At 34.2% G+C, this 72,089-nt stretch overlaps 3 protein-coding genes and 1 non-coding gene across 4 annotated transcripts; 3 read left to right on the forward strand and 1 right to left on the reverse strand.

The window, feature by feature from the left end:
- Positions 1-11,498: 11,498 nt before the first annotated feature.
- Positions 11,499-11,823, forward strand: LOC108452732 (protein transport protein Sec61 subunit gamma-1-like). The gene is made up of 2 exons (XM_017750530.1): positions 11,499-11,592; positions 11,708-11,823. The coding sequence occupies exons 1-2, from the start codon at positions 11,499-11,501 to the stop codon at positions 11,821-11,823; spliced, it is 210 nt and encodes a 69-aa protein (XP_017606019.1).
- Positions 11,824-13,034: 1,211 nt separating this feature from the next.
- On the reverse strand, positions 13,035-20,842 carry LOC108451405 (transcription elongation factor SPT6 homolog). The gene is made up of 8 exons (XM_053022922.1): positions 20,794-20,842; positions 18,341-18,414; positions 18,120-18,206; positions 17,554-17,684; positions 14,104-14,221; positions 13,697-13,912; positions 13,495-13,593; positions 13,035-13,337 (listed from the first exon to the last, which is right to left on the reverse strand). The coding sequence occupies exons 1-8, from the start codon at positions 20,840-20,842 to the stop codon at positions 13,035-13,037; spliced, it is 1,077 nt and encodes a 358-aa protein (XP_052878882.1).
- Positions 20,843-26,089: 5,247 nt separating this feature from the next.
- Positions 26,090-27,515, forward strand: LOC108452395 (uncharacterized). The gene is made up of 2 exons (XM_017750178.2): positions 26,090-26,572; positions 27,113-27,515. The coding sequence occupies exons 1-2, from the start codon at positions 26,330-26,332 to the stop codon at positions 27,329-27,331; spliced, it is 462 nt and encodes a 153-aa protein (XP_017605667.1). The 5' UTR covers positions 26,090-26,329; the 3' UTR covers positions 27,332-27,515.
- Positions 27,516-43,105: 15,590 nt separating this feature from the next.
- LOC128286108 (small nucleolar RNA R71) lies at positions 43,106-43,216 on the forward strand. The gene has a single exon (XR_008276653.1). It is a non-coding gene; the product is annotated as a small nucleolar RNA R71 (small nucleolar RNA).
- Positions 43,217-72,089: the final 28,873 nt, after the last annotated feature.

Here is a 72,089-nt window from a genome sequence, read left to right on the forward strand (position 1 = left end):
AGCTACCACTATGAGCTTCGTGCAAGATTCTCAAAATAAGCTCTTGGTTCTTTGGTACACAAAGTCTACCTCTGAACAATAAACAATCATCGAGTCCTATCTGAAATTCTGAATCAGAAGTAAATTCACACTGTGCTCGTTTAGCTACCAACTCATTGTCACATTTTTGAGCTTCATAGATCTGCTATAAAAACATCGGTTTAGCTTTCAACTCGACTAAGATCGAACCATCATCAGATAATGTCAGTCACGTATTCATCACTCGTAGAACAAATAAAGATTTTCTACTCAAAGCATCAACAACTAAATTTTCTTTTCCCGAATGGTAATCAATGATCACCTTATAGTCTTTTAATAGCTCGAGTCATCTGCGCTGTCTCAGATTCAAATCTTTCTGGGACATTAGATACTTCAAATTTTTGTGATCGGTAAATATATGACATCTTTCACCTAAAAAATGGTGTTGCAAAATTTTCAACACAAACACAATAGTTGCCAACCCTAGGTCATTTTTTGGGTAATTCTTGTTATGCAGCTTTAACTGTCTAGAAGCATAAGTTATTACTTTGCCTTCTTGCATCAAAACACAGCCTAAACCATTTAAAGATGCATCACTGAAAATCACAAATTCTTTATCCGGTTCAGGCTAAACCAGAACTGGTGCTCGGTCAACAGTGCTTTCAACTGATTAAAACTTTGCTGACATTTCTCAGACCATTCAAATTTCACATCATTTTGTAAAAGTTGTATCATTGGTGTAGCTATCATCGAGAACCCTTTGACGAATCTTCGGTAATAACCAAATAATCCTAGAAATCTTCTAACTTCAGATATGTTTCTTGATGGTTTTGAGTCAACAACTGTAGAAATTTTACTCGGATCAATTCTAATGCCTTCAGCTGATACTATATGTCCTAGAAAACTAACTTCTCAGAGCAAAAACTCACATTTGCTAAATTTAGCAAACAATTGTTTATCCTACAGAGTTTGCAACACAATCCTCAAATGTTTAGAATGCTCGGACTCGTCTTGTGAATATATCAGAATGTCGTCAATAAATACCACAATAAACCTCTCTAAATACAGTCTAAAAATTATGTTCATCAAATCCATAAATAGTGCAGATGCATTAGTTAAACCAAATGAATGTAGTTTTCGGCACATATGAATCTTTACCTCGTAGCTGATAGTAGCCAAAATGAAGATCAATCTTCGAGAATACTATCACACACGGCTTAGACACACACCCGTGTGTCTACTTGTGTGGACAAAATAAAGGCTATTTACCAAGCCATTTGCCACCCTTATTAGCACAAACACTTATAGCAATTCAATAGCACAAATCCATGGCACACTTAGGCAACCAAACATCCACAATCATACCTAATGCATATCAATATAATACCATCATCTATATGCATATGACATTTAACAGGCTAAATCAAACATACCACTTTCACATTTCCAAAACAACACTAAGACTAATGCTAACTTGTATTCACTCATCAAGATGATATAGCATATAAATAAACCAACCCATCTAGTTCACAACAAGGCATTAAACCACAATCACTAAAAATATTAGCACATACAAGCATATAAATATACTTACAACCATGTTAACCAAGATAAGCCAATGTACATGGACAAATATCAAATCAAGTCTTTGACAAATTACAAGCCAATACATTGGCTAAAATCACAATAATACATATAACCAAAAAGACCAAGTCCCTATACATGCCATACTTTCAAAATACTAAGATCATCAATACCCAAAATGAAAGTTTGATAGTGTGATTTGAATTATAGGTGATCTCTGATCCGAGCTAGCTTGTCGACAATATAAAAACATGGAAAATAAATGGAGTAAGCTGTATAGCTTAGTAAGCTCGTATGCAAGAAATAAGCAACCTTACCATGCATATAAATTTAAATATTATAACATAATTAAATGTAAATTTACCATAGTCTCATGATCATAATTCATTCCATCACCAAACTTACCTCATTTTCATCATTTTAAGCATTTAATAAACATGAGCTTTACGTACATACCTAAACCGTCTCAAAATGAACTTACACATATTCTCATCTTTGACATACCTATGAACTTACACATAAAATGTCAGATACTCAAGAAATGTGCACACTAAGTGCCACATATGTAGCCAAAGCTACCCAAATCTCATATCACATAGTTGCTTGCTCTTGAGCTATCAACGGGCCTGCTCACACAAGCTATAAGTCAAGATGTAGCTACGTAGTGTTGCTCACACAAGCTGTCAAGTATCCGCAACATATGCCGGTATGCTTAGCCACCAGTAGGACGTACAAGACTAGCACCCGGATCATATAAACACATAACACATAACAACCCTAGTGACATGTCACTTGTATCCTACCCTATTCATAGGGTTCAAATGGGATTTCTTGCTTGTTGATTCATCGTCGAACTCGTTGTTGAGTTATAGTCATTCACATAATCAAATATACATTCATGCAATATTAAAGCATTTAAATACAATTATTCTAAAACTTATTTCTAACATACAAACTTACCTCAGTACAAAATGGCTAATAGTTCGATTTAGTCCACAACTTTGTTCTTTCCCCAGTCTAGGTTAGAACCTCGTGTTTCTTAGTCTATAATACCACATTTAACTCATTCAATCATCACATTATTCAATTTAATCCCAAAACACCTTATGGCAAAAATTACATTTTTACCCCTAACTATTCAACTTTTTACATTTTAGTCCCTAAGCTCGTAAAATGATTTTCATTCAATTTCTTTATTACCCAAGCCTAGCCAAATATTTTAGTACTCATATCAGCCCACATTTTTCATTTATTCACATTTTTACACACATTTTACAACTTTTACAAATAGGTCCTTATTTGACATTTTCATCAAAAATGACTTTGTAAATGTTGTTTATCTAACACCAAACATACATTTTCTACCATTAAACATCAAAATACACAATTATTCAACATGGGTAAAATTTTAGACTTTTATTTTCTTTCAAATTAGTCCTTAGAATAGCTAAATCAAGTTACAACATTCACAAAAACGTAAAAATAATTAAAAATGGGACAAAGACAGACTTATAATTGAGATTGGAAGTTGGCCAAACCCTAGCTATGTCTCTCTTAGTGATTTTTGGCCATAGGGGACTAAATTAGGGAAGATGACATCTTTTTTTATTAGTTATTTTTGTTTTTATTTATCAAATGACAAAAATGCCCTTCACTTAAAACTTTGAAATTTTATCTAACCATGTCCATTTTTGTCCAAATTAAAGTATAATGGTCTAATTACAATTTAAGGACCTCTAATTTAAAATTTCATAGCAATTAGACACCTCTAGATTCTAGAACACATATTTTGCACCATTGCAATTTAGTCCTATTAGTCAAATTGGACACTCTATTGATAAAGTTTCTCAATGAAGTTTTCACACATTCATTTAATCATACTGTAGACCTTAAAGAAATAATAAAATAAATATTTCTACTTTAGATTCGTGGTCCCAAAACCATTGCTTCGATTTAACCCTAAAATGGGATGTTACAACTCACCCCTTTTAGGGATTTTCATCCTCGAAAATCTTATCAGAAAAGAGGTTTGGGTACTATTTTCTCATAGCTTCCTCGGTTTCCTACGTAGCCTCTTCGACCCCATGTCTTTGCCACAAAACTTTCACTAGGGCTATATTTTTTATTTCTCAACTGTTTAACTTCTCGAGCTAAAATCTTGATCAGTTCTTCACCATAAGTCATATCGAGTTGAATCTCAACCTCTGTTGGTGAAACCACATGTGATGGATTTGATCGATATCTTCTCAACATAGACACATGAAACACGTTGTGGATTCTTTTCAATTCCGACGGCAAAGCTAGCTGATACGCCACTGGCCTTATTCTTTCAATAACCTCATACAAACCAATAAAACGTGGACTCAATTTACCCTTGCGACTGAATCTAAGAATTTTCTTCCACGGAGACACTTTTAGAAATACCCTATCACCGACTTGAAATTCAATCCTTTCGTTTCAAATCCGCGTATGATTTTTATCAATCCGAAGTTGTTTTCAAACAATCACGAATTACTTTCAATTTTTCTTCGGTTTCTCTAACCAAATCAACCCAATGAATCTGTCTCTCACTGAGCTCTATCAAGTACAACGGAGTTCAACACTTACGACCATACAATGCCTCATAAGGTGCCGTCTTTATACTCGATTGAAAACTATTGTTATAAGCAAATTCGACTAAAAGAAGATATTTTTCCCAACTACCTTCAAACTCTAAAAAATAAAAGCGAAGCATATCTTCGAGTACCTGAATCATCTTTTCAGATTGACCGTCGATCTACGGATGGAATGAGGTACTAAAGTTCAACTTTGTACCCAAAGCTTATTGCAACTTCTTTCAAAATTGTGGCGTAAACCTTGGATCTCTATCCGAAATAATAGAAATAGGCACTCCGTGAAATCTAACAATTTTAGCTATGTACAACTCAGCTAGCTTATCAAGTGAATAGTCGGTATGTACCGGAATAAAATAAGCTGATTTCATCAATCTATCAACAACGACCCAAACAACATCTTTGTTCTTCGGAGTCAGAGGTAATCTAGTTATGAAATCCATCATAATGCTATCCCATTTCCACTTGGGAATCATCATAGGCTGAAGTAAACCAGAAGGTACTTGATGTTTACCATTTACTTGTTGCCAAATCAAACATCTCGCTACAAATTCAGAAATATCTCATTTCATTCTTGACCACCAATACAATTTCTTCAAATCATTATACATCTTTGTACTTCCTGAATGAATAGACGGACAACCACTATGTGCCTCGTGAAGAATTTTCTGAATAAGCTCGGTATCTCTTGGTACACAAATCCTACCTTAGAACATCAAACAATTATCGACCCCAATTCGAAAATCTGAATCACTAGTCGATTCGTATTGAACTCTTTTAGCTTGAATTTCTTTGTCACTTTTCTGAGCTTCGTAAATCTGCTGAAGAAATATCGGCCTAGCTTTCAACTCAGCTAGAATCGAACCATCGTTAGATAAAGTTAGTCGCGTATTCATTTCTCTCAAAGCAAACAAAGATTTCCTCCTCAAAGCATCGGCAACCACATTTTCCTTTCTCGGATGATAATCAATTACTAACTTATAGTCTTTTAACAACTAGAGCCATCTTCATTGGATCAAATTCAAATCCTTTTGAGTCATCAAGTACTTTAAACTCTTGTGATTGGTGTAGATATGGCACTTCGTACCGAATAAATGATGTCGCCAAATCTTTAAAGCAATTACAATAGCAGTCATTTCCAAGTCGTGCGTCAGAAAGTTCTTCTCATGCGATTTCAACTGTCTCGAGGCATAAGTTATCACTTTGCCCTTTTGCATCAACACAGATCCAAGACCGTTCAATGAAGCTTTGCTGAAAATTACAAACTCTTTTCCTGACTCAGGTTGCACTAATACAGGTGCTTCAGTTAGCAATGCTTTCAACTGTTCAAAACTCTTTTGGCATTTCTCTGACCACTCGAACTTAACATTTTTCTGTAACAATTTTGTCACAGGTGTAGCAATCATCCAGAATCGCTTAACAAAACGTCGATAATACCTAGCCAAGCCCAAAAAGCTTCTAACCTCGGATACATTTCTCAGTAATTTCCAATCCACAATTGCTAAAAACTTACTCAGATAAACTCTTACGCCTTCTGCTGATACAATATGAGCCAAAAATCTGACTTCTCGGAGCCAAAACTCACTTTTGTTGAATTTAGCAAACAATTTCTTATCTCGCAAAGGCTGTAATACAACCTTTAAATGTTCAGCATGCTTTGCCTCATCTCGATAATAAATCAAAATGTCATCAATAAACACAATCACAAACTTATCGAAATATGGTCAGAAGATCTGATTCATCAAATCCATAAAAATAGCAAGAGCGTTAGTTAATCCAAAAGGCATAACAGGAAATTCATAATGCCCATACCTCGTTCTGAACATGGTTTTTGGTACATCTGAATCTTTAACTCTCAACTCATAATAGTCAGACCTCAAATCTATCTTTGAGAACACTATTGCCACTTTCAACTAGTCAAACAAATCATCAATCCTCAATAACGAATATTTGTTCTTTATCGTAACCTTGTTGAGTTAACGATAATCAATACAAAGTCTCATGGATCCATCTTTCTTCTTGACGAATAACACCAGTGCAGCCCAAGGAGAAAGACTCGATCTTGCAAAACCCTTGTCTGTCAACTCTTGTAACTGAGACTTCAATTCATTCAACTCAGTTGGAGCCATTCTATACGGATCTATCGATATTGGTGCAGTCCCCAGTACTAAATCAATAGAAAACTCCACCTCTCTGATCGGTGGTAACCCCAACAACTCTTTTGGGAACACGTTCGGATATTTACAAACTACAGACACAGATTCGATCTTCAGTTCAAACTCCTTAGGATTTAGTATATACGTGAGGAATGGTTCACAACCCTTTCTTACATACCTCTGAGCCGACATCGACAAAATCACAATAGGCAATTCACTAGACTCATCCTACTCAACCGAAGAGTTTTATTGTTTTGACATTTCAATTTAATAATCTTTTGTCTACAATTTACTACGACATCATGCAGAGTCAACCAATCCATCCCAAGTATCACATCAAACTCATCAAATGGCAAAAGCATTAAGTCAACAGGAAAACAGTGACCCCAAATCATTAAAGAACAACTATTGCAAACTTTATCAACTAAAACATATTTTCCTAAAGGGTTCGACACCTTAATCATAAACTTAGTAGACTCAACATGCAAATTCTTACTAGATACGAAATTCATGAAAATATAGGAATGAGTCAATCCAGGATCAATTAATGCAACTACATTAGTATCATAGAGAGAAAATCTACCAGTTATCACATCAGGGAGGACGCATCCTCGCGAGCACGAATAGCATAAGCTCTCGCAGGTGCTCTAGCTTCCGATCTCACAGTTGAGTCTTTGGATACTCCTCTGCTACTAGTTTTATTTCCCATATTTCTCACTGGCCTCCTTCTAGCAGTAATGTTACTCGATCTTACATTCTGAACATTATCTTTTTCAATCATTTCCGGGCAATCTCGAATAAAATGATCTTACAGTCTACCCTATAGGCATGTGTTCTGGCTGTGTGTCCCCTACACCTAAATTTTTTAGAAACAGAATGCTCAGGATTGAGCACACAGGCAGAGACACAGGCGTGTGTCTCAGCCGTGTGGATGACACGACCTCAGGAATGAGCGTATATCCTTGGCGTGTGAAGTCTGTACCTATTTTGTGAAAATTTAATTATCCACATGGCCTAGCACACGGACATGTGACATCAATTTGTTCATGTATTGCAAAATAGAGAGTTACACAGTAGGGACACGGGTGTGTCTCTTATCCATACGGGCGTGTAACCCCTGTTTATTGGAAAAATTTTCTAAGCTTTGTAAAGATTTCTAAAGTTCTCGGTTTGGTCCCAGACTACTTCCCAAGCATGTTTTGGGCCTCTTAGGCTTGTGCTAGGGACTTTATGATTGAATGTGAGTGGTTTTATTTTGGACGCAAATTTATGGCTCAAAATTGTATGATTGTTTGGGTGGTAAGTCTGGTAATGTCTCGTACCCTGTTCTGGTGTTGAATATGGCTAAGGGGTGTTACAAATACTGTGGCACCTTTCAACTGATCGAACAAATAGTCAATCCAAGACAGTGGATATTTATTTTTGATTGCAACCCTTAAACCCTAAACCCTAAACCTTGTTGAGCTAACGATAGTCAATACACAATCTCATCGATCCATCTTTTTTCTTAACGAACAAAACCAGTGCACCCCAAGGAGAAAAACTAGACCGAGCAAAACCCCTATCTATCAACTCTTGTAGCTATGCTTTTAACTCTTTTAACTCGGTAGGAGCCATTTTATAAGGTTTTATTGATATCGGTGATGTCCCGAATATTAGTTCAATAGCAAACTCAACCTCTCTAATTGGCAGTAATCTAGGTAACTCTTATGGAAACACATCAGGATACTCGCAAACCACTGGCACTGATTCAAGCTTTGATTCAGACACTTTAGTATCCAACAGATAAGCCAGGTAAACATTGCAACCTTTTCTCACATATTTTTGGGCTGATATAGTTGATATAACAATAGGCAACTGATCGGCTGTTTAACGTCACATCAATAATGTGCAAGTGTACACTGTCGATGCAAGTATAGTAGATAGATGTGAGTCTATCGAATATCGATCGTACAAGGATGGTGTCTTTTGTCTATTAATGTCGGTACAATAACTGGATATAAATGAGATGAATTGTGAGGATAGTTGTCGATGCAATAACTTTGAAAACAACAAAATAAAATATGATGATGATAAATTGGGATCCCCAACATGAATCTTCAGCAGAATACTAAGTGCTCACTAGGTATAAAAGTATAGGTGATTGTCGATGCAATAAAATTCAATGCATATCTTACTTAGCATTACTCCTTCATTTAATCTCAGACTTAACTATGTATATTAACCTCACCTTTCAATGATGGCAGAATGGCAGTATTAAGAACAAATGGACTAAATTCCTCTAATCCTCACTCAACTTCTTTTGTAATACTTGTTGGCTCAATTTGTAACTGCACCTTCCAGTGTCAATGATTGCAATAACACTTACGTGTAAAAAAACATCCAAACCCCAAGATTAAACAATAAAAACAAGATTAAATAAGATAAAATTTCACCAAGAATTCATCGGTACTTCCATACAACCAAAAATCAGAGACTAATCACCAACATTTAGAAAGAAATAAGAAAGACTCGAATAGAGAATACTATCTCGAGACAACTCGATTGAATCTTTCTATTCCTTTTTGTCGTGCACTTAGGTCTCTTCGTCAGAAGCTAGTCTGCATCTGGTTTTCACGTTGGCTCACCCATGAGAGGTTTAAGCTACCATGGCCATGAGCTTTAAGGTTGGATGATGAAGATGATGATGGAGAAAAACAACTCAACAAGGCCCCATTTTTCTTCTCATGTCCACCTTTTATGTCCTCCCCTACAGTACATGTGTCCTTTCCTTAAAATTATTCTATCATTGTTCGTACAAGTTGGTTCTGGATAGCTCACGTAATTCTGGTTCTTATCTAGACAACTATCAAGTGTGACGACAATTCTGAACACAATCTAGAATTAACCCCATGCAGTGACATGTGGACATCTGTCAGTTGCGGCGACAATTTTGGATGCAATCTGGAATTAACTCATATAGCAACATTAATGCAAAAAGATAGCAAAATTAAGGATAAAATAGGCTAGGATTCAGTGAGATATAAAATACAATTTGCTAAACTGAAAATGCTAAAATGTATGCTAAGGATTCACGACCATGTGACCCCTGCAGTACAATTTTTCCAACTTTTTCTTAAACGTTCCAAATGTTTCCAATTTAGTCCTGAGTTGTTTCTAAAGTGTTTTTAAGGTCTTGAAGGCTCGATTAAGGGATGATATGCATGTAAATGAATGATTTATGCTATGTTTATGTTGATGTATGAGATGTATATTTTAAAGTTATGTTTTTACGGTAATACTCCGTAACCCTATTCCGAAGACAAATTCGGGTTAAGGACATTACAAGGTTGGGTAAAGGGTGTTACATTTTTTCTCTTCCTAATTAATTTCCATCTAAAATGCACTGGATTTGGTCCCATTAACCAAATTTATTACTTAAATTATTGGGTTCATATAAATATGCTTTGTTTATAATTTGCGGGCTCATTTATCAACAAGTAGTTTCTTCAATTTCCAAAAATACATGCAATGAGAATTAGAAAGATGATTTCAAAGTTGTAGTTAGCATTACATACTAAATCTGTCATCGTTTTTCATCTATTAGCACAATCTATTTATACAACATGTATATAAACAAATGAATATTAATTCCATTAATATTTTCTACTTTAAATTCATGGAGCAATGCAACCCTTTGATTTAGTTCAATTTATGGTTTAATATTTATGGCTCTCACATAAATCAAATTTTTATGTGTACCAATCATGATGGATGAACAAACTTAGTTTTCTTAATGTCTATCATATATAATGTGTTTCAAACCCTCTTTGAATTTGAATAGGTTTGATTTTGGAATGTGTATCTATAGGTTTCATTTCTGCCATTGACAACAAGCAAAGCACAAATTAAAAGATTATAGTTTTCTTGAATAATTCTCAATTTGACAATTTTCTCAACAATCTTAGCATGTATTTAGATAGTGCCGACTATGGGAACCAAACTGCAAGTAATATTTAAATTTTCATGAGTTTAATCACTAAAACATTTTTAGGGTTTTGAATTTGATTCTCTTTTACTGCCACTTGGAGTTTGACATTAGAGTTCTTTTGCTTTTAAGGTATTTTGATATATCATTTTTCAGGCTTTTCTTTATGCTTCATGCTTACATAAGCAAAGATGATTTGTTTTGGTATAAGCAACGATAGTTTGAGGTTCAATAAAAAATTTCAAAAACAAATTATTGAATTGGTATGATCAATTATTGTTGTAATCTTCAAAAATTACCTTCTTTTGCATCTTACACTATATGATAATTCTTCAATTTGGAGTTTGAATTAATTGTATTTGTGGTTCAATAAAACATGATTCAGTGTAGAAAGCTCTGTTTATGGTTGAATCAGTCTCATCAATGCTCACCAACTATGTTACTGTCGTTTAAAATTCAGATTTCTGAGCATTTTTCTTGTTATCGAAATATGTCGTGAAATGAATCTTTGAATGCACCTTTTTCTTACATGCTATTGTTCTTTGGTTCTTTTGGACAAGATTATCCACGAAAGGCTGATATTTGTTGAACATGCAAATGATAAGTCTCCAAAGATAGATTATGGGAGTTGAAAAATGGCACACTAATGCTCATTTTAAGATCTTCTCATTTTACTTGTAAAGTTTGTTTCTAGTAGTATTATATGCTTAAAGAACTCAAAAAAATTCAAAAAAAATATTTTTGCATAATGTAACTTTGCATTGGTGAGCAAAGCATGTATCAACATTCTACGGGAACATTGTGATAAAAGCACTTCCAATTTCATTTCTCCACAAATAAAAAAGATTAATGGAAATAAATAAGTAGGCATTATCATTGGTCTGGTTGCCTCTTCATGCATATTCACCTAGAAACTTATAGACTAAGAAAACTTTGTTCTGGTTCTTAAGAAGCTAGCTATAGTATAATTAGTAAATGATTTGGCTTTTATCTCTTTGCCATAGTGCTTTTTTCATTGACTTCATGATATACCTGCTTATTATGATCAAGTTCCTTTCGAAATTGAATAATGAGTTAATTCTAGCTATGGTACAATGAGTTAATGACAATTTTCTTTTATCTTATTTTGCAATTGGATATTGATCTTTGACAAAAAAAAAAATGGATGCCCTTGATAACGTCATATATCCTTTGAGAGACTTCGCTATAGGCACTGTCTGTCTCTTCAAGCGTTGCCACAAGCCCGATTGTAAAGGTATTCCCTCCATTTCTTATTCCCATTTTGGTTTTCCTCTTTTTCTTTTAAATTTGGATTTGTTGGAATTTTGGGGTTTTTTTTTTTTTTTGAATATTTAGTTTTTCCTATGTAGAGTTCACGAAGGTCGCACTTTGTATAGCGATCAACTTCGCAGTGATGGGATTCATCGAATTATTCGTCAAACTCATCTTTATTTCTATTAAGAACATCATCGTCAGCTCTACTTAGGTAATTTACTTTATCTGATTTTTCATGTGTATTATGCATGCAAGTTTTAATTTAAAAATTGACTTTATTTTCTAATCTTTTGGATGATTCTGAATTATAGGATTTTACAGTACGTTTGGTTCACTGTAATGGAATAGGGCTGTAATTGAATAGAGCTGTGATGAAACAGAGCTGTAATGGAATAGAGTTATAATCAGTAATTCAATTGTTTGGTTGAATGGAATGGAATAGAACTGTAATAGTATTCTTATGTTTGGTTGAATGGAATGATATTGTAATAAAATAAGAAAAAAAAACTAAAATGACCAGAATACCCTTAGCAGAATTTTTTTGTTAGGTAGATGATTATTGTTATTATTATTAAATTTTAATAAGATTATTATTAAAATAATTTAATAAAAATAATAAATAATTTAATCATATTTTAACATAATTATTATTAAATATAATTTAATAAAATAATATACAATTTAATAATATTCTTAATATAATTATTATATGAATTAAAAAATCATAATATATAATATTATTAAAATAAGATATAATCTACTTTATTATTTTTAAAGCGCATTACAATTTAATGTGCTAAAAGCGGAGAGAAGTTAAAAATTATTTTAAGGGTTAAAATGAATAATTAATTTATAAGAGATCAAATTATAATTTTATCATTATATTAATTTATGATTTGATAAAATTTAAAAGGTTTTATAATAAATTTACCATTTTGGGTGAGTCAAGTCTTCATGACCTTATTATCACAATATAAATTGAATTTAATCGAAGGAATACCTTCGCATAATGTCTATATGAGGAATATATTAAATCCAATCAATTATAAAACTTACAAAATTATATTTCAACAAAATTATCCGAAATTCATTAAAAATAGAAAAATTAAAAGATTATTAAAAAATCTTAGTATGGAATAATATTAAAAACTTTGGATCGATGCGTACATGTGAATACAAAAATAAAACAATAACTATACCAATATTTTCTTTCTCAAAATTATTACATGCCAGGGAGATAGACTAGTGGTTCTACTACGGAGCTACCAATTTTATTTTTCTTTCATTTTGTCAAATTCATTTTTTTGAGCAAATAACATATAGTATTATTAACATTTAAACATGGATCTTTTAAGAATTTTGTATATAAAAATCTCAAAAATAATGAATAGACCTACACTAGATACATCATACATACCCTACTCAACACCTACAATCGAATGAATCCAAATAACATAAATTGTAGATGGTGCAGATTATGTTGAACCCAGATAACAACTTATTCAAAGTATACTTTGCATCCACGTCATCAATCTCTTCCTTCGTTTTAGCTTCATTGAGAGACTTTGATATTGATTCGAATAATTGCTTATTCAAAGTATACTTTTCACTGTTATCAATCTTCGAACATTCCTCATCGTAAATTTTCCTTTGGTGCATCTGAAGCACACTCTTACGCTTCTGAAGGAGAAACCACATGTCTAATTCTTTTATAATCCAAAGTACCTGAAAATAATGCAGTAAATATAACTTGTTCTTGGAAGTCACACTTTCAGTATAACATCATAGTATAAAGACCATTATTATGGCTCGGCCATTGATTAAGGCATCTGAGCCACTCTCGACTCTTGGCACATAAGCAAAAATTTAATAAAAAACTTACCTTATGCCACTTCAATTGCCCTGCTTGTCCAACATCATCATTATCTTCATTCTCAGCCTCATTTTGCTCAAAATCATCCAGCAGACTCAAACATTGCTCCTTACAATACATGGCAATAAATGGAATCTAGCATAGAGAGAAAACATGCATGTAAGTTTGCATTTTAATTTCAAACTTTGAACAAAAGTTTTAGTATACTTACATCAAACTTCTCCACATAATGCAATTCCAGGAACCTCATAATATCTTCCTTCTTAATTTTGTTCAGTAGAACATATACCTCTACAGATCTTTCTTCAGTTTTTTTCTTACAGAACAATATATGTGAATTCATTACAAGTTGATTATGTATCCAAATAGTCTCCTCTTCTATGCTTCTTATATCAAGTGGAGGAGGCCCCACGATTTCTTCAATCATCTAAGGAAAAAAATAGAGAAATTAATACAAGTCTGGTACCTTAAGGGATTGAATGCAACAAAATATACCTGCATCCTTTCTGGGATGTCAGTCTGCCTAATAAGATCATCCCTCTCAGTTGTACACTTGTTGGCTAGAAAAAAGGGCTCAAACTCACTAGAATTATCCAGGTTCACTTTTGAAGCTTAAACTTGCTTCTGATGATTCAGGGTCTGATTGGCATCATCAGTAATAGGAACCTTGTCATCTAAGGTAGACAAACAAATGGTTACGACTTGCTCCATCTTCTTTTTGTTCATCTTCAACCACCTACAAAAATAGTTAGCATTAACAAACAGATAATATAAGGTAAAATGTTTAACACTCAACCAATATTCAAGGTACTTAATTGTAACACCCCGAACCCGAGACCATCGCCGGTGTCGGACACGAGGGGTTAACGAGACAAATCCTCTTAAAGTACCGACCAATTTGGCATTTCCAGACAGGCTGGAAAACTGCGTCACTGTCGCCTTAAAAATCATATCTCGAGTTTCAAAACTCGGAAACTGATTCCGTAAATTTTCCCTGAATTTAGACTCATATATCCATCCATGGATTTATTTCTAGAATTTTTGGTCGGGCCAATTGGTACAGTTTATTAGTTAAAGTCACCCATGTTACAGGGGTCGACTACACTGACCTTCGCGCGTTACAACTTGAATATCTCTCTGTACAGGGCTTTAATACTGGTCTCGTTTATTTCTAATGAAACTAGACTCAAAATGGAATCTGAACATATAAGGCATGACTTCTAATTCTTTCTGGATAATTTATAGTAAATTTTCAAAGTCGCGACAGGGGACCCAGAAACCGTCCTGGCCCTGTCTCACGAGAACTTTAATATCTCTCGGTATACTGTTCATATGATCGTTTCGTTACTTTCATATGAAAATAGACTCGTCAAGGTTCGTTTACATGACTTATTCACTATTTAATACCAATCCTACAAATTTTGACGATTTTTCAAATTCGCACCACTGCTGCTACCAGCATCTATTTTCAAGGTAAACTTTACCTATCTTGTGGTTTCCATGGGCCAACTAAAATTTTGACATACATAGGTCCACATATGATCATATTTAGCCATTCCAATGGCTGATCATGTGACCAACACTCTCATTCCAAACCATAATCACATCATGAAACCAAATATAATTACAAAGCACAAATGGTCAAATTCCATCCTCCACTTTTACGAACCATTTTCGCATGGCCGTACACATATACATCACAAAGAACTTAAAAACAATCGAGGGTAGTCCTATACATGCCATATCCAAAGTTCAACTAAAAGAGTACCAAAAGGGGGGGTTTGATAGTGTGGATGACTTCACTTCAATGATCCCGAATCCGATCGTTAACGAGCTAAATCTAAAACAGAGAAACAAAGGAACGGAGTAAGCAATTTATGCTTAGTAAGTTTCGATCCACAATTTACACACAACCAAAGCATAGCATTCAAGTAGCTAAACAATAATTCATATGCACAATTTCTCAATGACATGCTTACTTCACAATCCCAACTCTTATATTCATACACAAATAACGGCTTAGTTAAGGCCGATAGCTCGTTTATCATTGGAGCAAATATTCATACGCACTTACTCATAGTGTGCAAAGCACACACACAAAACGTACCTTATTGTTGGGAATTTCACAAGCGCATATACTGAAAATTTTTACAGCAAGCTTATAATTTTCAAATCACATACCTTCGGAGTTTAACCGGATATAGCTACTCGTTCAAACGCCTTCGGGACATAGCCCGGTTATGATAACCCGCACAAATGCCTTCGGACTTAACCCGGATATCACAACTCGCACAATTGCCTTGGGCTTAGCCCGGATATCATAGCTTCGCACCATTGCCTTGGGCTTAGCCCGGATATCACAACTTCGCACAATTGCCTTGGGCTTAGCCCGATATCTGGTCGCACATTCATACACATCTTTGTTTCAATTTCATAACAAACTTTTATGCACAATTTACTTAATCAAGAATATCATTTCGGCTCAATGGCCACATACAAGGGCACAATTTCGATTGCTTATTACTTTGTTCAATCGAATCAAAATCTAAGTTCCGATACTCGAAAACTTACCTCGGATGTTGTCAAACGATTCCGATGGCTATTCGACTACTTTTTCCTTCCCTTTATCGGATTTGTGGCCCTCTAAGCTCTTGAGCTAATTCAAACAAATTCAATTTATTAAAGTCTCGCTTCCTAGCCTTGGCCGAATACACATATCATTGACTCAACATCACATAACTAAGCACTTTAGTCAATTTTCTTTAATTACGCACACATTCGACCTTAGCTCACAACAAGGTAGCCGATTACCTAAGTCAAGAATAGGCACCATTAAGCTTGCCTCTAACCGAATGCATGCACAATAATTCCCCTCATGTGGCCGATTATACTTAGTCATACTTGCACAAAATCAACAATAAATTGCAAGATTTTCACATCATATGTGTACTAGGCCGAATGTACTTGCAATTTCACAAACATTCTTCAACACTTTCTTCTTTAAACAAACATATTTATCATTTACTTCATAATCGAAACATCATGTGCAAACATATATACACATATAGATGCAAGGCCGAATTTCAAGGTGTCCATAACCATGCAAAACACAATTTTTAACTATCATGCAAGAAGCATAAACCATGCTCATGAGCATACCATGGTCGAATACATCACACACCATACTCCTTTTAATTTTTTGGTCATGGTTAAACAAAGGATTCAATGTCTTACTCAAGAATACTAAAAGAAATTTCAAGAGTAGTCAATCCATCATTACATGCATCATTAGCAAGCTTCACATTTAGCATGCAATGGCTTCAACATAATATCAACCTTGGCCAAATACCATTTCTATGGCATAACAAGGATTTGAACCATGGCTAGCATGAACATCAAGTTAGCAACTAAAACATGCATGAATCTCATGACACAACCTCATACATACCTTAATCTTGATGCAAGAATAGCCAAATCTCCTTCTAGATCTCTTCTAAACCAAAAAAATGGAGCAAAAATCCTCCTTTTTCCTTAGTATTTTCGGCCAAAGAAGTGAAAATGGATGAACAAATTTTTTCTTTCTTTCTCTACAACTCACGGCAAGGGGGCATCCATGCTCATCTTTTTTTTTGTTCATTTCTTTAATGCTAATTCTTATTTTATTTCTTCATACATAACTCACTAACCAAACATGTTGGAAACATGTTTCCTTGCCCATCAACACCTACCTTGGCGGCCACTATGCTTCTTTTGGGGAAATTTGACATGCAAATCCCTTATTTTTGCATGCATGATCAACTAGTCATCCCACATCTTCCCATCATACTTTCAAAGTTTACTACTAGGCCCTTTCTAGTGAAATTCACATTTATAACACTAAATCAAATCATCAAAAATGTCACACACAATTTAACACATATCATAGTCATAAAAATAAATTTTAAATTATTTTTATGCCTCGGTTTTGTGATCCCGAAACCACATCCCGACTAGGGTCAATTTTGGGCTGTCATATTAATGTTTGTCAAAAGCTTCATAAAAAGTGACTTTATGATGAGTAATATGTACCTTAGAGATGATCCCTTTCCATAAGATTTTTCCTCACCCACAATAAAATCACTCATCTCATAGTTTTGACCACAGAATGAAGCTTTCTCTTCTCCGAATATATCAGCAAATAGTAGGCCTACAATATCTAACTGCATTAATAACGCTTTATACATTCTTTCTTTCTTGGTAGGCAATGCATAGGCAAGTTAAAACATTTGAGGAAGTAGTGACAATCAGAGGCAAACAACAAGTAAAATTGTTTCCAACATCATTCAGCAGAACAAGAGAAAGATTACTCAAATCAGAGTAGGAAATTACTCTAATCATCAGAAGAACCAGATTGCTCAACCACCTTAGTACGTTTTCCAGCTCTTTTAAGCTGCTTAAACATTTCAGTTTCTTGAGTAAATTTTCATCCAACAAAGCCATCAGGGAAAATCATGGATATTGTAACCTCGGCAGCTCATATCAAATATCAAACATAGGAATTTTTCTTAAGAATGCTAGAACTATCTTACAATGATTAGTAATACAAATGATAGCAACGAATAAAATTGAGTGTATGGATCAAGTTCGATGTTTACTTTTGGAAATTGACAAATGCCTGGAATTCTGTTTTCTTGAACCAATTCACCATCATCATCATCAGAACAGGATCCTTCACTGATCTCCTAGAGAATTAAAAGCCAGTAGCACTTCATAAATGGCAAAGATAGTCATAAGATTAAAATCAATCAACATAACACATTGGGATATAAAGTTTACCTTTTCCTCTTTTTTTTTTCATCTTCTTGCTTTTCAAAACTTGATCGTTTTTGTCTTCCTCCTCCTCTTCATCATCCACTATAAACCCATCACATTCAAATTGGTCCAAATTCTCTGCTCATCCCCATAAACACAGATTCAAACAACATTATACATGAACGAAGAACTTCAAGAAAAATAAGATTCGGGATAATGAAAATGTAACCCAAATGCCACTTTGGAAGATTTTAAGAGAGGAACGTTAAAAAAAATTCCATTTTTCTTCAAAATTCAAGAAAATTATGGAAAATAATTACTTAATGTGAACTAGATTTCTCAATATTCTTCTGGGTGATTCTTATAACAATGATAATTGAAAAAAAATTCAAAAGAAAAGAGGAAAAACAAAACCAATAATACAAACATAGTTGAAATTATAAAATCAAGAAGAGGAAGAAAAAAAGGGGAACTTATAGAGGTTCTCACAAGGGAAAGGAGGCAGCTTTGCGGAGGCAGGGAACGAGTCGGAGATGAATCGACAGTTCTCAATGAAAAAATCGACGGAAGCACCACTTTTACAGCAACGACGAAATTGACGAACGATGGTTGAACAAATACAGGGTAAAATTATCTAGGGGAAATTTTGCTATTACGTCCTTTGTTGAAGAGGCTATTCTTAGCCCCCTTCACCGAATGATGATTCGGCAAATCAGATGAATAGGAGAGGAATAGCCATTCGTCGAATGAAGAAAACGGTGAAACAAACTATGGCTTAACTATTCATTTAAGAATAAGGAGGGAATGGCTATTCCATTCCCTCCAGCCAAACGTTATGTTATTGTTTTTATGAAAAAGGGAATTTGTCAATTTGCAAAAATTGGTCAAAGTTCGAGGCAATAACCTTTTACAAACAATTCATTTGTTTTTTTTAAGCCTAACCCATTCGATTTAAGTGATACATTATCAACACCTCTGTAATTTTAAAAGATTAAAAAATGTAATAGGTTTATTCATTCCTAACTAGACCAATGATGGGTTTGTTCAAATGATGTGTTTTGTTCCATATGTTTGCGAAACTAGGAACTTCATTCTATCTTTTGATAAGCTATCATTCGACTTGAGTCTTGATTAGATTTGACAATTAATACTATTTTTCAATTTTAATCTTATCAATCTTTTTATTAAATTATTTATCTTTGTTGATCTATTCTGCTAATTCTATGTTAAATTTGATACATACATGTATATGTTGTTCCAATAGGGTCGGAAGCGTGTAAATTATTGTACTAAAAAATCACACAAAGTTCAATTCCCAGGGAAGAGAGGTGGATCACAAGGATCTCTTAAATACCAAGTCTTTCCTTAGTCAGAATATCCCTTTTATAGTAATTTAATAGCACAATAAATACTACTATTATACCCTCAAATATTGAAAGAAAAATAGGACAAGAAAGAACACAAGAGTTTTAACGAGGTTCGGTAAATTATACCTACGTCCTCGGGCACTAACACCAGATGATAACTTTACTATCTCCAAAATATTACAAACAAATAGAATTCCTTAAGAATTCTCAAATGGGAGAAGAGAGAAAACTAAGAGAGAAAGATTGGTTGGGATGAATTGAAATGAGAAATGAGAAGGCCTATTTATAGTTGAGGTTCAAGGACCAAACAATAAATAGCCCATTATCTCAAGGACCAAAAAAAAATTATCCCATGCCACTTTTTCAAAGTCAACTTTAGGGTGCTAAACTTGCACCACTTTGGATTGTTTGCCATTAAAATTGTCTACCATTAATCATAATGTTAACAATCTCCACCTTGAAGATTTGATTAGGATAATCACATCTTCACACACTTCCTTCAACTCCCCAAATTCGATAAAGCTATCTTTTGTAGTGCCTCCAAATGCGCTCTCGGCGCCATACACTGAAGGTGCTCAAATTCTCAGGATGTTAATCAAGTTCAAACAATGATTAAACTTGATTGTTGTTACCACCTTGGTCATCATATCTGCGGGATTATCTGCCGTCGGAATCTTCAAGTAGAATTTTTCCTTTTCAAAGACTTCCGCACAAAGTGATATCTTACGTCGATATGCTTGGTTCTTGAATGATAGACTTGATTTTTCGCTAAATGAATAGCGCTCGATTGTCACAATATAGACTAATGTGACTTTGAACAACTCCCAAGTCTTTCAACAATCCATTAAGCCAAATAGCCTCCTTAATGACTTTCAGAATCGCCATATATTACGCCTCAGTAGTAGATACACTCATCAGAGACCTGTAAGGTAGACTTCAACTCACTTGGAGCTTTGCAAGAGTAAACAGATACCCGTAGTTGAACGACGTTTATCTAAATCACAAACAAAGTCGGAATCAACATATCCAACTACAAACCCGACCAAGTGCTTCATCCTGTTCAAAATTAAACCAACATCTACGGTTTTTGAAGATACCGTAGAATCCATTTCCTGACTTGCCAATGTCCTTTTCAGGATCATGCATATACCGCTCACAACTCCAACACTTGTGAAATGTCGGGCCAGCGTACACACCATCGCATACATCAAACTCCCAACTGCATTTGCATATGGGACTTTTGCCATATATTCTCTTTCTTCTTGGCGGAGATAATTGAGCACTAAGTTTCAAATGAGAAGCAAGTGGGGTACTTACATGTTTTGTGTTTTCATTTACACCAAAACATTGTAATACCTTTTTCAGATATTGCTTCTGATTCAATCAAAGCTTGCCTCTCTGTCTATCTCTACTTATCTCCATGCCGAGAATCTTCTTGGCCTCACTTAGATCTTTCATCTCGAACTCTTGATTCAACTGAGCCTTCAGCTTATCTATCTCTTTTTGGCTCTTCGAAGCGATTAACATATCATCAACATACAAGAGTAGATAAATGAAAGATCCGTCATGTAGCTTTTGCAAATACACACAATTGTCATATTTGCTTCTTGTGTATTCGCCTTTTCATAAAGCTATCAAATCGCTTGTACCATCGCCTCGGGATTGCTTCAATCCATATAGCGATTTGTTCACTTACAAACCCAATTTCTACCACCAGCATCTTTGTATCCTTGAATTTGAGTCATATAGATCTCTTCTTCTAACTCACCATGCAAGAAAGCCGTCTTAACATCAAGTTGAGCTAGCTCCAAATTCAACTGTGCTACCAAGGCCAACAAAATTCTAATGGAGGAATGCTTCACAACAGGGGAAAATACATCATTGTAGTCAATTCCCTCCTTCTGAGCGTAGCCTTTAGCTACCAACCTTGCCTTGTAGCGAACATCTTTCTTGCTAGGAGATCCATCTTTCTTTGCGAATACCCACTTGCATCCGATTGCCCTTTTACCTTTCGGTAATTGTGCCAACTCCCAAGTATTGTTCTTCCGGAGAGATTGCATTTCTTCATCCATGGCGCTTTTCCATTTATCACTTTCTAAGCTTTGCATTGCTTCTTGATAAGTGATAGGAATATCATCATCAACAACGGAAGGCGTAGGCCACCATATCGAGAATCGAAGCGGGTTTACGAATTTCTCTCCTTGGCCTTGCAATCGCAATCGGTTACGTGTACTTAATGGTTCTTGGGTCGAACCTCTTCAACCTCTAATTCCTCCATTGTGGTGGAGAATTAGACTTATTAACCGGGAAATCCCCATCCGCTCAAACTCCACTGTTTTAGAGTACACTCCACTGCTGTGGAGTATCGCTCGTCTGAATATCTTTATCTGCTACCTTTTCAATGTGGCGATTCATCAAAGGTAACATCTCTCGCTCTGATCATTTTCTTTGTGTCTAAGCACCAAAGATGAAATCCCTTCACTCGTAAGTGATTCCCATAAAGAGACCTTTCTTTGCCCTCGGATCTAACTTTGGCTCCTTCAATGGTAATATGCGGTGGATTCAAACACATGTAAGGAATCATAATCAGAGCGATTTTCCGCACCATACCTCCATAGGAGTTTTTCTTTCTAATGCGAGATGATGGCAAGCGATTAACAAGATGGCCAGCGTATATCACGACCTCACCCAAAATTGCTTGCCCAACCCAAAGATTGGACAACATACATCGAACTTTCTCCAAGAATGTTCGATTCATACGCTCTGCCACTCCATTCTCATTGTGGTGTATCCCTAAGCGTGAAGTGTCGAACAATACCATACTCTTGGCACACATCGAAGAACGGATCACTTCTATATTCGCCTCCATTGTCCATTTTAAGCCGCTTGATTTTCTTGCCATCGGTTTTCGATCATAGTTTTCCATTTAAGAAAAACTCTAAACACTTCATCCTTAGTTCTCATGGTATACACCCAAACTCTCTCGAAAAGTCATCAACAAAAGTAACAAAGTAGTGTTTTCCTCCCAACGAAAGTGTTTTGGAAGGCCCCCACATCTGAGTGAACATATTCCAAAATACCTTTTGTATTATGGATAGCAGTCTGCAATTTCACTCTCTTTTGCTTTTCGAGAACACAATGCTCATAAAATTTTAATTTGCAAGCCTTTGCACCTTTCAACAATCCTTGCTTTGCGAATTTGCAAGGATTTTTCATTGGCATGTCCCAACTTCATATGCCACAACCGCATTGAGTCCAATTCTTTGTTGCTTGGGAAGCTGCAATGATCGCTCCAATAAGCTGTACTACCTTGGTAGTAATACAAGTTATTTTTCCCGATGCCCTTCAATATCACAAGTGCGCCAGATGTCACTTTCAAAACCCCATCTCTCATATTAACAATGAACCATTGGATTCCAAGGCTCCCAATGAGATGAGATTTTTCTTCAAGCCGGGCACGCATCAACATCGCTTAGAACTCTGCTTGATCCATCTTGATTCTTTAATTGGATTGAACCTATCCCAACAGTTTTACAGGCATTATCATTGCCCATATAAACAACTCCTCCATTTAGTTCTACTAAATCAGAGAACCACTCCCGGTTAGGGGACATATGATAGGTACAACCCGAATCCAATATCCACTCATCTGAATGGAACGATGATGATGATGCAACCAGTGATAATTCAGAGTCACTGGTATCATGCTTTGCAACACAAGCATCTACAGCAGCTTTTACCTTATTCTTCAGCTTTGGACAATTTTTCTTCCAGTGGCCTTTCTCATGACAAAAGGCACATTCATCTTTCCCGAGTCTGGACTTTGACTTTGATCTCCCCTTTTGAGTTTTCTTCCGAGTGTATGAACGACCTCGGACTACTAAAGCTTCTGTCTCTCTGATTGAGTTTTTCTATTTGTCCTTCTTTCTCTGTTCATAACTGTATAAGGCCGCACAGACTTCGCTCGAGATATATCACTCCGCCATGAAGTAGAGTAGTTTCTAGGAACTCAAACTCCTCGTGAAGTGACCCCAACAAACATCAAAGCCAAATCTTCATCTTTGAATGTCTCATCCATATTCACCAAATCGGTGACTAAGCGATTAAATTTGGTGATGTGATCATTCATTGTGGTACTTGGGACGTAAGTGAAGCGAAAGCAGTCTTTTCTTCAAGTGGAGCTTATTTTGACTATTTTCTTCAAAATTTTTCTTCAAGTGCCACCCACAACTTATTTGCGAAGTCTCCTTTGAAAAAGCATACCTCGCTCTCGAGAAAGGCATGATCGAATTGTGCCACATGCCAACCGATTGATCGCCTTCCAATCTTTCTCCGTACATCATCTGGTTTCTCTTTATCAATGGCAATGTCTAGACCTGCTGAAAAAGGGCATCTAGAACCTCACTTTGCCACATACCAAAATGGCCCGTGCCATCAAAGATCTCCACGGCCAATCTTGCATTTGCAATTGTCGGTCTTGTCCACATGGACGATGTTGAAGCTCCTACACCGACCGTTTTCTCCATAATCTTTCAATATACCTAAGGAAATCTTTTACGATGTGGAAGATCGGTTTAAGCGCAACCACAGAGCATACTATGATTAACCTTGACTCTTGATACCACTTGTTGTTCCAATAGGGTCGGAAGCGTGTAAATTATTGTACTAAAAAATCACACAAAGTTCAATTCCCAGGGAAGAGAGGTGGATCACAAGGATCTCTTAAATACCAAGTCTTTCCTTAGTCAAAATATCCCTTTTTATAGTAATTTAATAGCACAATAAATACTACTATTATACCCTCAAATATTGAAAGAAAAATAGGACAAGAAAGAACACAAGAGTTTTAACGAGGTTCGTAAATTATACCTACGTCCTCGTGCACTAACACCGATGATAACTTTACTATCTCCAAAATATTACAAACAAATAGAATTCCTTAAGAATTCTCAAATGGGAGAAGAGAGAAAACTAAGAGAGAAAGATTGGTTGGGATGAATTGAAATGAGAAATGAGAAGGCCTATTTATAGTTGAGGTTCAAGGACCAAACAATAAATAGCCCATTATCTCAAGGACCAAAAAAAAATTATCCCATGCCACTTTTTCAAAGTCAACTTTAGGGTGCTAAACTTGCACCACTTTGGATTGTTTGCCATTAAAATTGTCTACCATTAATCATAATGTTAACAGTATATATATTTGATTTGTATTAGTGATTTTATGTCAGATTTAAAGCTCACCTGGTCCTTTCTAGTTTTTGTAATTAAAGATTTATAATATTTGGGTTGTTATTCGTTATAGTAATTTGTACTTCTTTTTCTTGTTTGAGAGTTGCTTCTTGTTATAACTTCAATAAAGCCTTATTTAATTTTTAAGTTATTTAATGCCTTAGATAAAAGTAAAAAATTATAGTATATGAGAGATTCTTATATTGATACTTTATACTGACGGTAAGTTATAAATATATAAAAATTTCAAAATGAATTTACTGACTGAATGACCATAAGAAAATCATAGTAATATAGTGACGACAATGAAACTGCTAGTACAAGGTATAATATCTATTTTTGGGTAAGAGTAAAATTGGCAAGTGTATATATAGGAAAATAATATTTTATCTATTGCTTTAAATTATTAATTTATTATAAAATAGGACAAAACTCTAATAATAATAATAATATGACTAGTACAACTCAAACTTAAATTTTATCTAGAACGATGAATAATATTACTTTTAGGTTAACACACGAATTAAAATAAATTTTATACTGCTCACAAATACTAAAATAGATATATACATTTTGGTTAACAACAAATTTGATCGTGTATACCAGTCAAATTGATATAGAAAAAAATATATATATATATATTGTATTTTTAAATTTTAGCTTGAAACTGTATTCTATTCTAGCATATTCTGCCTTAGATAGTTTCTTGATGGCTCGAATTGCAGTCCTAGCCGGCATCCAGAAAATTATCGAACTCCTTTTTTTTAAATACTTGAGATGCATAGGTAGTTAAAATCAAGAAATTTTTGTTTGTCTGTTTGTTTTTTTATTTTTATTTTGCATAAATGTCTAAGGCAAGAGAGTGGACATCACGTATATGTATGGAATATAAGCATATACAAGGCTTTTAATCCGGATATAATTTAATTAATTTATATATTATCCGATAAATATGGGATTTAACAAGAAAAAAGAAAAAAAAAGCTTGATATGTCCCACTCAACTCTTTTACAACCAATTTCCATGTATGGCATGGTCCCTTGTTTCAAATTACAGACATCAATGGCTAGATAAAAGGAGCCATTTACAAAGAAGAAACTGTAGCCAACTCATGCTCCTCAATTTCTTCCATGGTCCACGATCAAATAATTAAGAAACTCCCACTATCTGTTTCGCTTCAAATATATATTTATATATTCTCTTAATCAACGCTACAACAACTTAGGGTGATAAAATACTTTACAGCTTGAGACACCTGTTCTTCTTATTACTTATCTTGGAACATTAGTAAAATCTGTCAATAAGTTCCTGTTGTCGGCTTGTGTAGTACTGTTTGTGGGCAGCCAACCAGCCTTTCAAAACTTGCTTTCTTAGTTTCTTCCTATATATAAATATTCTCTAAAATATAAAGAAGAGCGTTTAGAATAGGCTATCTGGTTTTTGAGAGCTGAGGAAACATGGGAGGTTGCGCTACCAAACCTAAGGTTTTAAAGGGTGATGAGATGCCTTCTCCGGTTGCACCATCTCCTGAGCCGGCGAAAAAACATGTTCAGGTCGCTGATGATGAGGGAAAGAAGGTGGAAGCTGAGATTGTTAAGGCCAAGGATGTTGACGAGACAAAGGAGGTTGTTATTGTTAATGATGCGAAGCTTGATGATCAAGCCAACGATCCTCAATCTGGTAGTAACTTATTGAATGAGGTATCTCTTTCTAATTCTATAATTACATCGTAGAATTGTTTTTGATGGTATTAATATATTGAATAAAGGGTTTAATCTTATTGGAACTATAAACGTTAGTTTTGGGATGGTGGGATTGTTCATTTATTTAATACCATCTTTCACTCAATTATGACTGGTTTTGTACCGTCTGGTTGGTAAGAAAGTGCAACTGAAGGGACGATCCAAAAAGAATATAAAATTATTCCACATGTGTTTTTCTTTTGATTTTGTATTAACAATCAGCACTCCAACCAGGAGATTTGAGGGGAAAAGCACAAAAGAAAAGGCATTTCTCAAATTCTAGCCATATTTAAGCTGACCCCATGGCTTCTTGCTTGTCTGATGTCCTGTCAGTATCAATAATTTACCACTCCTAGTATCATGCATCTTGTCCAATGGTTCATTCGTGCACAAAGAAGTATCACAGATTAAAAAAAAAAAATCTGCATCATTCGGAATCATTGAATGAGTTTTGTTAGTATGGGGTCATTTTTATTAGTTCAACTGATATTTATGCAGAATGAAAAGAAGGGGGTAGCTGAGACTGAGAGTGATAGCAACACACCATCAGAGCCAACGAAAACCGAATCAGTAGAGGCAGTGAAACAAGAATCAATGGAGACAGAGCCTCCGTCTATTGGAGGCAAAGCAGCAACAGTGGCTGTGGGTGAGACACAAAATAGGGAAACAGCAGCAGCAGCTGAAGGTGAGGAAGGGAAGACTGAAGTAACAAAGTGAAGTTATGGGAACAATTATGTTCGAAGAAAAGAAAAAACAGATTTGATGTTTTTCTCCTACGATGTGAGATTAAATACTGTGGTGGAGAGAATGTTGTAGAAATCAAGTATTTTACTTGGTTTAGGCGGCTTTCGAGTGACTTGCTTTTTGTTCTGAAATAATTATTTTCTTTCATCTGAGTTTATCTTTTGCTTTCTATATTTTCTACTTCTCCATCCATATACATATATGGATCATTAGATTGAATTGTATATGCATATATATGGGATGATCTTAAGTATCCGTTAGGCTTAACAGGTTCAGCCCAAATTAGGGGGGAACTCGGGCAAGTTCTTGGCAATCCAAGTTGAGTTGATCCAAACTTGAGGAAGGAAATCCTTTTATTTGAACTTCATCAAAATCCTGGAAGGTTAGCTGGATATAGTTTCAATTTGTTAGTTAATGAAACCTTTCTTGGGCTTTTAGCTGCCATCCAACACTAGTTACTACTATCAATTTTCTTTTTAGGATAAATTATCTAGTTCGTCACCTAATATTTAGGGTGTTTTCATTTTGGTCACACAAAATGAAATCCTTACAATTTTGCCACCCAACTTTTAAGGTGCTTTCAGTTTTGTCACCGAAGCATTAAATCTCTAATGAAAGTTAACTCTATGCGCCACATCAAATTTACATTTTCATTTTGTTACCCAACTTCTAGTTCCCTTTCATTTTAGTGAAAAAAATTATATCTTTTTTAAAAAATTGACCGGGTAAAAAATCTAAGATTAAAGTGAAAAAAATGATATAAACTAAAATAATACAAAAATTGTCAAACTGTACTTATTTATTCCGTTGCCAAAAAAATTGAATTTATTATTTTAATATTAAATTTTAAATTTCAAAATATTAAAAAAATTAAACAAACTGTTGAATTTTTTTATCCTTAATAATATAAACCAATTTGTCCATTTAATATTGAAATTAGCTAATTTAATCTCATTCTAAATTTTAAAATTTTATTTTATATTTTCAAATTATCCTTAACTAATTCAACTCAAATAATTCATATTTAGTGATTGCCTACAAAATTTTAAATTCTATTTGATTAAATAATCTCGATCCTTTCATGCTATGCTAAAAACAAAGGAAAAGAATCCTTTCAATTAATTAAATTATTTTCTTGTTCTTCATTTAGGTAAAGAAATTATGAAAAAATTATGAGTTTTGTTTGACTTGGAAGATAAAATTAATTAATTTAATTAATTACAATATTTTCTTTTCTTTTAGCTTAGCATGGAAGATTCAAGATCATACAATCAAAAGAAATTTGTGTTTCAGTAGATAATTATTAAAGATGAGTTATTTGAATTAATTTTAATTTGGAAATATAAAATAAAATTTAAAATTCTAGAAGGAGATTAAAATAATTAATTTCAATATTATAGTAACAAATCAATTGACACTATAAAAGGATAAATTTTTCAATAATTTATTTAATTTATTTTGATGCTTCAAAATTTAAAATTTCAATATTGAAAAACTTTCGTCAATGTGGTAAACATATACAATTTGACAATTTTTTAATACATTATTTTAGTTTCTATTTTTTATTTATATTTTAATCCTTATTTTAAAAGTGAAATCTTGATGAGTGATAATATAATCAAATAGTGTTGATGATCTTAATAATTGAATACTTCACATTGTGAAAATTGGATTAAATTGTAAGTGAAGTAAAAGTGAGTTAAATTAAGTAAATGGTGAATTAATACTAGAAAGAATGAAACAATAGTATGTCATGAACTAAGAATGTAATGATTGAAATTTAGTAAATATTGATGATTAAATTCACATATATTCCCGAAATAATGGACTTGTTTAAAAGAAATGTAAAAGTGTAGTGACAACATGAAAAATGTGAAATGTTATATTGGTGAATAAATATAGTGAATTCAGTTTTAATGGAGAGCCTATGTAGATTAGTATTTAACCAAAGAGTAATTAATTGAGAAAAGAAACCTTAAATTTTGATCTTGTTATAATAAGCTAGCATATAATGCTTCTGACATTATGCACTTCGATGCTCCTGATATTCTACACTCTGGTGCCGCAGTTATCTAACCTCTGGTGTCCGTGATTATCTCGTGCTTATACACCCTTGATAATTGTTGTTATGCAGTCCTAATATACACACATCAGTACCTGTGATATTTAGCACACATGTGCTTCTGATAAATAACACTCTCATGTTTCTATTATATCTAGATTATTTCATATATATACATATATCTAGTTTACTAGTATAATTGAAGAACTATTACTTGTGGCATTTGCACTACAATATCCCGAACATTGCATTTGTATGTTCTAACTTAATTTTATGTATCCTCCTGAGTTCCTTGCGCTTTATTAAAGCTTATTCGAATAAAAAGAAGAAATAAAGTAAGTGACAATGGAATAAGTCAAAGTAAGTGATATGCAAAAATGAAAGCCACCATTTGAAGAAAAGTAAAAATTGGTTGTCGAGACAAGGGAAATTTTGAGGACGAAATTTTTATAAGGAGGGAGAGAAATGTAACATCCCTAAAACCCCTTGGTCCTAAACCGTATATGATAGATTCTTAGTGAAATAAGGTATAAGATTAAAGAAAGAGAAGATTGTAGGACATTAAAGGAAGTTGAATCAAGAAGTATGACATGACACATTAATTTAAGGTAGGGACTAAATTGTAAAAATATGAAAAGTGTTATGATCTTAGTGTAAATATTTAAAATTTTATGAGGTTAAAGTATAAATATGGAAATTTTAAAGGACCAAATTTGTAAATGCCCTGAGGGAGGAAAGGACTAAAGAGTAAAACAAATTGGTGAATGATAATCAAACTTATAACACCCTTTACCTAGTCCGGTCGCAGAACTCGACTAATAAAATGCTACAGACAAACACAAATCATTTACATTCAAATTATTATTCAAAATATCAATTAAATATCAATACGTCAAATATAATTAAGAAATAACAAGAATTACAACTAAATTTGGGTCATTATTGAGCTTACAAAAGCTTAAAATCAACCTGGTATGAAAAAGGGATCCATTTGAAATAAAGACAAAAAGATAGGAAAATTCTGTAAATAGGGGTCACACCGTCGTGTTTTTGATCGTGTGGAAGGTTGAGGCAGTGTGGGGATATGGGACACATGACTGTGTGGGCAAGCTGTGTAACAGCTTAATGCCATCTATGACTGGAGTCTCACAGTCGTGCGAACAAACCGTGTAACTCACTGAAGCCGTGTGGGTCAAAAGTGCAAATATTCAAAAGATGTCACACGACTGTGTTGTTGGACCATGCAACAGACTAGGGTCGTGTGCACCAAATATCATCCATAACCAATAGACCACACAGTCGTGTCATATGCCCGTGTATGCCACACAGCCGTGTATACCTAAAGAAACCTTTCAATACAAGTTTTCTATCCCTAGTTCACTTATGCCACAAACCAACATTACATCATATCTCAACCAATTCAAAAACATCAAAATCATACAAAAACTTCACTTAAAACAATCATCCTAAGTGCCTAACCAATATGCCACAATTGACACCTCAATCAACAATTCATAATTCAACCAAAATATCACATTCAAACCATACTAATATGCCTTCAATGACACCTGAAAGCAACCAACCAAACATGCATCCATTTAACAATTGAAAAAAATCTCACAATTGGCTCCAAATCAACCTTATATTTTATGCAATAAATCTACAAAATATTTTCAAGCATGATATAAGTATAGTTATCACCTTTCTATATCTAGTCCATGACATATCACCTAATTACCTTATAAACAAATAACGTACAAGCTAACTACTTAACAAAATATCATCATCATGATCATTGCCATCACACATTTATACATATACATCTTAATGTTGTTCAAAATACCAATCTCATCCAAAATATAACATTTTTACAAACATAAGACTCTCTAGGTACATATAAATATTTTTACAAACATAAGACTCTCTAGATGCTGAAGTTGATTGTCAAATCAAAAAGTACCTAGCCTGTGTACAGAAGAAAAAATCGCACCCTGAGTATAACTTAGTGGTATTTCTATAATCCGAACATTAAAGCATAACATAAGTCAATTTAGATGTATAAGTTAAAAATGAATTATGATATGCAATTAACATGTAATATATACCAAATCACACATTCTTTGTTCACAACTAACAATAAGACATGTCAACTCCATTTCATATGTCATTTGTTAACTCAATTCATATTTGGCACATTCCATCTCAATTTCCAATTTATGATTTTAGTGAACATAATCTATCAATGTTCCAACTCATTTCACAGTTCACATAATCTATCAATGAACAATCTTATCCATTTACCATTTCAAAATAAAAAATTGGATCTCAATAGATTTTTTTTCATTTTCATGGACTTGCTCTTCATCATCAATTTAATTGTGAATATTTTATTTTCACCATTTATTTCCCTATTAACATGACTCAGACTCAAATGATTACACGGATCCAACCAACACACCAGTTTTGCACCTAGTGCCTCATCGGATAAATCTAAAGCAAATGGTTATGTCCAATGCTTATCAATAAGTTTGACACCCAATGTCTCATTAGTATAACCAAAGAAAATTGGCACCCAATTCCTCATCGACTCATAGTCGAAGTAACCCTGAACTCTTCCAATCCTATGGCATGCCAACTATATCTAACTCTGCCCAAATAGTTAATAGGGTATTCATTACTCAATTTATTGTCAACCAATACCTCAATTCATATGAATAATCATCATGGAAACATATGGCAGCAATAAATCATCTCAATAATACTCAATTTCACATTTGTATAAGCATTTACATTTTCCACATATATTCAATTTAGTCCTCATAATCATCAAACAATTCAATTCAAATCAATCCAATACATTTCGTTTTAACAAAAGATCTCACCTTGCATTCTTATCATGCACAAACAATTCAATATGCAATAACTACAAGATAGTTCGGATAATAGAAACACAAGCCGTAAACTCTGAGCTATTCATCGACAACTTTGTATTTTCCTTTCTTTTATGAAGAATCCAGGTTGACATTTGCTACGGATTAAAACAAACATAATAAATTATCAGTACACAACCATTTTCACATTCAATTGCTATTTTATAACCTTAGAGTAAAGAGGTACTCGTGGAGCTTTCAGGAAATATACAAAAACCTATAGAAATAGCTCCAAAATCAAATCCTAATAGTAGACCTGCAAACGATTAGCAACATAGGGAGCTTCATCGTAGTGGGAGTGCCTCTCGTGCGCCTGAGTTCTTCCAATTTGGTGGAAGTGTTCTTAACACTGAGTCTTTCAAACAAGAAGATGATGACCTACTCACACATGATGAAGTGATACTGAGTGCTAATTCCAAGCTCTGGGAAATAGCTATGAAATCTGAGATGGACTGTATGTGTTCCAACTCAGTTTGGGAACTTCTAAACTTACCAGAAGGGATAAAACCCATATAGTATAAGTGGATCTATAAGAGGAAAAGAAATGTGGATGGAAAAGTGGAAACTTATAAGGCTAGACTTGTAGGAAAATTTTATACTCAGAAAGAATGTATCGATTACAAAGAAACCTTCTCTCTAGTTTCCATGCTCAAGCTAATCCGCATATTACTATCCATTGTGGCTACTCTCGATTACGAGATCTGGCAAATGGATGTTAAGGCAACTTTTTTGAATGACTATCTTGAATAGAGCATCTACATGATGCAACCCCCGGATATATAGTTAAAGGAAATGAACATAAAGTTAGCAAACTACTTACATCCATAAATGGGCTTAAGTAAGCATCTCACTTATGGAATCAAAGATTTGATCAAGTGATCAAGACTTTTGAATTTGAGCAAAACGTAGATGAACCTTGTGGTTACAAACATTTAGGGGATGGAAATGTGGTCTTTCTAGTTCTATATGTCGATGACATTCTACTCATTGGAAATGATGTAAGGACAAATAAATCTATTTACAGGAGTCACATGACCTGGGCATTTCTACACGGGCTGGACACACGCCCATGTGCTAGCTTGTGTCAATTTCAAACCATGCTTCCCAAATAAGCGAAGAAACACAATTTCTAGGCTTTCTAAGCATTCAAAAGTCTATAAATTCCAATTAGAAGAAGACATAAGTGAGCCACCATGTCACCCTTTTTAACCCTCAAACCTTAAAATTTCTTTTTCAGTTTGTGTAACACCCCTAACCCGTATTCATCGCCGAATTAGGATTATGAGGCATTACTTGACAAAACACAGATTAGCATGCTCATATAAATCATTTCATGTTCAAAAACATATCAAATTCTTTCACAATAATTTTCAATCAAATAGCAATAATCTATTCATTCATATAAACTAATTTTGCACATAAGAAACACTTAACCAAATAAAATCAATCATGCTTTATTACTTATTATACATATACGAACCATGCTGCAAAATTTCAATCATATCAATATCATTTTTAATCACATATTCGAACTATCTAATATGTAACAAAACCATATTGCATGCATTTTACAAATATAATATTCGAACTATAAGGGAATCAAATACTCGATATTCGAATACCTAAATTAAAAAAAAAACAAGCATATTTACTTATTTCATATAACAAACACATATATGACAACATTTGTTTGTTTATAACTATTTATTTTATTAGCTAATTATCAAACATGCCAGTTTAACAACACATGTCATTACTATTTATCTTATTCAAGTAAGTAGCTCAAACAAATCCAAACTATGCCCAATTCGAACCATAATAATGCAAACATTTCTAAATTCATTTTTGCCTAAAACCAATTTACCAAAATCGGACAGCACATATATACAAGGCATCAACTAACACATAAATTCCAGCCAAAAACATACTAATTCATGCGCATTTCATACGTTACAAAAAATATCACCTAATATTATATCAATTTTCATTCATTACATAACCAATCACCTAATCAACAAGACAACCATATTAATTTGGCTAAATACATACGGCATCACAAAACATATATATATATATACTACCTGGCATTAGCCGAATGTAAGTACACATCTTATACCATATTTTATCTCACAAATGACCGAAGCAATTTTATTATTAACAATATGCCGAATACACAATCAACCATTTGCCAAAATTATTCATTCAAACATTTCTAAATCATTAAACATTATAGCCACATCATAAACCATGTAACATATTTTCCAAAATAAGTTAAGTAACAAGGCCGAATACAAACCAACCTAAACACCATTTTTAAACCAACTCACAAGCCAAATTATACATCAAAACATAGGTAATTAATAAACCATACCAAATAGTCAAATTCAAAGGCAAAGCTTACTCATACCATGGCAATTATAAACACATATCATAAGTTAATTACACTTCCATTAACTACATCATTCATAAGCCAATTCACATGGCTATTAACACATTTCAAAACATACCATTTGATTACTAGCCTATACATGCCATATAACATATTTACAAGCTTTAAAGTATTGAAATAGAGATTGATAGTGTGATGATTATCCTTGATGACCCCCAAGCTTGAGCTAGCTTTATATATCTATAAAACAACGAATAAACACACAAAGTAAGCTTGGACAGCTTAGTAAACCATAATCAAATAAATCAACACAAGAACATTCATAATTCATTTCGAAATAGCTGAATCTAATTAATTTCGTACACATATATAATCACATTTCTCCTGTAGTTCATATGATCACATTAAGTATCCACATTTACCTTATTTTTCAATAAACAAATAAACTCCATACGTACCTAAATCGTTTAGCTCAAATTCATATTCGGACTCATTTTGACATTGCCCATTGAACCATTAGGAATCGTTAAGGATACTCGGAAACACATATATCACATACAATTCCATATCCCAGATATGGTTTACATGTTATCACATACCGATGCCTCTATCTCAGATAAGGTCTTACAAGAATCATATCGATGCCAATGTCCCAGACATGGTCTTGCACGAAATCACACCTCGAAAGTCCTAATGTCATGACATACGTATCCTATACTATTCTTATAGTTTGTACGGGGCTTCCAGGCATCGTAATTCAATCAATTCAAGCTCGAAACAAAATTCCCATACTCAATTCAATTCGGTACATATATATTTAATTACAATTCAATTCGGCACATATAATATATAAACATTTGAATTTAATAACATTTATTTACTTATGAACTTACCTCGTACGAAAACGAACGGACCAGAGCGACTATTGATCCATGATATTCGTGACAAGTTTTAAATATTTATAATGAATCGTTCTTGAAACTAACTATTATCACGCTGAAGGCAAGTGTACCTATCGAACAGTAGTATAGTTTTAGCAAGACCGGATTGTCGAACCTAAAGGAACTCAAAGTACTAGTAATGACTGTCTTTTTATTATCTAGCCTAAGAATAATGGGGTTTGTTTTAACTAACTAATTAACTAAACTAAGAAATCACAGAAAATAGAATTGGGGAATTAATTTTTGGAAAAACGATTGAATCAAGACAATACCTAAGGAAAAATCCACCTAGACTTCACTTGTTATTTGACTCTGAATCGGACGATTTATTCATTTGACTTGATCCGTAGAAATTCCTAAGTTATATTATTATCCCTCTTGAGACTAACAACGTCTAAACCTAGGTTGAATAATTGAAATCTCTTTCTAATTAACTCCCTAGGGTTGCATTAACTCGATCTATGGATCCCCTTATTAGGTTTCACCCTAATTCGACAAAATCTTATCACCCTATCTCTAGGCGCGCAATCAACTCCGCTTAGTTATGACAAATGTACTCTTAGACAGGGTCTATTCCTCCTTTGAATAAGAGCTTAACTTGAATCAATATCCTGGAATATCAAGACAAGAATTAAGAACACATAATTAAGAACAAGCCAAATTTTATCATACAATTAAGATAATATTAACAAGATCCGTCTTAGGTTTCATTCCCCTTAGGTATTTAGGGGTTTTAGTTCATAAATAAAAAGGTAAACATCTTAGAAGAATAATGAATACAAAACATAAAGAAAAATCTAAAACTCTTGAAGGGAAATTGAGGGGAGATCTTCAGTCTTGATGATGAATCCGGCTTCTGAGATGGATCAATGGGCTTTCCTTGAGCAGTTCCCTGCTTCCTTCCCTGTGTCTCCCTTTTTCCTCCTCCTCCTCAAAATTGGCCTTTTCCGAATTGGACTAAACTTGGGCTCGGTAGGGACACGCCCATGTGTGATTGCTTAAGGCTGTGGTTAAGCCTGTTAAATAGGCACGAGCTTGTGGTCCACCCGTGTGAGTCATGCTTCGATTCTGCCAAATTGACACGGCCGTGTGGTCTGCCTGTGTGAGAAGGTCCAGGCCGTGTTGATTTCCTATGTTGGCCCATTTTCTCCGTTTTTGGCCCGTTTCTCATTCCTTTCACTCTCCTATGCTCACCTAAGTATAAAACATGAAATTAAGGCATTAGGAGCACCGAATTCACCAATTTTAAGGAAAAATCATCCATAAAATGTGCTAAGCATGGGATAAAAATATGTATGAATTATGGTTTATCAAATACCCTACACTGAAGCATTTGCTTGTCCTCAAGCAAAATTCTCAACTCATAATCAAAATAAATTCTTCTTAACTTATAATTTCTATTGATAATATCTCAAAATAATCCATAAGTAATCATACATTGAGAATTCAACTGAAAGAATATCAAAGTTTCAAACATTCCAAGTTGAGCATTTTATCATGAAAACATAGGTGTCTCCCCTCATTTAAGTAATTACCTTTGATTCAAAATGTCACAGAGTTTCACATCCTCACTAAAGATTCACTCAAATCACTCGAGGTGTTTAAGGACAATAAATGAAGCACTCAATAGTCAATAATGAAAAGTCATTGCCATAGGCTTGCATAAAAATCAAATCTCCACCACTATAAATTGAGATGAAACATCAATCAAAAGGTCTTTAGAGGGTTGTAACGTGGCTTTGGTTAGAGGGTATGGTCACAAGCTAAAAGAAAGGGTTAGAATCAAGATTGAATTGAAAAATTGCCTAGCTAGAAAAATGACTAGTCATCAATTGCGTACAACAGAGCTTTTTTTCTCAGAATATGGAATTTAACTTCTTTAGCTCATAATATCACTACTACTAATATGTATACATGTATATTTTTTCAGAACAAGTCAAATTACAAAATAGAATAAAACATAGCTAAGCAATTATTCCAACTCAGACCTCGACAAAAATAGGGATCAAATTGATTTAGGGGATTTCAACAATAATGAGTTATGGGTTAATATCGAGCGTAAATCAATGAATAGGTTGTTAGGCTCAAGGGGGTTCACTAAGGGTGAACTGTGAAGGTAGGCTTTTATGGAGTGAGTGGGTTAAACCTAAGTGCCTTTATCATTTTGACATATCAAATGGTGTGGTCTTGACATGCATAATCAAGCAAGTTCTAGAATAACAATTCAATACTGACGCACTCATAATGAAAGTGATCATAAAAGAAATAATAAATGCTATAAAGGCTCAAAATCTCACAAAAATTATGGCTTTTTGATGTTCAAACTTGTGGATTTCAATTCAAAATAATACCTAAACTTGGGGAAACAACTTAAAATTTTAAATTCTTAAAAGTCAACTTATCATGCTTAATTCTCTAATGTGTTAAAGTTTAAATAATCAATGTATGAATGCCTATGTTTTAATTTGAGATATATCAATAAAAATCATATATCAATCAAAATTTATCCTAAACATGATATGAGAGCTTTTCAAGAAACAAGGCAATCATTTAGGGATTTTTTTATAGTGAAATGAATACCCCCCCCACACTTAAGATGTACATTACCCTCAATGTACAAAGATAGATATATATAAAAGAATATAAAAATAAGATAAGGAGAGAAGTGAAACTTCTTGAGTGATGAATGAATTTCCTTGAACTGGAGCTTTGGAGAATAATCGGCGTGAGAGTGGAGGAGGATACTCCGGCGGTGGTTGAGGTTCATTAGTCCATAATTCCTACACCAAAAGAATATTATATCTGAAGTTGGTTATGGTCATGGTCGAGCAGGATATGACAGTCGTGGAGAACCTTCCTCAATGGAGTTTCGAGTCCCTGAGTAATAATGAGCTTTGAAGCTCTTTATAACTGTTATAGAATCAGGAACTCTTTTAGAAAATATATAAGGAAGAATAATTACTCGATAGGAAATAGCCGAAATTCAAAATTGTTAAATAAAAATTATAAAACCTAATAAAAATAAGCTTAAAGAAAAATAAAATGTAGTCCTAAAGTAGAATAAAAGTAAAAATAGAAAATAATAAACAAAAGTTTTTAAACATCTTCATCACTAGATGGTTCGCGAGGTGGGGGTGGCGATGAGATGTGGAAGTGTTGACAAATCTGGTGTAGTGTAGCATCAATGTGATCGAAGCGCTAAAAACATTGTTGCTCGAATCGAGTTAGGCGCTCAGAGATGTCAACGTATGAAGCCGCCGCATGAATTGGACGAAGGGTGGTGGTGGCTGAGACGGTGGGTCCTCGTGACGTGGAAGGACATCATCAGTAATGTCCTTGAGGGCCTCCTCCTCGGTGGATTGGGGGAGATGATACCGAAGAGGGAAGGTGCCACGTGGTTTCTCGATCATCCTCATACTTAGCATGCTCGAGATGCCCTGTGGGGACATCTGGCCCATTAGAGTGAGGAAGGGTGACTGGGCTGCTGTGTTGAGGAGCCCGAAGTGCCGAGTCAACCGTGTCACATAGGGCCCAATGGAGATGACCTCCTTCCTATGCCGCTCCGTCTGATGTTGAATGGCGAGGGCAATGAAATAAGTAAGGTCTATGATGTGCCCGTGCGACATACACCATAGAAAGTAGGCGTTGTGGGTGTTGACGACGCCAGTGCTCTCTTTCCTTCCTGTTAACGTGTGACCCAAAATGGCGTGTAAGTACCACAGAGATGGAGAGAGAGCTGATGCCTTGGAATGGCTAGGATTGTAGGAGGTAGCGCCGAGGGTGAGGGTGCCCCAGCACTTCGAGGGAGAGTAGTGGGTGTGGCGGTGAAGAGTGTCGAGGTCGTTCTCATCCCTAAACTCCTCTGTATATAGACCCAAAGTGGTTCCAAACTCTGGGACGTTCAATTGGCAGACTAGACCACCGAGGCGAAATTGGATTGTTCCCGGGTCATTAAAACGGGTCATCACAGTCTGAAGATGGAACGTTGAGCAGAGTTCCATAGTGAGTTCGAGATATGTCGGCTCGACAATCTCATAGAAAAGCCCCCAAGGGTCGATGGTGAGGAGGGCCCGAATTGCATCCGCGAGTTGGACTTGTTCTAGCGCGACCCAGTTTATACAGCGGCCCACTTCTAAGGGTCGGGTCCGTAGAATCTGGAAAAGTTCTTCTTGGGGCCCAATGGGAACTACTAGAAAGGGTGACAAATTTTCGGGGTAAGATCCGAGGAAGATGACACTCCTTTCCTTTTTTTCGAAGCAGGGACGACGGCTTTCTTTCCTTGTGAAGATGACATGGTGTACCTGTAATGGAAATTGAAGTGGAATGTGAATACTTTCCATGGGGCTTACACATTAATCTATACTATAATAGCCAAAGTAAATGTGCCAAATAACCCTATCAGAATAAGTAATGGAGATATCTAAAGAATGAATTTATGTGGGGTTAATAGTGTGAAACCCATAGAAACAATAACCATGAATGAATGTAGCCTAATATACTAACTAAGAAAATAAAAAAAATTACCAAAAAAAAATTTAAAAATATACATTTATCTACTTAACTATGAATGTGCACGTAAAATAGTCAAATGGAGCATAGAAATCATGAAATAATTAAGAACTTCAACATGAAAAGGAGGATAACTACTCTAGATACGAAGTTTGAGTGATAGAAAGATGAAAATAACATGAAAAGTGCAGATTACTATGATAAATAGCATTGAAATCAGTAAAATAATAGAGAAAAGAGTAAACAAACGCTAGAAAGAGGAGAATGGGCATAAAAAATAGGGTTGGAAGCGACGCACGGGAGTGTTAGAGAGGCCGTGTGGACTTGCAGTGGCTAGGGTTAGGGATTTTGGGTGAGGGGGATGATGAATAGTGAATGGTATTTATAGATTTTGGGACGCACGGCCAGGGAACATGCCCGTGTTCCCCAATTTTTGCCCGTGTGATTAACGAATTTTTGAATTTGGGCGCGTCTGAAAATTTCCCCATACCTGTGTACCTTGGGCATATTAGTGCACACGGCCATGTCGCACTGCCGTGTCTGTCTTTTTTCGCTTCTCCCACTCCCATGTATGAAGGGCCACGCCCATGTTGTTTTGGCAGGTTCGCCCTTGGTTGCTTGGCATGGGCGTGTCACGCGCCCGTGTTAATTTGATAGGTTCGACAACGGTTTCAAGGCACGAGTGTGTCGCACACCCATGTTGTTTTGGCAGGTTCGCACATGGCCGTGGCGATTTATCGTAGCCTGTGCTAGGGAAAATCTTTGCCCTATTTCCACACGGTACTAAGCACGCCTGTGTTCTTGGCCGTGTGTGCTTTCGAAAGCCTGCGTTCCATGAGTCGGTTTGTATGTTAGATGTTAAAACTAAAATTTAAAGAAATTAATATTGTTATTGCTCGGGTTGCCTCCCGAGAAACGCTTATTTATAGTCTAAGCTCGACTTACCTTTCCATTGAATGATCATGGTGGTTCAAGGAGTTTATACTCTTAATTCCTGCTGTGAATCTCATCAAAATAAGGTTTTAGGCGGGTATTGTTTACCTTAAAAGTGTCAAACTTGGGATGATTTACCTCGACTGTACCGAATGGGAAAATGCTAAGTACCATAAGAGGGATTTATTCATTCGGTTTGACAATGATAATATGAGGATCTGCGACATCTAATAAAACTTTATCTCCAACCTTAAGTTGATTTGGAAAGGTATTGAGCTTGTTCTGGCATAGTTTTGGTTTATCGTGTGTTCTCGATTTATGTCTTTGCCATTCATCTAGCTCCTCGATTTGTAGCCTTCGTTCTTCATGAATAGGTCCTCTACTATTGCTTGAAAATGGCTCATGTACTTCCTTCAAACTCATTTCCTGCAAAGTAGGTTGCACCATGTTGTCAGTTTTAGTAGAATTGTTTAGACAATCACCTTCAATTTTCGATGTGTTGCCGGAATTGCGAGCTTGAAGGGTGATTGTGTCGTCTCCCACACGAAGTGTGAGATCACCTATGCCAACATCAATAATCGTTCTAGCAGTTGCTAAAAAGGGCCTTCCTAAAATCAAAAGGGTGTTTCTATTCTCCTCTATGTCTAGAACAACAAAGTCAATGGGAAATATATATTTATCAATTTTAACTAACACATCTTCAATAATACCCCTAGGAAATCTTATAGTTTTATCTACTAATTGAATGCTCATCCTAGTCTGTTTGGGTTTCCCAAGACCTAGTTGTTTAAACATTTTGTAAGGCATGACGTTAATACTAGCCTCTAAATCAGCTAATGCATTATTAACATCTAAACTACCAATTAAGCAAGGAATTGTAAAACTCCCTGGATCTTTCAATTTGTTGGGTAGTTTATTCTGTAGAATAGCTGAGCAAACTGCATTTAGCTTCACATGCGAAGCCTCCTCTAACTTCTGCTTATTTGCTAAAAGCTCTTTTAAAAATTTCATTGCATTTGGCATCTCCGATAGAACTTCAATAAACGGTAAGTTAATATGTAATTTTTTCAAGAGTTTAAAGAATTTACCAAATTGTTCATCTGAGCGGTCTTTCCTTGTTGCATTAGGGTATGGCACACGAGGTTTGTATTCTGTACTTACCAGTTTCTGCTCATTGTGGTCTACCTCACCTTTACCTTTGCTTATCTCAGTTTCTTGCCTTGGTTCTGGTTTAGGTGTGACTAACCCTTCCTCATCTTGACTAGTAATCGCGTTCAGTTGCTCCCTTGGGTTAGATTCTGTATTGCTTGGCAAGCTACCTTGTGGTCATTCAAAACTCAATTTGGCAAGCTGTCCAATCTGAGTTTCGAGCCCTTGGATAGATGCTTGTTGATTTTTAAGTGCTGTCAACGAGTTTTAGACACCGAGATGAATTTGGTTAGCATCTCCTCAAGGTTCAGCTTCTTTTCTTGCTGGTAAGGTGGTTGTTGAAAACCCAGAGGATGTTGTGGCTTTTGATTTCCTTTACCGCCCCACGAGAAGTTGGGATGGTTCCTCCAACCTGCATTATAAGTGTTACTATATGGATTATTTTGGGATCTAGAGTTATTGTTACCCATATATTGGACTTGTTCCTCCTCGATGCAAGGGCTGAAGGGTTGATATTCTGTGCATGCTCCTCCTCCATTTGAATCGCACCTAATCATTGGATGTACCTGAGTAGAACCACACAAACCGTCAATCATTGGATCTACTTGGTTAGATAGCATAGTAACCGTGATGAGGTTGAAAACACCGGCTACTTTCGTCGGCTTTGTTCTCATAACTTATCACTGATAGTTATTCAGTGACATCTCCTCAATAAATTCGTAAGACATCTCAGGTGTTTTATTATTGATAGTTTCTCCAGCGGCTGCATCAATCATCTACCGAGTCGAAGGATTCAGGCCATTATGAAACGTTTGAACCTGTAGCCAAAGCGGTAACCCATGGTGAGGGCACCTTTTCAAAAGGTCCTTGTATCTCTCCCATGCATCGTAGAGTGTTTCTAAATCCATCTGCACAAAAGAAGAGATATCATTAAGTAATTTGGCTATTTTAGCCAGTAGAAAATATTTTAATAAAAAATTTTCGGTCATTTGTTCCCGTGTAGTGATTGACCCTCGTGGTAACGAGTTCAACCATTGTTTAGCCTTATTTCTTAACGAAAAAGGAAAAAATCAAAGACGTATGGAATCATCAGAAATGCCATTGATTTTAAAAGTATCGCAAAATTCTAGGAAATTTTCCAAGTGAGCGTTGGTATCCTCGTCCTGCAAACCATCAAACTGAACAAACTGTTGTATCATCTGAATTGTGTTTGGTTTCCGTTCAAAAGTTTTTGCAGCAATAGCAGGTCTAACTATACTTGACTCAGTTCCTGTTAAATTAGGTTTAGCATAATCATACATACTACGCGGAGTAGGATTTTGATTAACAGCAATTGCAGGAGGTAGCGGATTTTCTTGGTTTTCAGCCATCTCCTCGGTTGGGGTTTGAATATCGTCCTCTTGCTCGTTCTCTGTGTATCTTAAGCTTCACCTTATTTCTCTTTGGTTTTTGTGAACTGTGCGATCGATCCCACTGTCAAAAAGTAATGGTCTTGACGAGTTTTTTCTAGTCATAAATTATAAAAAAAAACTGCCAGAAGAAAATAAATGAAGAATTAGAAAACAAAATAAAAACTTACATTGCAATAAAAGTAAAACGGCTAAAGTAATAAAAATCGAGTGTTCCTAATATCTTAGTTCCCCGGCAATGGCGCCAAAAACTTGATGCGTGGTATTCGTGACAGGTTTTAAATATTTATAATGAATCATTCTTGAAGCTAACTATTATTACGATGAAGACAAGTGTACCTATCGAACAGTAGTATAGTTTTAGCAAGACTGGATTGTTGAACCCAAAGGAACTAAAAGTACTAGTAATGACTGTCTTTTTATTATCTAGCCTAAGAATAATGGGGTTTGTTTTAACTAACTAATTAACTAAACTAAGAAATCACAGAAAATAGAATTGGAGAATTAATTTTTGGAAAAACGATTGAATCAAGACAATACCTAAGGAAAAATCCACCTAGACTTCACTTGTTATTTGACTCTGAATCGGACGATTTATTCATTTGACTTGATTCGTAGAAATCCCTAAGTTATCTAATTATCCCTCTCGAGTCTAACAACATCTAACCCTAGGTTGAATAATTGAAATCTCTTTCTAATTAACTCCCTAGGGTTGCATTAACTCGATCTATGGATCCCCTTATTAGGTTTCACCCTAATCCGGCAAAATCTTATCACCCTATCTCTAGGCGCGCAATCAACTCCGCTTAATTATGACAAATGTACTCTTAGATAGGGTCTATTCCTCCTCTGAATAAGAGCTTAACTTGAATCAATATCCTGGAATATCAAGACAAGAATTAAGAACACATAATTAAGAACAAGCCAAATATATATCATACAATTCAGATAATAATAACAAGATCTATCTTAGGTTTCATTCCCCTTAGGTATTTAGGGGTTTTAGTTCATAACTAAAAAGGTAAACATCTCAGAAGAATAATGAATACAAAACATAAAGAAAAACCCAAAACTCCTGAAGGGAAATTGAGGGGAGATCTTCAGTCTTGATGATGAATCCGGCTTCTGAGATGGATCAATGGGCTTTCCTTGAGCAGTTCCTTGCTTCATTCCCTGTGCCTTCCCTTTTCCTCCTCCTCTAGGGTGTATTTATAGGCTTTGGAATGCCTAATAACCCTCAAAATTGGCCTTTTTTGAATTGGACTAAACTTGGGCTCGGCAGGGACACGCCCGTGTGCGATATCTTAAGGTCGTGGTCAAGCCTGTTAAAAAGGCACGGGTGTGTGGTCCACTTGTGTGAGTTGTGCTTCAATTCTACCAAATTGACACGGCCGTGTGGTCTGCCCGTGTGAGAAGGTCTAGGCTATGTTGATTTCGTACGTTGGCCCATTTTCTCCATTTTTGGCCCGTTTCTCGTTCCTTTCACTCTCCTATGCTCACCTAAGTATAAAAACATGAAGTCAAGGCATTAGGAGCATCGAATTCACCAAATTTAAGGAAAAATATTCCATAAAATGTGCTAAGCATGGGATAAAAATATGTATGAATTACGGTTTATCAACTATTCAACAACTTTCGACTTCCCCCGATCCAAATTCGATTTCTTCCTTTCTTGATCTAAATTAATACAAATTTAACTTATTTAATTATATTCATTCAATTTAATCCACAAATACATAAATGAGCACTTTGCACTTTAGCCCTTAACATTTCATATTTTTACAATTTAGTCCCTATTTCAAAACAACACAAAATACTCAAAATTTCAACATGTTCATGCTTGGCCGAATTTTTCCTAGGTCCCTAGCAGCCCATTAATTTCATTTATTTCACATTTTGACCCCTCAATTTACAAATTTCATAATTTAATCCTTAATAAGCATTTTTCTTATCAAAATCACTTAATTAAATATAATAATCTATCAACAATTATTTATTTTTCATCATCAAACAACAAAAACATCAAGCTACCATCAATGGCAAAACACAAAATCCTCAACCAAATCGAAAATTTAAGCATGGGCTAGCTAGTATACGAAGCAACGATCTCAAAAACATAAAAATTATCAAAAACCGAACAAAGAACATACCTAAATCATGTCTCCTAAGTGCCGAACTCAAAAGCTTCAAGATGGTTTCTTTCTTCTCAATATTCGGTCATGAAAAAAGAGATGAACATGCATGTGTTTTTCTTTATGTTTTATTTTATTAATCATTATTATTAAATTACAAAATTAACCTTTATAATATAATATAAAAACCTTATAATATATGCCCATGACTGTCCATCACATTTTTTAATGGTCAAATAACCACATAAGGACCTCATTTTTAATTAATTAAAGCAATTAAGCACTTTAACATATAGCATGCTACTTTTACATTTTACGTGATTAAGTCATTTTTTCAAATTAAACAACCAATCGATAAAATTAAATCAAAAAACTTTTACACATATCAAATAACATGCTGTAAACACTAAAAATAATGTTAAATAGTTTAACAACCTTGAATTTTTGGTTCTGAAACCACTGTTTTGATTTAGCTTAAACCGAGTTATTATAATTTGTCTTTTTCTTTCTCTCCTGCCCTAGCCGCCACCGGTCTCCTACCCCTTCGCCGCCTTCCCTAACCAACAGCCCCAACTCCCCATTCTGTCACCATTTTTTTCTCTGCTTTCCCTTTCCTTTCCTTTTCCACTCACCACTCCACCACACACCTTCCCCCTCTTCCCCTTTCTTCCTCTCTACTTTTTCTTTCCCCCTTGGTCGCTCCCCTCGCCTCACCTCCTGCCCATTCTCTGTTCTCCTTTCCTCTCCCTTCTTTCCCTTGTCCTTCCTTTCACCCTTCCCTTCCCTTGCCTTGCCAAACCACCCCCATCTCCCCTCTTCCATTTCTAAAACGTGCCCAAGCCACCTCTGACATCCACTCCCTCATCACGCCTTTCCTCCTCGTCGGAGCCTCGTATCCTCGTCACTAAACCACGCCCGTCCCCTGCATTACCCTCCGTCCTAACTCCGGCCACCATCTCCCGTTGGTCCCCCCTATTTGCCCTATTTTTATTCATTTATTTATTTAATAGTTTATTATTTTCTTTAATTAATCTATTAATTTATTTATTTCATTCTTTTGCTTAATTTTATTTTAACGTATTTATTCTATTTAGTAATTTCCTTATTATCATTTTATTATTATTTAACCTGTTACCTTAGTATTATTGCTTTTGTTATCCCTTTTATTATTTAATAGTATATGTTTAGGTTATAGTTTATTTTTATTATTTTTGTTATTTGTGTTACTATTTTGATGATTATTATCATTATTGTCATTGTTTTTATTTTCTTAGTCATAATTGAATATGTTTGCGATAACTTGTTTACTCATATTATTTTTAGTTCGTATTTTTATTATTAGTAGTATTATTTTTTACTTATTTTTGTATTTTATTATTACTATTATTGATTATTCGTGTTTCTTTTGGATTCTTTTAGGATCATTATTTATGTTATTCTCGTCGTCGATTTATTTTCGTTCCTCGAGTTGTTGATAATTGACTTCGATTATTGCATGAGTTATTGGATTGTCTTGCTTATAATTGGTTTGTCTATTTACTTCATTTGATTTTAATATTTGATTGCTTTATTTTTTGCATATTCATCATGACGAACACGCGAAGCAAATCTAAGGTCGCCGTATCCACTTTGAAAAAGCGGAAGACTTCGAGCGTAACCTTTTCTGGCATTTTCTCCGGTTCACGCCACCCCTATCTTCATTTTTCGTAGGGTCCCCAGAAGGACTTATATTAGCATATTCAATTGAGGCCATTAGGATTAGGCCGTTGCATTGATTGGGCCACTTTAGAGTAGGTTTAGTTAACTGATCATGTCCATGCCATCATTGCTACACCTCCTTGGGATTGGTTCTTTTCCATCATCGAACCCACATACTCAGAGCTCACTTTGGAGTTTTGTTCAACATTTCTCCTGCAGTAGGTGATGATGACCCATGACAAGCCGGACACCATTTCTTTCAGACTCGATGGTACAGTGAGACATATGACTGTCCCAGAGTTTGATGCTGCATTGGGACTTTACACTACCAATTTTATGAGTGCCAAGGGGTTCGTTTGATTATACCGACACATCCACTACTCGCCATCTCTTCGCTGGGTAGATCTTACGGCGAGCATGACGCCTTATGACTTGAGTCAGTCGAAGGTGACTTCTTTCCTCCGGCCTTACACTACATTATTGCCATCTTGGCTCACACATTGACTGGTAGGAGAGAAAGCACCGAAGTTATCAGTACAACTGAATCATATTTCTTGTGGAGCATGGCTATGGGGTACACCTTAGATTTTACTTATTTCATCGCCCTCATTGTTCACCTTCAGACAGAGCGCAGTAGAAAGGGCCTTATCTATTTAGGCCCTTATGTGACTCGACTCGCATGTCACTTCGATCTCCTCGACACATTAGAGCAGTCATCCTCCCTTACACTAGTTGGACTAATGTCCCTGTAGGGATTCTCGAGTATGACTCACATGAGGATAATCGAGCAACTTCGTGGTGTAGAACCTCCTCAATATCGACTATCTCATTCTGATGCACAGGATGAGCATGAGAACTTTGCTGGTGATGTCTATGTCCACCATGAGGTTCCACCTTCGAGTCACTGTCCTACTTCTTTTGTTGTTACCTTAGAGGACCTTTCCCAGCAGTTCACTCACTTCGAGCAACACTGCTTTCAAAGGTTCGACAGTACTGACACGACATTGCAACAGATCTATCAGCACCTTCATATATCCTCTTCAGCACTAGTGACTCACAATACCAATGCTTTTGACGATGATGATCATTGATTTTATTTGTTTTCTTTTTCTTTTTCTTTTCTTTTATGTTTATGTTTATGTTTATTTTTAGTTGTTTTATTTTTATGTTCTTAGACTTATTTCGTTTCTTATCTTTTGAACTATATTTTTATGGTTGTTTCTAATTGAGTTGTAACCTTTTAATCTTCTTTACTATTTGTGTTTATTTTCATATTAGTTTGCTCAGAATCGTGCACTACATTTAGATTTGCCTACAATTCCTCTTTTTACCATTCTAGTGATTTCATCCAATGTTCAGGGCAGTTTCAATTTTCTCCCTCTCTTATGATATTCTACATATATTGTGATTTTATTTGTTTGTACATTGAGGATAGTGTACATCTTAAGTGTGGGGAGGCTATTTATATAATTATTAGAAAATCCCTAAATTATGTCTTGTATTTAAGTAATTTTCTCATACTTCCAAAAGAATGATTTTTTATCGAATTAGGATTTTTTTTATGTGTTTTGGATTAATTTGTAGATATTTGTGTATTGGTTGATTTAAACTCTAAGACATGATAGAATCAAGCATGATAAGTTATTTTTCAAAAATTAAAAAAATTTAGGTTATTTCCCTAAATTGAAGTATTATCTTGAAGTTTTAGATTTGCAAGTTTGAGATCAAAAACCATGATTTTTTGTGAGATTTTGTGCCTTGAGAAATACATTTTTCTTGCTCATTTTATTATTGGTTGTGAGTATGTCAATTTGATTTGTCTTCTAGAACTTTCTTCGATTATACATGTCGAGGCCACTTCTTTGATTTGACATACTGATATGATAAAGGCACTTAGGTTTTAACCCACTTATCCTATAAAAAGGCTACCTTCGTAATTAACCATTAGTGAACCCCGTTGAGCCTAACAAACTATTTATTGATTTACCCATTAATGTTAACCCATAACTCATTTTTTGTTATTGTTGAGACTTTTTCCCGTTTTATTGACTCCCTTTTTTGTCAGGATTTGATTTGGTTAGTTGCTTAATTTTGCTCTTCTGTTTGATTTGCTAAATTATTTTTTATTACTCTAGATAAAAAAAGAGAGAAAAAATATTGATTATTATTTAGTTCTATGTTGATTGAGCTTGAACAATTAAATTCATATTCTGTGAAGAAGCTCATTTTTGTTCTTGAATAGTTCTTGATTGATGTGATTGTTTTTAATTCAACATTTGCTTATTTTTTCTGGTTTGGTAATTTTTCAACTCAATCTCGAATATAACCAACTTTTCTAGCCTTTCTCCATACACTTAACCTAAGCCGTGTTACAACCTTTTAAAGACCTTTTGATTTGTGTATCATATCATTTTATAGTGGTGGAGATTTGATTTTCATGCAAACCTATGGTAATGACATTTCTTGTTCGACTATTGAGTGCATATTATTGAGCCTTAAACACTTTGAGTGCTTGAGTGAATATTTAGTGAGGATGTCAACTCTTGTTGATTTTGAATTAAAGGTAACAACTTAAATAAGGGGAGACACCTATGTTTTCATGCTTAAAAATGACAGCTTGGATTGTTTAAGACTTTAGTGCTCTTTTAGTTGAATTCCCATTGCATGATTATTTTTGAATTATTTTGAGACATTATTGATGGGAATTACAAGTTGAGAAATATTAACTTAAATCTAAGTTGAGGATTTTGCTTGAGGACAAGCAAACGCTTAAGTGTGGGTATATTTGATAAGCTATAAAAGTAACATATTTTAATCCCATTCTTAATGCATTTTCGAATGATTAATTACGAAAATTAGTTAATTTGATGATCCTAATCCTTTAAATTCATGTTTCTATACTTAGGAAAACATTTGAGAGTGAAAAGAGCAAAAATGAGCCAAAATCGGACTATTAGAGCTGTTTTCAGGAGCCACATGGTCTGGGCATTTCCACACGAGCTGGACACATGCACTTGTGTGCCACACGGGCTGGACACATGCCCTTGTGTGCCACATAGGCTGCACACCTGCCCTTGTGCCAACCCGTGTTGATTTTGCACCATGCTTCCAAAATACATGGAAAAACACAATTTCTAGGCTTTCTGAGCATTCTAAAGTCTATAAATACCATTAGAAGAAGACATAAGTGAGCCATTAAAGAGGATCGAAGAAAACACTCGAAGAACACCATCGAAGCCAACTCAGAATCAGATTTCCATTAAGATTGAAGATCTCCTTTTAGTTTCTTTCGAAGTTATTATGAGTTTCTTTATGTCTTGTGGTTATTCTGAGTTTGAGATGTTTTCATTTAGGATTATGAACTAATTCCTTAGATACCTAGGGAAGATGAAACTTATGATGAATTCTATTATTTAATTTCTGATTTACATGATAAATACTTGACTCTTGTTCTCAATTATATGTATTTATTTCTTGTTTTAATATTTCCAAGATATTAATTCATGTTTAATTTGCTTAATTCAGTGGAGGAAAAGTCCTTATTTAAGTTTAGATCTAGCATAATTGAGTGGAGTTTCATGCAATCCTAGAAATAAGACGAGATAAATCTACCATATTAGACTCAAATCTAATAGGGGAATCCATAGATCGAGTTAATGTGACAGTAGGGGTTTAAATTGGAAAGATATTTCAAATAATCAAACTAGAGTCAGTTGTTCTTACTCTTGAAAGAGATACTAATAGAAGTTAGGGATTTCTACTGATCAAGACACCAAGTGAATAAATTGTTTAATTCAGAGTCATAACAATAGATGAAGTCTAGGTGGATTATTTCCTAGGTATTGTTTCTCTCGTTGGTTATTTTTTAATTATTTTCCTGATTCGTTCTCTGTTGCATTTTTAGTTAAACTAGTTTAGTAATTTTAGATTAAAACTCATCACTCCAAATTGTCGACTAAATAATAAAAAAATGATAATTACTAGTACTTTTAGTCCTCGTGGATACAATATCTTTACTCACTGTAGCTATACTATTGTTCAATAGGTGCACTTGCCTTTGTCGTAGTTATAGTTAGTTTCGTGAGACAGATCATGCACACAAAGCAGAATGGAAGCTAATGTTGCTCATTGGTTGTCTAATGTTTAACTAATACTAAGCCGTATTATGTGGTCGGATCGTAGTATAGAAAAACAACTTATATTAGTTAATGAACCTAAACATGTTTTTAGCCTAATCGAAAATGTGCAAACCGATTGAAAGATTAATATGTCGTCTATCAAGTCCAATTCGGGAGATGCCTTGTCTTAGGCATCAGAGCGGATGACTATTAGAAGATAGAGACATAGATGCGACTAACTGGATTGATAGTACATTGGACAAGACCCAAGCGTAATAGATCCTAATTTATTTTATGGATATATTCACTTATGATGTTCATAGTGTGATATACCTAAATCCTGAGTGGATGACAGACTATGTATGCATAACTTGTACACTTTGATATAAGTAAAAGCCTGAATTCAAATAGAAAAGGAATTGAAAGATAGTGCGTTGGATGTTCAACTTCTATAATATGTAGCATCATTCAAAATAGTGAAATTCATAGTCCAAAACATGGGTAAATGATATCCTCTCATTGGAATCACATGGTTGATGAAAAGTAAATGTGGCCACGGGTCATCCGTTTTGTGATAGATAACTTGACCATTATTGGATAGCGGTTAACTTTTAATGAAGGAAGATGTAATAGTTACCATGAGATAAAATAAGATCATATTAGGAGAACAGATATTATCCCAAAAAGATCAAGAATATCCTATGAGGGTAACACACCTATGACAAGGTCATTGGACGAGCACTATGTAGTTTTTTTCGTAATGGTATATCATTGAGAAGAGCTCAGTCATAATACTATAGTGGAATTAGTTTTTGACTAAATGAGTTTATAATTATTAGGTGAAAAATAGGAATTTAATTATAAATCATTTGATCCTCAACCACATTTGTCCAATTGGTCCCTCTATTAGCTCATTGAAACCAGAAATGAATTCCATGTTTGAATAGAAATGAACATAATGAATAAAAAGGAGAAATGAAAAATAATTAGGAATGGTTATGGTTTTCTCCTAAATAGAGAAATGAAATCATTTGGAAATGAATGCAGGATTCCAAAAATGGAAATTAAAATGAAAATGGAAAGTTGCAGTCCTATATAGGTTACTTAAAAAATCATGGACGAATAAGTTTATGTTTTTGGACTGTTTTGAATTACAAAAATGAAAATAGACCATTTGGTCATAGTAAACATGCTGAGTTATGAAATTTTGAATGAATTTTCTCAAAATTTTACTAGGGTTAAAATCTTCAAAATTTTATCAGGGGTAAAATTGTCAAAAAATTTATTAAGGTAAACTTGGGATGATAAAATTATTTAATATGTAAATATTAAAGTTGATTTTAGGAAATAGAAAAACTGAATCGGATTGGATCATATTATAGAGTATTGGGTCAAAAAGGCCTAGGAAGTACTCATAATTTGACCCAATGTGAGTAAGGCCTAGAAACCCGTCATTTAATATGAAGGGGAAACCCTAGTAGAAATACAAGGGTGAGTCGTTCACCCCTCTCCTACTCTAATTAGGATGTTGATTTTCTATTTAAAATAAAAATCTACAACTCTATAAGGGTTCTACATTCTCTTACTATAAATAGATGACACCAGTAGAGCTATCAACACAACTTTTGGAAGATTATTATTTCGTTGAAAAATAGAGAAAATCTATTATCAACTTCTAAACATATTTTTTAGAATGACAATTTTATCAGTTTCTATTAAAAAAGAGAGAATTTTTGTTTCACCCAAAATGAAAACCTTTTTCTAGTTCTGTGTTTTAGTTCAATTGTTCCGAGCCGACACTCGAAGCAGTTTGTGGTACAAGAATAGCAGAAAAGATCGTTTGGTTGAAAGCCAAAAAAATCATGGATTTACTTATCCGAAAACACATGTACTATTACAGTATAAGGTTTATAGCTATAAATATGAGAAACTGGGTCGATTTTCAAAATTTTAATTTTTCTTATGTACAAGAAAACCAGTTTCAAACTAAGTTTTTTTCCTATAGAAACAATATGGGATGTGTCTACACGATACTTCTTCAGCATGGACACATGGAACACATCATGAATTAGATCAAGCTTGTGTGGCAACTTAAGTTGACAAGCTACTAGACCAATCCTTTCAACCACTTTGTAGGCACCAATAAACCTCAAACTTAGTTTTCCATTACGCTTGAACCCTAGGAATTTCTTCCATGGCGAGACCTTAAGAAACACTTTTTCACCCACTTGGTACTCAACATCTCACCATTTCCTATCAGCATAAGACTTCTGGCTATCTTACACAAGCTTCAACCTTTCAATCATCTTCACCTTGTCCTCTGTCTCGTGAACCAAATCAGGTCCAACCATTCGCTTTTCATCCAACTCAGCCTAACACAAAGATGTTCGACATTTCCTTCCATACAATGCTTCAAAGGGTGGCGCCTGAATGCTTGCTTGATAACTATTGTTATACATGAATTATGCCAAAGGTAAGTAATGTTCTCAGCTTTCTAATAACTTTAACACCCAGCTTCGCAACATGTCTTCCAGCACCTATATCACACTCTCGGATTGGCTATCTTTTTGAGGATGATACACAGTGTTGAAATTAAGCTTCGGTCCCAAAGCTTCTTGCAAGTTCTTCCAAAATCTCGAGGTGAATTGATGATTTTGATTAGAAATAATTAAAATAGGTACATCTTGAAGTCTTACTATCTTAACGATGTATATGTGACAACCCGAATTAGGGCCTAATTGGAATAGTGGTTTCGTGACCACAAATCTGAGATAGAAATAATTGTTTTATAATTATTTTGGGGTTTATGTATGATTTCATGATTTCGTGAAAATTTCGTGATGAAATTCTATGCATTGAGCGCTTAAGTTGAGATTAGGGACTAAACTGAATAAATTGTAAAACTCGTGTTTTAGAAGTTTTTAGTATGAAATTGCTTTGGGATATTAACAAGGAGGTCTTAAATAGCGATTTTATCCATTCCTAAGTTATGGAAAAAAGTTGGACATGGAGGGAATTTTTGGAAAGTTTAGTAGTAAGGGCATTTTGGTCATTTGTATATTAAATGAAATAAAATGGGAAAAATAACACAAAATTGGTCATCATCTTCACTAGTTGCTGCCGAAATTTTCTCTCCTCCATAGCTAGGGTTTCTTCAACTTTCAAGCTTCATAGTAAGTGATTTCAAGCCCCGTTTTTAATGTTCTTCACATTTTTGAAATCCTCGTAGCTCGGTTTACCTATTTCTACCATTATTTCGAGTTAGGGTTTATATTTAAAAATTTACCCATGAATGATAGGCATGTATTGTGTTGTTTGATGGTAGAATATGAATGTTTGAAGTTAGGAGAACGATCTTTTCTAAGCGATTTTTAACGAAAACGAGCAAAACGACATAATCGATAAAAATACCTATTGTTCATAACTATGTGTTAGAGTGAGAATTTGATGTTGCCATAGAAGAGAAAAATGATCAGTAGGTCATTAAACATAATAATAAGGGCTGAAATTAAATTTCCGAGCCTTGGGGAAAATTGTAATTTTGTAAAAGTTAGGGGTAAAAATGTAATTTTTGTATAATATGATTTTTGGATTAAAATAAATAGTTCTAGTGTTAAATGAGCTAAATATGTTGTTATAGATCAAGAAAGGCGTGGAATCGACCTTGAACGGGGGAAGGAGAAAGTTTTGGACTAAATTGCAAAATTCCTATATTTTGCACCGAGTTAAGTTTGTATGTAAATAATACATTAATTTCATTTACATTCTTATATTTTAGCCTATTATATATATATATATATACTAGTTGATGTTGAAGTATAAATCGACTATTGGAAGAATAGAAATAAGTAATAGAGAGAGAGATCCCGGTTGAACATTCGGAAAGATCGAATAAAATAGAGGGAGCGTAGCTAGGTCACATGTATGGTGCTAAGTGCACATCATGTGTACAAGAAAGCTACGAGATACTATGTAGTAGCTAGGTCACATGTGTGATACGGGATGTATCCTATGTAGACAAGAGAGCTACGTGAGAGATAAATGTAGCTAGGTCGCATGCGTAATTCCAAGTGAAGGACACCATGTAGACAAGAGAGCTACGAGACAAATCAGCTAGGTCGCATGAGTGGTACTAAGTGTTCACCATGTGTACAAGAGAGCCGAATTAAATGAAATATGATGGTGGGGCTGTGTGCTGAAACCATCAAGTATCGAGGATTAATCCGATTTGTTCAACGGGATGGCTTTGTGGTGACATTGTAGTCATGGGCCTATACTTGTGATGTATGAAATGTGGTGAAAATGATTTGTGATATATATATATATATATATAAATAAGTTAAAATTAGGTTAGTACAAAGAATGTGTGAAAGACTGAAATTAGCATTAAAACTGTTTTGGACAGTAGCAGTGATGTGATTTTTAAAAATCACCGAAAATAGAAGGAATTTAATTAGAGGTTGAATGAGATGTGAAATTAAAGCTTAATGAGTCTATTTTCATAGAAAAGAAACAGAGCAAGCAAACGAATTCTATATTTTGAGATATTTACAATTGTGTGTGACTTGCTCAGGATGACTATGTGATCCCCTATTCCAACTTTGAAAAATCATTAAAAATTGTACAAAACAAATTAAGAAATATAGTTTATATTCCTAAATTACTTATTTAGTTTAATTTTAAATGAAACAGGTTTCATGATTATTTGAATTGTGTATTGAGAGAAATTCAATTCGTAGTGAACAGAGGTCAGATCAGTTGAGCTGTGTAACAGGGGAAACTTTAACTAATAAACTGTACTAATTGGCTTAACCAAAAATTATATAAAAAAATTAGTAAGAATTTTTATGAGTCTAGATTCAGGGAAATTTTACAGACTTGAATTTCGAGTTTCGTAACTCGAGTTATGATTTATTTAGTGATCATGACGCAGGAGGGACAACTTGATCAAATCGGAGTAAATAGTAAAATTAAAATATGATATAATTGAGTTCTGTTGTAAACATATTAGATTCCTTATTTGTTATTTATATACTTACTTACTAAGCTATAAGCTTACTTTCTTTTCTCTCCTTTGTCTTATAGTGTCATCCATTAGCACAGGGAGTTAGAGATCGTTGAAGATCCGCCGCACTATCAATACTCTTGGTATTCGAACTCAACATTTTGAAATATGGCATGTATAGCAGACTTAGTTATTTTGTTACGTGTCATAATTGTCTAGGTTTAAAATACTAATTATAGTATCAAACTAATCATTTTGTATGAAGCCTTTGAAATTGGTTTGTATTGTTAATGGCATATGTTATAATGATTCATGATCAAATTGCACACCATATTTTTGTTGGGTTTTATTTAATAGTATATACTATAATTTTTTAATACCTCGTACCATGTTCCGGCGACGGATACGGGTAAGGGATGTTACAGTATATCTCTACGAGCCTTTGCAAAGTGTAACAGCCTGTTTTCATTGAAATCAGAACAATAGTTTTGGGACCACAAATCCAATGAGTAAATTATAATTTTATTATTATTTTAATGTCTATGGAAAATTAGTAAGGTAGTATAAAAATTTCATTAAGAAATTTTGACGTTTGCATGCTTAATTAAGTGAAAAGGACTAAATCCTAAAAGGTGCAAAAGTGGAGTTCTCTTAGTAAAAAGGGAAAAATGGCTACGAAACTTAAAAGTGAGAGGACTTAGATAGTAATTAGACCATTTAATTAGTCTGTGGACTTTTATGGACACAAATTAAGTGATTTTTAAGTTAAAATGTAAGGTTAATTAAGTAATTTAATTAATAAGTTAAAGAAAAATAAGTAAAAACAAATGTATGATCTTCTTAGTTGATATTTTCCACCGAAAATTGATGAAGGAGAAGCCATAGCTAGGGTTTAAAGCTTCGGTCACTTATGTAGCTTGCATGAAAGTGATTTTTGATACCGTTTTTAATGATTTCTATGTTTTTGAAGTCGTTGTAGCTTAACTTAGCTAACTCGGGGATCAATTTGTAAAATTGTTAAAGATTTGGGGTTTTCCCATGAATGTTATTTCATGATTCTTGATGTTTAATGGAAGATTATGAGTCCTTGTTGATAAATAATCTAGTTTTGTAAAGTGATTTTGGATGAAAATGACATTTAGGAACTTGTTTGATGAAAGTTCATGATAAATTTGTGAAATGATGCTTATAGGTCCCTAGAGAAATTGACTAGCTTGAGGAAAGGATGAAAATGTTTAGATTTCAATTTAAGAGCTTAAGGAGTAAATTGTAAAAATTTAAAATATTAGGGGTAAAATAGTGATTTTGAAAAAAATTGGTCTGAATTGAATAATAGAAGTATTCAATAGATTGAATTTGTCTATTTAGATCAAGAAAGACCATGTACGAATCTAGGTCGAGGAAAAGCTATAACCTCAGATTAATTGACTTCGTTTTTATGCCCTAATAGTCGAGGTAAGTTTGTACGAATAAATGTGGTTTTAATGTTATTTTCAATTATATGTTAATATGATAGTTGTAATGTAATTGAATGATGAATATCAAACAATGCTATGATAGTGATCGAGTCCCAGTTGAACCTTAGGAATTCGTAGGATACAAATGACACGTCATTACGATTTTCATGTTTTGGGTGCTCGTCTTCAATGTCCTACCGATGGCTGAGGTCCTGCATTTGTTGTAGATACTCCACAACTCATGTGAGCTTCATTGTGTAACTTACATTCTGACCCACAGCTCGTGTGAGCAAAGCCCATTTCATAGCTGGTGTGAGCAATGATGTAAAGGAAAGATTACAGTTATATGTTTAAGCAGACTTTGTGTGAGCTTTCCCAAGTATCCGATGATATTCTAAGTGGTTCAATGGGTATGAAAAGGAAAGGAATGGTAAGTGTTCAAATGAACTATGTCATGTATTCATGGAAAGGAAATGATGAAATCAAATGAAGTATGTTTATGTACAAATGGCTTATCTTATGTTTAATACAAGTGAATTATGTTTGAATGCACTAACATGTGTTGTTGATGGTGCTTAGGCTTTTGCCGAGCTTGTGGTTGGATTATATTATGCTTAATCTTAATGTTTTATATTGAGATGGTAAGTTATGTTCATGTTTTACGAACTTACTAAGCATTATGTGCTTTCATAGTTTTCTTTCCTATGTTTTATAAATAATCAGAAGCTCGATTGGTTTGAAACCTCTTATTAGAGATGTATCACACTATCCAACATAAATTTCGGTAGTTTTTGATGTTTTGGCTAAGGTTATAATGGTATGTATAGGTGATTTTGGATTGGTATCTAGTTGATGATTTTGGCTTGTATAAGTCATTTTGGGTACCAATTGATATTGGTTGAATTGTGTCATTTTGTACTTGTGATGCATGGTATGGCTTAAATGGTAAGTTTATGTTGAAGTATATTTTAAAAAAATATCAATACCTGAATCATGGTGTCGATAATTTTTAGGTTTTTGACAGAATAACTTTTTGGTCTCGATTTTACTAAGGTTATCGATTATTTTAAAAAATTATCGATAATAGGCCAAATGGTATCGATACCTTTTTACCTGAAGCAATTATCACTTGTTAGAAAATCATTTTAATGTGTTAAAATGGTTTTAACTTAATTGGGATTATTTTGACTTGGTTAAAAATAATTTCACTTGATTTTAAAATTGTTACAAAATTTTTCTAAGATTTTATTGTAAGTATTAAAAATTTATCTCTTAGAATTCAAATTTAAATTTTTGTCAAATTCATCTTATATTCAAAAACACTTACAATTTTTATATCAAAATCTTTTATCAAATAAAGCTTAATTTAACAATATCCCAACACAATTTGGCCAAATGCCTAAGCACATATTCACCAACCATGTTAGCCATATAAACACATATATATAAGTTAATAATCATGGATGAACACAACAATTTATCGAATTCCATATACATATATCATCCATTTCATATATCTATATATCATGTAACACCATTTCTATGTATTTCATGTGTATACCTGTAATAGTTAATATCGAACTCATATTGTTTCGTAACAAAACATTGCTCGTTGAACCATTTAGAATACCGTTGGAAACCCTGAATAGCTCACACATAATGTACTAGCTCATATAACTGTAATCCGTCAATTCATGTACATGTATGGTAATACGAGCTGTGAATTGGTATGCTCATTTGAGCTGAAGACTGTTATGCTCTCATGAGCTATAAATCGATGACCATAATGACATGTCATTTGTATCCTACGAATTCCTAAGGTTCAAACGGGGCTCGTTAATCATTGTACGTAATTGGATATGAACTTGGTAATTATATATGACAATCCATAACATTTATAATTCAATTAAAAATATATAAACACAATTTAATTACACGAACTTACCTCGACGAGTATTCATAGATATGCGATTAATCCGAGAGTTTCTCTTTGCCCGATCTAACTCCATACAAGGTCTAATTGGATCCATACGGATAAATTTAACTTTCAACATACAATTCATTCAATTTAGTCCAAAACATACTTTTGGAAAAATTACCATTTTGCCCCTATATTTTTAATTTCTTTGTAATTTAATCCCTAGGCTAAAAAAATGAAATTCATACAATTTTACCCCTATCCAAGCCTAGCCGAACATCCTACAAGCTTATAGGATCCCACATATTTCATTAATTCACAAATTACACCATAAATATTTCACATTTTCAATTTAATCCCTAATTGACAATTTCATCAAAATTTCCTTTACAAAAGTTGTTTAACCAAAAACAAACAATTATTTTCATCCATCAAACATAAAAAACAATCAATTTTCATTCATGGTAAAACCTTAGACTTTTAACAATTTTGCAAATTAGTCCCCGGGCTAGCTAGAATAAGTTACAACGACTCCAAAAACATAGAAATCATTAAAAAGGGGACAAAAATGCACTTACATGCATTAAAGAGAGATGGCCGAATGTTGAAGCTCAAAATGGTGGTGTTTTCTCCTTAGAAAATTGGCAAGAAGAAGATGGAGAAAAAGAATGATTTTGTTTTTACTTATTTTGGTTTTGATTATTAAATTACTTATATAACCTTAAAAAATATTCATAATTTCACTTATACCAAGCCATCACATTCCACTAACTCCAATAGTGATCTAATTATCATATAAGGACTTTTACTTTAAGGTTCTATAACTATTTAATACCTTTAGCTACTAGAACTAAACTTTTGCACTTTACGCGATTTAGTCCTTTTTATCAAATTGAACATGTAAACGATAAAATTTCTTAACGAAATTTTTTAAATGAATTTACTATCATGCTGTAGAAAATAAAATAATAATAAAATAAAATTTCCAACTTTATATTTGTGGTCCCAAAACCACTATTCTGATTCTCTAAAAACGGGTTGCTACAGCAACAATAATTCCGAATAATGGAGAAATACCAGCAAAGGCTGGCCACTGATTTTGGATAAGCTCAAGAGAAAATGGCTCTATTTTGGGGGTATGTTTGACAAAGAGGTAAGGCCATGAAGAAATCTCTTTAGAAAAACTTTACTCGACCCATGCCTACATTCCCTATTTTTCCTAAAAAATTGTTGTTGGAGCCAGATAATGATGATGAAAATAGCAAAGAAACCACTGCGAAGAACAAGACCACAGAATAAGAAGGAGAAGTGGAGAAATCTAAATATGTCCATGTTGAATCTGAGAAGGATGACAATGATGTGACTCAAGCTACTACACCTGTGAACACCACCACTATATCAACCACTGCACCTATGACTGAACAAGAACGTGCGTTCATCAACTAATTGATGATCTCAACAAGTCAGAAACTAATGATGAAGAAGAAGTGCTTATTAACTAGCTGAAATGGAAGTGCTACAAGCATGCTACTGGAAAATCCATTCAAGACTGTTGCTTTTGCATTTTTATAATTTTCAACTGTTGTTTTTGCATTTTGCCATGTTTCATTGTTCATGCATTAAGGACAATGCATCCATTAGGTTTGAAGGTGTGTTGTGTTGTAAATATAGTATGTCATAGATAGATGCTTTAATATTCATGCATTTTTTACATTCCTCAATGCATCCATTAGGTTTGAAAGTGTGCTGTGCTGTAAATATAGTATGTCGCAAATAGACTGTAATAGCCCGATTTAGGGCCTAGTCAAAATAGTGGTCTTGAAACCACAAATCTGAAGTCAGAGAAATTATTTTATTATTATTTTGATATTATAGAAAGTTTTTAAGAGAGCATGAAAAATTTAGTGAAGTAATTTTAGTGTTTGTGAGCTTAATTGCGTAAAAAAGACTAAATCGCATAAAGTGCAAAAGTCCTAATTTGATAGCTAAAGGTGTCAAATAGATAGAGAATAAATATTGGGGGTCTTTAAAGGGAAATTAGACCCTATTGTGATAGCTTGGCCGGCCATGGTGATAAAAGTGTTGAAAAGTCAACATTAGGTAAATTTTGATGACATAAGGTGCATTATAATAATACCTAAGCTTAGCTATCATCTTTTTCTTTCATTCTCTCTTCACTTCCACTGATTTTTCAGCCATTGTTAAGGGTTTTGAGCTTCAAAAATTTCAGTAACTTATTCCTCTCAAGTAAGTGATTTTCATACCCTTTGTTGATGATTTTTGCATTTTTGAGACCATTGAAGCATAAGCTTTCAAATGAAGGTACTATTTTGCAAAATGATTAAGAGTTTAGGGTTTTTCCATCAAAAGATTTGTAATGTTTGCTGAGTTTTTATGGAAGAAAATAAGTCTTGGGTGTATTATGAACAATTTTTGTGAAAGGTGTTAACATGAAAACACCTAAAAGGACTTTATTGCATAAGTTGTAAAATAGATGTTAAGTATGTGAAATACTGGGAATTTGGAGTTGCTATAAGAGTAAAAAGGGTTCGGCTAAGCTTAAGATGTGAAGAAATTCGATAAAAATTGATTTTCAGACTTAGGGTAAAATGGTCATTTTGCAAAAGTCTAGGGGCAAAATGGTCATTTTGCCCAAATATAGGTTATTGAATACCTAGATCGATAAAGTGATTAAATTTGTGAATTTTTGTTATTATAGATCAAGAAATACCAAATCTGAACCTAGCTCGGGGGAAAGCCAAGCAAATCGACTAAATCGACTAGTCGCCATATTTTGTAATCCGAGAAAAGTTTTATGTAAATAGTACAACTACAATATTAATGTATGTGTTGAATTATACTTGAACCTAATATAGCATGAATTTCTTGATTGTGAAATTGAGAAAGCAATATGATAATAGAAATAGTAGAGTTCCCGTTTGAACCTAGGAAATAAATCGAATATTCATGCCATAGCATATGGGCTATTGTGAGCTAGTGTAAGACATGTTTGGGACATGCATCGGCCACATTATGAGAGCCTGTGTAAGACCATGTCTGTGACTGTAACACCCCGTACCCGAGACCATCGCCGGATTCGGACACGAGGCGTTAACGGGCTCAATCTACTTACTAGCACAGTTCATTTTAAAAATTTCCAGACAGCTGGCTAACTGTGTCACTGTCACCTTAAAAATCATATCTTGAGTTCCACAACTCGAAAATCAGTTTCGTGATTTTTCCCTGAAACTAGACTCGTATATACATCTAAAAATTGTTTTCTAGAATTTTTGGTCGGGCCAATTAGTACAGTTTATTAGTTAAAGTCTCCCATATTACAGGGATCGACTACACTGACCTTTGCGCATTACGACTTCGATATCTCCCTGTACAGGGCTTCAATACTGATGTCATTTATTTCTACAGAAACTAGACTCGAAAAGGAATCTGTACATATATGGCATGACTTCTAATTATCTCTGGTCAATTTATAATGAATTTCTAAAGTCGGAACAGGGACTCTAGAAACCGTTCTGGCCCTGTCTCACGAAAACTTAAATATCTCTTAACATACAACTCATAGGATTGTTTCGTTTCTTCCATGTGAAAGTAGATTCATCAAGGTTTGATTAAATAATTTATTCACTATTTAATTCCATTGCTACTATTTTTAGTGATTTTTCAATCTCACATCACTGCTGCTGTCGGCATCTGTTACTAAAGCAACCATGCCTATTTCATGATTTTTCCTTGATCTAACTAATAACTCATCATACATATTACAAATTATGATCATGACTAGCCATGCCAAGGGTTAATCATCACCGAGCATCTCCCTACTACACTATTACCAAATCATGAATTTAACACCGAAAATAATCAGCCATGACATATGGCATAATAATCGAGTAGGCCTCGACCAATACTCAACCAAAACCGAATTACCAAGACTTGTGTCCAAACATCATAGAACCAAATCCAACCGAACATTATGCCATTTTCGAATGGCTAAAGTTTACATACCCAATTTCAACAAAACATAATAGCCTATACATGCCGAAATGTTCTCCTAGACCAACTAAAAGAAGATACCAAAAGTTGCTAGCGGTGTGATGACTTCGACGACGGTCCCGAGCACACAAAATGGATCAAGAACCTAAATAAGCAACAAATAAGCACACCAAATGAGTACATAACTCAGTAAGTCGTAAGCACTACTCTACCGTCCAACAATAACAATCATAAGTGAAAAACAAATAATACAAAATCAATTTTTCCAACCATAACAAACTATGCTACAATTTCTTAATTATTTTGGTTCGATCTCATGCCAAGTCCTTCAATCAAATCAAATGCCAAGTCAGCCCAATCGATTTAGATCCATTTCCTCAAGTTTGGAACAACGATGCACTAGATAAATTTATGCATACACCGCACAATCTCAATTTCGATATTTAGTTAGTAGCTCAATCACTTACCTCGTTCATGCACAATTTATATCAACAACCGAATGTTGCACACATAGTGCTTATTATGTTCGCAAACATAGTGCCATAGTAAATCGCACACATAGTGCCATAGTAAATCGCACACATAGTGCATTTGAGATTCCCTCATGCTTCAACCTCCCAATCGGCACACATAGTGCCACATAATTTTGCACACATAGTGCCCTATGTTGTTTCATCATGGTAAAGCAATTTACTTAACTCAAATTGTACATATGGTCATATTATTAAGTAGGGGAATCATTCTGAAAAATATCTATCCAAGGAGTTCTAGCAAAAAGTGCTTAAGGACTTACCTTGTGTTGGGTATAACTGTTCGACCGGCTACTCGATGTCCTTGGCTTTGCCCTTGCTTGATTCCCTTCTTTAACTTCTCGGGCTTAATAAATAAATTAACTACTTTAGTCATCTTGCTAAACATTTATAACTCAACTACACATGCATATGTATGTTTGTATATTCGGCAACCACTCTTACTAATTACCCATTTAGTCGATTATACACATAGTTAAAGGTAACATCACGAATGGGCATACTTATGTATATATATATATATATATATATACATAACCGAATGTGCACGAAAAATTTGATTCAACATCACCTACATACTCACTTTGATGGCCGAATATATATATACATGTACAATGTCATCTATAACATCATCTAAACACCTAAATTCTTCTCATGCACACTTGATCGACTTTTTCCCAATCTAGCATAGCTTCACCTCTATTTGTAATATCATATAAATCCCCATGTGACTACATTTCTTAAGTTTAACATCTTAATGCCCATTATAGCCACTCCCATAATCTAAATCTAAAAATCGGCAACATCCCCTTTCAACTATGTTAGCCGAACCCTCATCCTCTTCTTAGTCCTACATTCGGCACCTCTAACACCATGACTTAACAACTTCAACTTTCATGCTAACATAACAAGCAACTTAACACATCCATATAACTAACACGTTAATAGCATCAAGGTATCAACTAAAATTTTTAAGCTTCTTTGTCAAATCCCAACTCTCCAACAACCCCAAATCCATCCATGGGATAGATGGAATTCAAACTAACAACCAAAAATATACATGAATTTAAAGGAATAACTTCAACATACCTCAACCTAGATACAATTATGGCCGAATTTCTCCAAAGCTTTTCTCTCCTTCTTTTACTTGGTTTTTCGGCTATAGGATAGCAAGGATGAACACACACTTTTTTTTTTTGTTCATTTTCTTATTATTAATCTTTATTTCTTCTCTATTTTAATTACTCACCAATATTAAATAATAAACAACATAACCTTGGAAGAATGAAGCCATGCTTGGCCGGCCACTCAACATAATTTGGGGCATTTTGACATGCAAACCCAAATTTTCATATTTCAATACTATTTGGTCCTTACTTATTTACCTATCAAATTTTCTAAGTCTCTCAATTAAATCCTTTCAAGCAAGATTCACATTCCTAAGATAAAAATTAAAACATCAAATTTTTATACAAGTACTACCACACATATAAGGTATGCAAATAAAATTTTAACTAAATTTTATGACTCGGTTTTGTGGTCCCGAAACCACATTCCGACTAGGGTCAAATTAGGGCTGTTACAGTGACATGGCATCGGCATTGACACGAGTGCTAGTGTAAGACATGTCTAGGACATGCATCGGCCTCGAGACGTAAGTCAATGTAAGACATGTCTGGGACATGTATCGGCTATGAGATGTGTCAGCGTAAGACCATGTATGGGACATGGCATCGGCACAGATATGCTAGAGCCTGTGTAAGACCATGTTTGGGACATGGCATCGGCACCTTACCCCATGTTTGAGGCTTAATGAATATCTTATAGTGTTCTAAATGGTTCAACAATGAAAGTTACGATTTCAAGTTAACAAAGAAAGTATAACCGTGTTGTGAGTGGTACAGGTACCTATATGGTATGTATGAAATGTGAGCTCATTATATGCTATATGAAGTGTAATGAATATTGATGAGTAAGTTTTTCTTATATTACTTGTGTATTATGATACTTGTTGATGGATGGTTAGGATATATTGTATATTTATTTATGTGCAACTTACTAAGCTTTAAGCTTACTCCCTCTCCTTTCCCATTTTCTTATAGTGTTTCCTATCTAGCTAAAAGATCAACTGAAGTCAGAGACATCAATCACATTATCAATCAAGGCATTCAGTATAGTTTGATTTATATTTTTGGATATGGTATGTATAGGGCTTAGACTTTACTATTTTTATGTCATTGAGAACTGGCCAAATGTGTTGGCTTGGGTTGGAAACCCTTCATTTTGTATTAAGCCTTGAATGGTGGCAAATATTCATTTTGATTTATATGTAAAGATGTATTTTCATAGATAAATGAAATGCATTATTGGAATGTTGTCTATTATGGCTGATTGGTTTAAATAAGTTATCCTTGTATTGGTTTGGTTGTCGTTGTGTAGGTTGTATAAGTAAAGGTGGAAAATAGGCTAGGTAAATTGTCTTATATTGTCCACACGGGTAGACACATGGGCATGTGTCTAGGCCGTGTGTGACACACGGTCTGCCCTACGGGCGTATGGTCCGACCGTGTGTCCCCTGCACATAAAAATTCCAAGTCATAATGCATTATAATAAACACATGGGTAGAGACACGACCGTGTGTCTCAGCCGTGTGATAGACATGGCTTAGCACACGGGCGTGTGCCTTGGCCGTGTGGCATTTTGGGGATGCTGACGTCAGAAACAGAATGTCCATGTTTTTACACTCGGGCCAGGGACACGGGCGTGTGTCAGGCCGTGTGAAAACCCCTGAAGATGTACAATTACAATTAATTCCACATGGGTGGAGGACATAGGCGTGTCCCTGTAACACTCCTAACCCGTATCCCTTGCCGGAATAAGGTTATGAGGTATTACTTGACTGAACAAAACTTCTATAAGGTCAAATATACTTACCAGACATAAATTATCAACAATGCAAACATGTCTCATTGATTTTCCATAAGAGCTCTTATAAATTTCCAAAATGACTGACTATCAAAACATAACCGAATATCTAATAACAAATTAACTACTGTCAAGTTATAACTAAAACATTTCACCACATTAGTTCAATTATAAGGCTTCTCTAAACAAAATGAGCAAGCCATCTTCGCATGGCTATAATGTATACAAAGTCGAAATATCATTCTACCTATAGTCTATCCTATACATGCCTTAAACCATGATGACATACAATCTTCTCAACTCACATGATGACTCGATAGTGTGATGATATCTCCGACCCTTCCAACTCGAGCTAAACTATAAACCTATAAGAAATGGAAAAGAGAACACGGAGTAAGCTTCAATGCTTAGTAAGTTTTAAGCAATGCAAACAATTAATTTACCTATAGATCGATTATTTCAAATTTTCAAGAATTCATTCCTAGATAATTGCCATTTTGGCCAAGTATCCATGAACATAATGCATATTTAGCAAATTCACCTCACTTGAATCTGAACTCAATTAAAACCAAATATTGAAATCACAAATAAGATCATAAGAACTCGCAAAGCATCTCATTAACAAGTTTTAACCATGTTTGCAACAAAATCACAAATTCACTACAAGCTGTCTTCCTGAGCAACAGTCACTAAATTATTTATAACTGGAGATAAGAAACTCCAAATCAAGTGCCGTTAATTTTCCATGAAAATAGACTCATATATCTTCTATCCATAAAATTTTCAGAATTTTTTTGTTTGACCAATCAATACCAGATTTTTATTGAAATTTCCCCTCTTTCACTGTTTGACTATTCTGACCACTCTTCACTACGAATCAATTTTCTCATTATACAGAATTCAAAATATGTTATCGTTTATTTCATTTGAAATTAGACTCATTAAGGAGTCTAATAATATAAATTTGATCTTATAACCATTTTTGTACCATTTATAATGATTTTCTAAAAACAGAACAGGGGACCTCGAAGTCATTTTGACTCTATTCCACGCCACTTCAAATATCTCATTATTGGCAATTCTTTTGCTTACACGGTTTCTTTTATAAGAAACTAGAATCATTAAGATTTCGTGACATAATATATTCAGCCTCTAACTCAACTCTCACAATTTATGGTGATTTTCCGAAATCACATTACTGCTGCTGTCCCAAGCAGATTTATTACCCATTCTTTGCATTCATATTATTTAACATGTATATCACCAAATCAATCTCATGTAACCTTTCACCATAACCGAATACACACATACACATATGAGATTTTCACATATACTTCTCATTTCGCATTCATGATTCAATTCCGATCAGTCTAATATATAAAAGTATATAATACATACCTGACCAACTTAATGTCTTGAACATATTCAATGGTAGTTTACTACGAACATTCGAAATCAAAATCTTACTCCAATCATCGGCATTAAGTCTGCCAGGTTTAAAACCCAAATCCAATCACCACCACAAAGCATGCTGGACTTTAAGCCCGGATATAATACCAGCACAAAGCCTGCGGGACTTTAGCCCGGATATAATACCAGCATAAAGCCTGCGGGACTTTAGACCGGATAAAACACCAGCACGAATGCCTTCGGGGCTTAACCCAGATATAACACCAGCACGAATGCCTTCGGGACTTAGCCCGGATATAACACCAGCACTAATGCCTTCGGGACTTAGCCCAGATATAACCCCAGCACGAATGCCTTCAGGACTTAGCCCGGATATAATTCTCCATTATCATGCACATATATATATATATATGTCATAACACATTAGCATTTCATTTACATTACTTGAACACAAGCACAACATGCTTATCAACCATTCCACTTTTGGCTCAATAGCCACATACAAAGAACACGATTTCGTTTTGCTATCCAACATGATTTCTATAACCATTCGGCTACAAGTCATATGCACAAATTATTTATCCCACTACGTAATTCAAGTAGAACCAATAGGTCACAATTTATTTATTATGCTTATATACCATGATTTTATCAAATCATAGGCTAAGCTTCATTACTCAAAGACTTACCTCGGATATTTTGAACAGTTGTGGATAGGCTACTCGATTGCTTTCTCCTTTCCCCTATCTGATTTAGTTCCTCTTTGCTCTTGAGCTTTAAATTTAAACAAATGAATTTGTTTAGTTACTTACTCAACTTTAATTCTATCTACTCGATTGTTTTCTCCTTTTCCTATCTCGATTTAGTTCCACTTTACTCTTGAGCTTTAAATTTAAACAAATGAATTTGTTTAATTACTTACTCAACTTTAATTCTATAATAGTCACATTTGACAATCATATAATTTCAATGCATATTATGTTTTATAAAATATGTCATGACTCGATTTCATGCTTATTATATCAATAGCTAATTCGCATACACAAACAAAGATTCATATAACTTACCATGCTACCTTATACATGAATTCAACCATATATACGAATATCAACTTATTAAACATTTATCACATTTCCACTTGCTATTTATCAATAATGCCGCACACACACAAATACATACATACTCATATGCATGCAACCCATTTTTGATTAATATATATCCCCTTCAGCCCTAACTACTCAATTTAAACTTCATAATCAAATTTATAGGTAATGCCGAATGCCCAAACTTAATCAATCTCAAAATTTAGCTTTCATCACTTTAATTAACTATTACTTATTCTTCCAAAACCTCAAATACAAGGTATTTAGCACCTATACACTTATACCGAATTAGCAAGCACGTATGATCCGTGGCTGAATGTCATTAAACATAGGTCATCAAAATCTTATTATTTAACATCTTATATATTATTAGATAAATGGACTAATTATACATATATACTACCAAAGCCGAACATAAAAATTTTACCTATGCATAACATTACTCATATTCCAATACTCACTAAAAAAAATCATGTACAATGCCGAACACTTAGATGATCAAACATTTAATTTATTCATTTCAAAACACCCTAAACGGCATTTGTTCAAGACATTAAGCAAATCCATGTTCGGCTATTATACATATGAGTATTAGCAATTTATATTTTTAACAAGATCAACTTCTTTCATCAACAATTCTTCATCAAAACTTAAAGGCAATAATCAAATTCCTTCCTTATCTACCATAACCGAATGCTCAGTTCATCACTCAAAATTCAAAGTTTTGGCATGGGCTAAGTAAGAAACATGATAATTAACTTAAAACAAGCTACAATTTCAAAAATCTAACATAGTTTACTAACCTTCCTTATGTTTCAAATGGCCGAATGTCTTGCTCCTCTTTTTCTTTCTTTAAGTTCTGCTAAGAAGAACAAAGATGAGACTTTGTTTTCTTCACCATTATTTCTATTATTATTATGATTTTATTCATCTATATTATAAAATATAAAGCCACTTAACTAATAAATAATACATATATTTTATATAAACCATTATCATGGCCGGCCACTACTAAAAAAAATGGATATTTGACATGCAAGTCCATCCTCTTTATTACATGCATTAATAGACCACTTTAAAATTAACCTATCACATTTCACAATTGTCTCACATAAGTCCTATTTAATAAATTTCTCATACAAATGACAGAATTAAAGCAGGAAACTTTTCACACATGCATTATCTCATATAATAGACATGAAATTTAACATTTAATTATTTTCATGACTCAGTTTTGTGGTCCCGAAACCACTTCCCGACTAGGGTCAAATTAGGGCTATTACAACTCTCCCCCCCTTAGGGATTTTCGTCCCCGAAAATCTTATCAACAAAAAAAATAGTTTCCATTCTGATAACGTTTTCAAAAATTTCAGAATCACAAATTTCCATTCATCACATGTATCTCTTTTTACCAACAATCTCTAAACTTTAATTCCCACTGACAGATCACATTGGCAGACTATATTATAAATATCTCAACAACTTTGTCGATCGAAATTTTGTACATACTAAACTGAAGACACAGATTCTTCCTTGTTAAAAGATCGATCATGACCCAATGACATTTCTTTTTCAGAAGACAAATAAAATTTTTTTATTCGGTTTGGATATCAATTCTATCTCATAAACACTTCTATAACATCACTTATTGCTTTTATTCCATATACACAAAATTTCAACTCTAACAGATAGCAACTTGTCATCTGAATATAGTTCTGAAATACGCTACAATACACAGTCACTTATACACCTGATCCATATATCTGTATTATTTATTTTAACTCAGATAAACAAACATTTCACAGTCGGATCTCATGTAAAAATCCTTTAACCCATCTGAATACTTATTCCATATAAGAACAATAATAACATTAACAGAAATTTCATATGTCCAGACATCCATAATCGAATAACTGTTACTCTGAACTCATTTTGAACTATCACATCTCAATATACTTTTATACTTCTCAATTTCACTAGAAGAATAGACCTTGCTTAACGTTCAATACTTTTATTCCTTGGTTCAAGAAACATTCAAAATTTTCCCTCGAATACTCGAAACTATCAGATATGCAACACTGGCACAACCACAATGATCTCT

This window comes from Gossypium arboreum, chromosome 12 (genome assembly GCF_025698485.1).
Source record: "Gossypium arboreum isolate Shixiya-1 chromosome 12, ASM2569848v2, whole genome shotgun sequence".
NCBI classification, from domain to species: domain Eukaryota; kingdom Viridiplantae; phylum Streptophyta; class Magnoliopsida; order Malvales; family Malvaceae; genus Gossypium; species Gossypium arboreum.

Bases quoted from the DNA above. Each gene is read 5' to 3' on its own strand.
- LOC108452395 (XM_017750178.2), top strand. From the start codon at position 26,330: ATGGGAGGTTGCGCTACCAAACCTAAGGTTTTAAAGGGTGATGAGATG. The intron at 26,573-27,112 runs GTATCTCTTTCT...ATATTTATGCAG, and splicing joins GTAGTAACTTATTGAATGAG to AATGAAAAGAAGGGGGTAGC.
- LOC108452732 (XM_017750530.1), top strand. From the start codon at position 11,499: ATGGATGCCCTTGATAACGTCATATATCCTTTGAGAGACTTCGCTATA. The intron at 11,593-11,707 runs GTATTCCCTCCA...TTTCCTATGTAG, and splicing joins CCACAAGCCCGATTGTAAAG to AGTTCACGAAGGTCGCACTT.
- LOC108451405 (XM_053022922.1), bottom strand. From the start codon at position 20,842: ATGGTGTGTACGCTGGCCCGACATTTCACAAGTGTTGGAGTTGTGAGC. The intron at 13,913-14,103 runs GTTTAAGCTTCA...TTTTTTCCTTAG, and splicing joins CCCTGAATCATCAGAAGCAA to ATGATTGAAGAAATCGTGGG. The intron at 13,594-13,696 runs GTAAGTATACTA...ATGTATTGTAAG, and splicing joins ATTATGTGGAGAAGTTTGAT to GAGCAATGTTTGAGTCTGCT.